Consider the following 72089-nt stretch of genomic DNA (forward strand, 5'->3'; position numbering starts at 1 on the left):
AAATACTCCAGTGTCTATGTCAAGGCCCCAGTGCGGTCAAGGCCCCACTTTATAGTCCAAGCACCAGGAAACCAGCTCATCAGGTGAAGACTTTACCTCAGTACTTCTCCTTCCCCCACCCCAACAAAAAATATTACCTACTTTTTCGATTGTAATCTGACCACCTTCTAGGGGGTCAGAGAAGGAGGGATGAGGATGTGAAAACTCAAACTAAGTTTATCCCCACCCATATTCCTGAGTTCTTCACAGGAGCAGGGTTTCCCTATGTTTCCCTGGCTTTACTCAAGAGGGGACTTAAGCCTCCTCGGTAACTCCCTGGCCACCATATCCTGGGGGCTGAAAAGAGTTAAAATGAAAATTTGGCAGGAACTTTCATCCTTAAGGATGACAAATATTTTTAAATAGAGGAGTTCCAATACCAGAATAGGCAAACAAACAAACAACAACAATAAATACCCAGAAAACCCACCATGGCAAGAGTAATCTAGGTTAAAAAAAAGAGAAAATATTATAAATTATCATCAAATATTATAAATTAAAAAGTTATGTATCTTCATAACAATAATAAAGCAGAGAATAAAATATAAAAATAAAAGTCTGTCAGTAACTGTACACTGCCAACGCTGAAAGCTTAGACAAAATGGGAAGCATACATTAAAAAGTATAATCTAGTAAAATAAGAAGAGACAAAAAGCATGAATTCTCTTATAACTAGTTAAGAAACTAAAGTACTATTAAGAGTCATAGAAAACAATGGCCAAAATTGTTTTCTAGGCAAACAGTACAAAACTATAAAGGAGGAGATCGTTTCAAATTTATTTAAGGATATTGGGCATAAAAATTCAATCATTTTGAAAAACAGATTAGCACTCTATTATAAATTTAAATTCTTAGCTACTAACTACACCAAGATTCAGCAATTCTTCTCCTAGAAGACATGTACAAGAATAAACATCTGAACACCACAAAACTGCCAAATCCAGAGATGTCCTTTGGTCTTGCACAGACACTCTTACCAGGATGAGTCTCAGAATTAGCCCAGGCTGCAGAGGTGTCCAAAATGATGAGGAAGAAGAACCAGGGATACCCTTCATAGGAGGAGTCCCCAGGCCGGGCTCAGAGATGAGCCTTGTCTGTGGAAGGAGCAGGAGAAAATCTCTCACAACCAAGGAACATGTAGGGCCATTCCTGACATTCTCCTTCCAAAAGAGCTGTAGGAGCACTCTGGCCTCTCACTGGGGTCCAAGACCTGTGGGCCTTCAACAAATCACACCCTTTCTCATATATAAGCCTCAGATGGCCTGATATCCCAAGAACCTGGTCACTGGGCTGAGGCTTTAAGGCCCGGGTCACTGCGTGCCAGTCCCTTCTCATGAAATAGGTGGTCACATCTTTCTTGCCAGGCTTTGTGAGGTGGAGCTTAGACGAGACAAACAGGAAAGAGAGGATAGAAAACTTTAAGAGAGTTTTTTCAGAAGAATCTATAAGACTAGATGTCCCTTTGTGTATATATGATGGAGAAACGGGATAGATCAAAGATTGTACCAACATATCAAATGTCTTGACCAAAGAAATGATCATATGGTGGAAAGAGAACAAATGTTGGGAGGGGTGTAGATCTGAGGTCTTAGCCAGACCTTCTGATGAATGAAGAGGTTCTGGAGACATTTAGAGATACCACCTTGGAGATTATCGATTCCTGGTCTAAAGGGACTTTGAGATAAACTTCTGAAATCATCACCCTGGCATTAATCATTATTTATTCATACATCTAACATGATTATTTATTTATTTGAGCAACCAAAATGTGTAGGGTATTTTACGGGGACCCAAGAGGATGAGAACAGGGTTTCTTTACTCAGCAGCTCTCACATTCTGATAGGATCAGAATTGTAGAGATAAACACACATATCTTATAATGTTTTACAATACTAGTAAGAAATCTTATGGAGTAGGGACAACTTTGTGAAATAGTATGCTGTTTCATACGCATTTCAGGTCATGGAACAGTGAGAAGGCACACTAAAAAAAAAATTGGACACCTGTGGGTGTAATGAAGTGCTTCTCTGTCCCCCAGTCACCAAAAACCAGGGGAACTGGCTTTTTTGTGCTTTTGTACCCTACCGCCAATTAAGTATATGTGTGTGTGTGTGTGTGTGTGTACATGCATGGATGCACACACACACACCACATGTAAATGCCCATACACTTCAATCCTGCCTCTCACTCCATCATGGTTGCTACAAACATCTCTTCACAGAGAATGAGGAAACTCAGGCTGATAACACCAAAGAAAAAGTTGGACTAATCGAAGTATCCCACATATCTCATTGCAAAGTAATGATTCAGGAGATGAGATTCAGAGCCACCTGCTTTGGACCTCATGGGCTTTTCTCAGGCAAAGAACTGCTTCAGAGATTCTAGTGGACTGTGAGCTTCTCAAGGTCAGAGGTTGTGTCTGATTCACCTCCGAATCCCAAATTCCAGACTGATGTCCACAGACCTCATCTGGTGTGCTAAATGAATGTCCATTTAACCAAATACTTTGTTCATTTTTTGATCTATTTTACATTTGTCCTGAAAGCTTGTGGAGGGTATGGACCTTGTCTGAAAATAGGTAATAAATAAATTGAGAATGGAGAACCTCTAAAAGAGACTTAGAGGTCATACGTTTCTCCTTATTTGGGAACTTCACTGAGGGAGTGGCCACTGCCATTTAGTTCACAGCTGTATTCTGCTCCCTAAACAATGAATGGTAGAATGATAGGCTTCAATCAATGAAAAAAATCTGACAAACTCTTCCTTGATTATTCAATGTCAAGCTGTACTCAATCCCTCAGTCAATGTCACCTCCCATTCCTCATTCCCCGGGATAACTGGACTCCAGGTTTAGAAGCTCCCCAGCATGGCAACCCCTTCTCAGGCCACTTGTTAGAGTTTAGGAATAAGCTCCTTAAAAGTAGCAACCATAAGTGACCATCTCTAGAGCCCCCATAAGGCCTAGACGCTGTTCATTTGTTTTAGCTTGCATTATTGAGCATCTTCTACATACCAAACATATGCTACATATTTTCATTTCTTAATGTTCAAATCAATGAGTATTAGGATACTCATTGATCATTTTAAAAAGAACACAGATGCCTAGGAAACATGAGTGATATTTCAAAGGTCATGAGTTAGAGCTAGAATTGACACCAGGTTCCCTGAGTGTAGTTACAGAGACCTGACCTCTATAACCTGCCTTCCTTTTGCCAAATTAAGAAAGAGTTAATTGTTTTGATTAAATCGGCTCAATCATCACTATCCTCACAACTGAAATAAATCAGAACAGCACAGCTGCTCTTCAGAGGACAGCTGAGGGAGAAGCAGAGACCCAGAGTCCACCCTGAAGGACGGGTCCCAGGAAGGATGGCTGGGTGAGGAGGGTTCTTCCTAATTCAAACCTCCAGAACAACCAGCCTAGGAATGGCTGGTACCTAAAGCAGGACCTCAAAAGCAAACCCCAAGTGTAGGGAAAATCAGAATGGAATGTCTCCACAACGAAAAATAAAAATAAAAAATAAAACAGCCTGTGACTTTGACCTGAGTTTTCCCAAAGAACAAATAGCATATTTATCCAGACATTGGCTCCTTGTGCATCCCAACCTAACTCTTCAGAGTTCCAGCCTAGAAGAGGGTGCAACTGGATAAAGCCTATCTAGACCCTAGCCCCAGACAGGGGCCTTGGGAGCTCCCAAGGCCTCCTTGAATTGCAGGGACAAGGAGAGAAGAGAACGTCACAAATCACCCAGAACGTGCCTCGTTGGGCAAGAGCCACTTCCTGCTCTTACTAGAGCCAAGCCTGGGTCTATAAAAGACACATACCCAGCTCCAGCACCTCATCTGCTCTGACTCCCTAGGGACATGTCTGTGCTCCTGTGTGTGACCAGGATGAATGAGAACCTGGGAGACCAGAGGGGTTGGAGAAGAACAGAGAGATTGGAGGAAGTAAAGAGTCTCAGGAAAAACAGTTATGTATTTGATACTGAACAGGAATAAAATTCAGAGGGAGAGAAAACTATTGCGCTGTGGTTTAAGATGTCAGTGGCACTTTGCCACTCTGGAAACTGACCTGGGCCGAAAGGCAGTTGTGCCAACCTCATCTATTTTAGGAGCTTGTTTTTATAATAATATGGTGGCACTTTAGAGAGTTTTGAATACTGCATGCAGGACTATGAAGACTGAGAAATCCTTGTGTCCTTTTATAGAGGAGAATAAGACATTGTTTACTACATCTGCATTTTAAATCTATGTACTTTTAATTAGAGGAAAGATTTATATGTTTCCTCTGGATGCTTATTCATGTTTTCTAAATATCATTTACTATCGCCCTTCATAGTGATTCTAGATGAGGTAAAAAAAACATGTCCCTTGATTTAACTAATCCATACTATGTCATTATGCTCTTCCAGGTTGATTAAACACCTGCCCAGATGTGCTGCCAGCAGAACCAGCAGCAGTGTCAGCCCCCTACCAAGGGCCCTTCCAAGTGTTCTCTGAAATGCCCCCCAAAGTGTCCATCCCAGTGCACAGCACTATGCACAGTTTCTTCCTGCTGCAGTTCCAGCTCTGGGGGCTGCTGCAGCTCGGGAGGCGGTAGCTGCTGCCTGAGCCACTACAGGTGTTACAGGTCCCACTGCCACAGACCCCAGAGCTCCAATTGCTGTGAATGTGAGCTTTCACAGGGCTCCAGCTGCTGCCACAGCTCTGGGAGCTGCTGGTGATTTGGGTCCTGAGGACCTCTGAAGTACACATGGGCCAAAGCATCAATTTGCTTCTCATTTTTCCATTCCCTCATTTTGACATCCTGGGGATGGTCGATCTCAAAGCTAACTCAGGCATTTCCACATGTAGAACATTCTGCTTATCTTCCATTTTCTCTGCAAAAATAAAGTTCCTGTTTCTTACTTAAAGTGTGTCCTGGTCACTCTCTCAGCCCTGCATAGTCCAGAATCATCAGTGAGCCCTTCTTCAGAGAGCCTGAGGCCAAGGCAGAGCTTGACTAAGGGGTAGGTAATTGGGCAGCTTCCCAAGGGTGTGTGTGTGTGTGTGTGTGTGTGTGTGTGTTTAATATAAAATATAAGAAAATATCACCAGAAGTGTAGTGAAACTGAAGAATATGTACTTGGCAGAACTTGTTTGGAGGAGTGAGCTTACGTAACAGAAGAAATGGAAAGCAGAGAAAAAGTAAAAATATGATATTTGATGGCAGTGTAGCTTCATAATCAGTCTTCTGAGTATAGACATACCTGTCACTGCAAATAGCTTTAGTGTTTGTCACAGATACTGCTTTTTTTACAATTGAGATCTGCAGAAACCCTGCATCCAGCAAGTCTGTCGGTGCCATTTCTCTAGGAACATGTGTTCTTTGTGCTGTTTTGTCACATTTTGGAAGTTCTCAAAATATTTCAACTTTTTCATTATTGTTATATGTGTCATGGCGATCTATGATCAGTGACCTTTGAAGCAATGACTGTAATTGTTTTGGGAGCACTATGAACTGCATTCATGTAACACAGCAATCCTAATCAGTAAGTGTTGTGTGGGTTCTGACTGCCCAACCTATTGACCATTCTCCTGTCTCTCTGTCTCCTGGGGTATTCCTATTCCTTGAGACATAACAGTATTGAAATCAGGCTAGTTTATAACCCTACAATGGTCTTAGGCATTCAAGTGAAATGAAGAGTCACAAATTTCTCATATTAAGTAAAAACTACAAATAATTAAGCTTAATGAGAAAGGCATGTAGAAAGCCAAGCTATGCATTTTGGTCCAAACAGTTAGCCAAGTTGTGATTGCAAAGGAAAAGTTCTTGTAGGAAATTAAAAGTGCTACTCCAGTGAACACAGAAGTGTAAGAAAGCAAAACTGCCTTATTGCTGATATGGTAATAAATAAATAAATAAATAAATAAATAATTCGTGGTCTGGATAATAGATCAAACCAGCCACAAGATTTCCTTAAGCCAAAACCTACTCCAGAGCAAAGCCCTAACTCTCTTCAATTCCATGAAGGCTGAGAAATGTGAGGAAGCTGCTGAAGAAAAGTTGGAAGCTAACAGAGGTTGGTTCATGACGTTTAAAGAAAGAAGCCATCTTCAAAACCTAAAGTGCAAGGTGAAGCAGCAAGGGCTGATGCAGAAGCTGCAGCAAGTGATCCAGAAGATGTAACTAAGACAATTGATAAAAGCGAATACACTAAGCAACAGATTTTTAATGTAGATGAAACAGCCTTATATTGGAAGAAGATGCCATCTAGGACGTTGATAGATGGCAGAAATAGAGGAGAAATCAATGCTAAGTCTCAAAGAAAGGCTGACTCTTGTGGTAGGAACTAATGCAGCTGTTGACATTAGTCTAAGTCAATGCTCATTTTTAATTCTGAAAATCCTGGGGCCCTTAAGAATTATGCTAAATCTAATATATCTGTGCTCTATAAAATGGAACAACAAAGCCTGGATGGCAGCACATGTGTTTACAGCATGGTTTGCTGAATATTTTAAGCCCACTTTTGAGGCCTACTGCTCAGAACAAAGAATACCTTTCAAAATATTACTGCTCATTCACAATGCACTTATTCACCAAAGAGCTCTCTCTGATAGAGATGTACAAGATTAATCTTGTTTTAATGCCTGCTAAGACAACAACTGTTATGAAGTCCATGAATCAAGAAGTAATTTCAGTTTTTAAGCATCATTTTACATAAGAAACACATTTTGTAAGGCTATAGCTACCATAGACAGCGATTTCTCTGATGGGTCTGAGCTAAATCAATTGAAAACCTTCTAGAAAGGATGCTTCATTCTAGATACCATTAAGAAAATTCATGATTCATAGGACAATGTCAAAATAACAACATGAACAAGAGTTTGGAAGAAGTTGATTCCAACCCTCATGGATAACTTTGAGGGATTCAAGACTTCAGTGGAGAAAGTAACTGTATACATGATGGAAATAGGAAGAGAAAAACAAGTGAGGTCAGAAGATGGGACTGAATTGCTGCAATCTTATGACAAAACTTGGATGGATGTGGAGTTGCTTCTTATGGATGAACAAATAAAGTGGTTTCTTGACATGGAATCTACTCCTGGTGAAGATACTGTGAACATTACTGAATGACAACAAAGGTTTTAAAATATTACATGAACTTTGTGATAAAGCAGCAGCAAGGTTTGAGAGGTTTGACTCAAATTTTGAAAGAAGTTCCACTGTAAGTAAAATGTTATCAAACAGCATCACATGCTACAGAGAAATCTTTTGTGAAAGAAAAGTCAATCAATGCAGCAAATGTCACTGTTGTCTTTAGAGAAAATTGTCACAACCACCCCACCTTTGGCAGCCACCACCCTGATCAGTCAGAAGCCATCAACATCAAGACAAGACCCTCCATCAGCAAAAATATTATAACTCACTGAAGGCTCACGTTATAGTGTTGTTTTAGAAATGAAGTATTTTTAATTAAAATACCCACATTATTTCTTAAATGTAATGCTATTGCACACTTAATAGACTGTAGTATAGTGTGAACATAACTTTCACATGCACTGAGAAGCCAAAAAATTCATTTGACTTGGTTTATTGCAATATTTGCTTTATTGCAGTGGTCTGGAACTGAACCCACAGTGTCTTCGAAATATGCCTATAGAGTAAATCCAGTTAACTGTAGAATTTTATTTTGCCAACTGGTGATACATCTTTTTGCTTAAACCTTCTCCTATTAGAGAGCTCAATTTCTCTTCTCAATCTCTGTTCAATATATATTTACACAATACCAGATTGAAATTACCCATAAAATGAGTTCATCCAGATGCCTATGTGTCTCTGTCTAGTCTGGCCTATTACCTGGTGGTTAAGAGTATAGACTTTGAACCAAACTTCTTGGGTTTGAATTCCAGTCCTGCCACTTAGTAGTAGTGTGAATCTCTCTGAGCCTGAGATTACTCATCTGTAAAATGGAAAAGATAATAATAATGTCTTCCTTGAAGAGTTGTTGTGAGTTAAATGGGTTAATATATGTAACATGCTAACAACAGAGACTGTCCTAAAATGAAGACTGTATAATTATTTGTTGTTGTTGCTGCTGGTGTTTTGCTGTGAAAAGCGAATCTGGGTTGCCAGAAAGTCTAGACTAGGAAGCTGAACCAATGTCTTATTTCCATTTGGACTTACTCAACAATCATACCCACCACAGGAGGCCATAGCTGAAGGCCATTACCCTTGTTGCTTTTCTTGCTTGCCAGGGTCCAAGAACAAGTGAGAGCTGAGAATACATTTTTAGAACACCCACAGCCTTCAAGATCCAACCAGAATATCTGCTTCCTTTCCAAGCTTAATCCTCTGGCCATCAGAGGGCCTATGACTCAGGAAAATGGCTCAAGTACCAACAGGGAACTAAAGACAACTTTCCCTGGAGTCAAACTGAGAAGAGTCTATGTAGAGAAAATTCCAGACCCAGATTGGACTGAGATTCTGATAACAGAGTGACTCTGCATGCGATACAGCTATCTGCTCTTCCGTATGCCACTGCACATGCCACAGACTGGTCTTTGCCTATCTCCTGAACTAGAAAAATAACTGGTTGGGTGGCCATTCTGCAAATGAGCTTACTCCAACCAAAATAAAAAAAAAAAAAAAAAACCTTCCATACTGCAACAGTAACCATTTAGGATTCTTTTTCAATCAACTTTAAAATTGTAAAAATAATTTAGAAACTATGGTAATATAGAAAGAATAGATTAATAATCACCCCCACATATCATGCAACCCAGATACTATTATTGACACCCCTGCTTATTGGTACCAGAGCACACCTTTTATCCTACTGCCTTCAGGTACAAACTCATGCTATCCTTGGGCCTTGAAAACCTTCCTCCCTTTTAATTTTAATTAAATAAAAACTTACTGTCTCCAATTAGCCAAAGCTCACTGAGGGCAGAAATCAAGACCCACTAAACAGTTTCTGTCACCCAGCTCTAGCACAGACCTGAGTACAGAGCCAAGGAGAAGATATGCTGATTCATCAATTGGTTGCCATAAGTCCCTTCAGAAGCTTCTCTCCAGTAATGTACAGTGGACCATACATGGGAGACACTCATACTAATTGTTAGTGTTTTGCTAGTGGGGCAAAAAAAAAGGAAGATATAAAGGAAAATGGATATTTCTATGGTTAAGATTGCCAATTAAACACTCTAATCCCACAACCACATCATAAGATGGCACCTAGACACGGGGTTTTTGTCAATATCACCACCTTTGTCATCTTAAATATCATCAACGTAAGGGGGCAGCTGCTTTAAATAGTAAATATATTTCTAAAATTTTTTAGAGGGGGATGGGATTCACAACAAAATATCGTCCATTTATTCATTGATAGTTACGTATTGAGTGCCAAATTTACGCCAGAAATTATGAAGTGATTTCTTAGTCTATTTTCTGCTGCCATGACAGAGTACCAAGCACTAGTTAATTTTTTGTGTGTCTCACTTGTAAGTGGGAGCTAAACAATGAGAACACATGGACACAAAGAGGGCAACAACAGACACCAGAGCCTACTTGAGGATGGAGACTGGGAGAAGAGAGAGAATCAAAAAAAGTACCTCTCAGCTACTTTACTTATTACCTGGGTGACTAAATAATCTGTACACCAACCCCTCACAACATGCAATCTGCCTATATAACAATCCTGCACATGTACTCCTAAACCTAAAATAAAGTTAGGGAAAAAAAAGACTGGATAATTTAAACACAATAGTTTATTTGGCTTACAGTTCTGGAGGCTGGGAAGTCCAAGAGCATGGAGCTAGTATCTGGTAAGGGTTATTCAGTGGCAGAAGGCAGAAGGCCAAGTGAATATATGAGACAGAGAGAAAATGGGGACTGAATTTATTCCTTTATCAGGAACCCACTCCTGCAACAACTAGCCCACTCCCATGACAATGGCACCAATCCACTCATGACAGTGGAGCCCTCATGGCCCAATCACCTCTGAAAGGCCCAAATTTTCAACACTGTTACAATGGCAACCAAATTTCAACTTGAGTATTGGAGGGAACATTTAAACTATTGCAGATAAACAAAACAATTTTAGTCTCTATGCTCATGGAGGTAATAAACTCATGGCTAAAGCAGCCAATTATGCAAGAAACTACTACAAAATGTGGACTGTGGGAGTATATAGTAAGATAACCCAAGACAGTCTATGTAGGACTGAAGGGAGTTGGCTAATAAGAGTACCTTCTCAGTGAGAACAGCCTACACCACCACTCTCCTGCCCAAGACCCATCACGGACACAAGGCAGATTCTGGCTGCCATTGAGACGAACACTAAGAATGGGTAACATGATGACACAAATGATGCCAAGGATTTCCAAGAATACAGAGTAATAACTCTCATACAGACTCTTTAAAAAATTACTTGGTAGTATCTACTAAAACTGAGCATGTGCACAACTTGTGACCTATTCCACAATATAATCCTCCGAAATCCACACGTATGTGTACCAAAGGCATATATAAGAACGGTAATGGCAGAACTACTTGTAATATATAAAAAACTGAAACCTGACCAAATGTCCTTTAATGAGAGAATTAAGTGTGGAATGCTTACCCAATTAAACACTATATCACTATAATAATTGACAAACTGTAACTTCACACAATACTATGGATGAGTCTCATAAACATAATGCTGAGCAAAGAAACCAGGTGCAAAAGAGCACTTAGCACATGGTTTCATTTCTATAAAGTTTGAAAACAAGCAAAATTAAACCATACTGTTAAAAATCAGAATAACAGTTACCTTTGGTATGGATGGGAATCATGGTAATTTGAAAGGGGAGCAATGAGAGTTTCTAAGATGCTGGTAATCCTTTCTTTCTTGATCTGGGTGTTATTACATAAGTGTGTTACCTTTTTGAAAAAAGCATCAAGCTGTATACAATGATTGTGTGCTTTATGCATGTAATACTTCAATTAAGTTATCTTTTAAAACTCAGCAATTTCTCTCCCAGCAATAGTCAACTAGGTTGTTTTAGCTTCCCAATAAGAACAGCTAAAAAATGTGGACAACATGTTTCTAAACTCCTTTGAAGGCACAGAAGAGGCACCAAGGTAGATTGCTGGATTTAGCAAATAAACATACAAGACACCCAATTAAATGTAAATTTCAGATAAACAATAGCTTCTTAGCATAAATCTCCAATACTATATAGTATATGCTTACACTAAAAATGTATTTGTTGTTTATCTTTTGTTTAAATTTAACTGGGCATCTTATATTTTATCTCACAAACCTATTCCAAGGCAGTGAAAAGAGATCAATAGCAAGACCTGGAAACAGAGGGGATTCAAGCAGGGTGAGCCAGGTATTTGGGACATGCAGCCACTTGTGAATGCTGAAAGTGAAAGCGGTGGCTAAGACGCTGAGAGGCCAATCAAGATTTCAGCATCTCACCAGGAAGGAGTTCAGAGCTTGACAAGAAGGAGTACAAGAAACACCAGGCCTCAGGTGGATCCCCAAGCACTAATAGTAGAAGAAATTTGTGCATGGGATGCCTAATCATTCTTGAGCCTGTGGTTTGATATCTTTTGTCAGTTTGTCAAAATTCAGAGGGATTACCTCTTCATATACTGCTTATTTCTGTGGTCTCTCTTCTTCTGGAATTCCAAGTATTATTATCTAGATATTAGACCTTTCACTATAGTCCATATATATTTTGTATGCTTTTTTTGTATTTTCCAGTGTTTGTCTTCCCTTGCTTCAATATTTTCTTCTGTCTAATCTAACAGCTGCTAATTATCTCTTCTGTAGCGCTCAGTCTGTTATTTAACTTCTCTACCCAGTTCTTAATTTTGGTTATTAATTTTTCAGGTCTAGACTTCCATGTTGTTACCTTTAGAATTTCTAGATCTCTGTGCAAGTTTTCCACCTTGCCTTTTAATTTATTCAGCATACAAATCACAGATATTTTCAAATCTGTATCTCATAACTATACTAGCTAGATATCCTGTGGTCTGTTTGCATTGTTTGTTTTCTCTTATTTTTCGTAGTCAAATTTTTAAAAACATATTTGGTTATTTTTTTCATTAATTATAGAGCTCTATGTGAAAATTTATAGAAGTCATTTAGTCTCTAAATGTTGATTTTATTTTCTTTCTAGCAAGTATCTAGGCTAGGAGCACTAACACTCCCAGGTAATATTAATCTGATCAGGGACTAAGATCATTCAAAGGCTGGCTTCAGTCTCTTTGCAGAATTGCAGGATTTTTTTTAAAATTTATTTATTTATTTATTTATTTTGAGACAGAGTCTTGCTCTGTCACCCAGGCTGGAGTGCAGTGGTGTGATCTCGGCTCACTGTAACCTCCACCTCCCAGGCTCAAATGATTCTCCTGCCTCAACCTCCCAAGTAGCTGGGACCACAGGGACGCATCACCACACCCGGCTAATTTTTGCAGCTAATTCTTGTGTTTTTAGTAGAAACGGGGTTTCACCATGTTGCTAGACTCCAACTCCTGCGCTCAAGTGACCCTCTCACCTTTGCCTCCAAAGTGCTGGGATTACAGGCATAAGCTACTGCACCCTGCCAGGATGCTCTATTTCTGATTCTCCTCATTCATAGTTTATAGCCCTTCTGGTTCCAACCAAATCCTGGAGTGTTTACCAGAACCCCTCCGTCTTGACAGCCCTGAGTTCTAATTTTTGTCCTCCCTCCTCCCTGATCCCGATGAATTTTCTGAAAGATGTACTCACATTCTCAACTTCCAGCTACAGCTTTTCAGAAATGGCAAATGTATCAAGAGAAAAGTTGTGTTACATTCTAGGCTGTCTTTTGGCTTCTCTGCTTTTTAGAATTTGGTTCCAAAAATCTTCACTGAATTGATAGGTTGATGACATATTTAGACAGATATTTTATTTTGTCTTTTCTAGCTTTTACAGTTATTCTCTGTGGAAATTTTGTATAAAGTAACCTACTCTTCCATTTCCAAAAGCAAGTCTTCTCTTCTTTTACATCTAACGGTATATAAAATGTCCATGAATTCAATTGCTTGAATTTTTACATTCCACAAATGAGTGAAAACATGAGAAGTCTGTCTTTCTGTGCCTGGCTTATTTCACTTAACATGACGTCTTCCAGTTCCATCCATGTTGTTGTAAATGACAGGATCTCATTCTTTTTATGGCTGAATAATACTCCATTGTATATATGTACCACATTTTCTTTATCCATTCATCTGTTGATGGACACTTAGGTTGCTTCCAAATTTTGGCTATTGTGATTAGTACTGCAATAAATATAAAAGCACCGATATATCTTCAGCATGCTGATTTCATTTCCATTGGAGAAATACCTAGCACTGGGATTGCCGGATCGTATGGTAGTCATATCTTTAGTTTTTTGAGGAACCTCCATATTGTTCTCCATAGTGGCTGTACTAATTTACATTCCCAACAGTAGTGTTCCCTTTTCTCCACATCATCTCCAGCATTCATTATTGCCTGTCTTTTGGATAAAAGTCATTTTTACTGGGGTGAGATTATATCTCATTGCAGTTTTAATTTGCATTTCTCTAACAAGCACTGATGAGTAGTACCGTTTCATTTGCCTGTTTGACATTTGTGTATCCTCTTTTGAGAAATGCCTATTCAGGTCTTTTGCCCATTTTTAAAAACAGATTATTAGGCCAGGCATGGTGGCTCACTCCTGTAATCCTAGCACTTTGGGAGGCAAAGGCAGGTGGATCACCTGAGGTCAGGCGTTTGAGACCAGCCTGGCCAATATGGCGAAATCCCATTTCTACTAAAAATACAAAAATTAGCTGAATGTGTTGGCATGGGCCTGTAATCCCAGCTACTGGGGAGGTTAAGGCAGGAGAATCACTTGAAGCCGGGAGGCAGAGGTTGCAATGAGCCAAGATCGTGACACTGCACTCCAGTCTGGGTGACAGAGCAAGACTCTATCTCAAAACTAAAAAATAAATAAATGAAATAAAATCAGATTATTAGACTTTTTCCCTATAGAGTTGTTTGAGTTCCTTATATATTGTCACTAATCTCTTGTCAGATGCATAGTTTGCAAATATATTCTCCCATTCTGTGGGTTGTCTCTTCACTTCATTGATTGTTCCTTTGCTGTGCAGAAGCTTTTTAATTTGATGTGATCCAATTTGTCCATTTTGCTTTTGTTGCCTGTGCTTTGGGATATTACTGAAGAAATATTTGCCCAGATCAATGTCCTAGAGAGTTTCCCCAATGTTTCCTTATAGTGGTTTCATATTTGCAGGTTTAAGTCCATCAAATCTTAGTCCATTTTGATTTGATTTTTTATATGACCATAGATAGTGGTTGAGTTTCATTCTTCTGTATATGGATATCCAGTTTTTCCAGCACCACTGATTGAAGAGACTGTCCTTTCCTCAGTGTGTATTCTTGGCACCTTAGTCAAAAAATGAGTTTACTGTAGATATATGAATTTATTTCTGGATTTTCTGTTTGATTCCATTGATCTATGTGTCTGTTTTTATGCCAATACCATACAGTTTTGGTTTCTATAGCTCTGTGACTAAAGTCAAATAATGTGATTCCTCCAGTTTTTTACTTTTTATCTTTTATTTTGGGTTTGGGGCAATATGTGCAGGTTTGTTATATAGGTAAACTCATGCCATAGGGGTTTATTGTACAGATTATTTCATCACCATGGTACTAAGCCTAGTACCCAATAGTTACTTTTTCTGATCCCCTCCCTCCTCCTACCCTCCAACCTCAAGTAAGCCCCAGTGTCTGTTGTTCCCCTCCTTGTGTTCTCATCACTTAGCTCACACTTGTAAGTGAGAATGTGTGAAATTTGGTTCTCTGTTCCTGCATTAGTTTGCTAAGGATAATGGTTTCAAGCTTCATTTATGTTCCTGCAAGACATAATCTCATTATTTCTTATAGCTGCATTGTATTCCATGGTGTATATGTACCACACTTTCTTTATCCAATCTGTCATTGACGGGCATTTAGGTTGAATCCATGTCTTTGCTATTGTGAATAGTGCTGCAGTGAATATACATGTGCGTGTGTCTTTATGGTAGAACAATTTATATTCCTTTGGGTATATACCCAGTAATGGGATTGCTACGTTGAATGGTAGTTCTGTTTTTAGCTCTTTTAGGAATTACCACCCTGTTATCCACAGTGGTTAAACTAACTCACACTGCCATCAACAGAATATAAGCATTTTTTTTCTCTGCAACCTTGCCAGCACCTGTTATTTTTTGGCTTTTTAATAGTAGCCATTCCGACTGGTATGAGATGACATCTCACTGTGGTTTTGATTTGTATTTCTGTAATGGTCAATGATACTGAACTTTTTTTCATATGATTGCTGGCTGCATGTATATAATTTTTTGAAAAGTGTCTGCTCATGTACTTTACCCACTTTTTAATGGTTTTTTTTTCTTGTAAATTTGTTTAAGTTTCCTATAGATGCTGGATATTAGATCTTTGTCAGATGCATAATTTGCAAAAATTTTCTCCCATTTTGTAGGTTGTCTGTTTACTCTGTTATAGTTTCTTTTACTGTTCAGAAACTCTTAAATTTAATTAGATCCCACTTGTCAATTTTTGTCTTTGCCCATTCCTACTTCCAGAATGGTATTGCCTAGGTTGTCTTCCAAGGTTTTTATAGTTTTAGATTTTACACTTAAGTCTTTTATCCATCTTGAGTTGAATTTTGTATATGGTGCAAGGAAAGGGTCCAGTTTCTGTCTTCTGTGTGTGATTAGACAATTATTTCAGCACAATTTATTGAATAGATAGTTCTTTTCCCATTGCTTATTTCCGTCAATTTTGTTGAAGATCAGATGGCTACAGGTGTGCAACCTTATTCCTGGGCTCTCTACTCTGTTCCATTTGTCTATGTGTCTGTTTTTGTACCGGTAATATGCTGTTTTGATTACTGTAGCTCTGTAGTATAGTTTGAAATTGGGTAACGTGATACCTCTAGCTTTGTTCTTTTTGCTTAGGATTACTTTGGCTATTTGGGCTCCTTTTTGGTTCCATTTAAATTTTAAAAGAGTTTTTCTAGTTCGTGAAGAGTGTCATTGGTAGTTTGTGCTCCTGGCACAACTGTCCTAGCTTTTCAACAGCTTTCCACCCGGAATTCCCACTCTCCCATTCATAATTCTACAGAACTCTTTATTTATTTGTTTATTTATTTATTTATTTATTTATTTATTTATTTATTTATTTAATTTTTGAGACAGAGTCTCTCTCTGTCACCCAAGCTGGAGTGCAGTTGCACGATCTCAGCTCATGGCAACCTCTGTCTTCCCGGTTCAAGTGATTCTCCTGCCTCAGCCTCCCAAGTAGCTGGGATTACAGACGCCTGCCACCACACCCAGCTAATTTTTGTATTTTTAGTAGAGACGGGGTTTTGCCATGTTGGACCGGCTGGTCTTGAACTCCTGACCTCATAGAACTCTTAAAAGAATGCATGGTATTGGCCGGGCGCAGTGGCTCACGCCTGTAATCTCAGCACTTTGGGAGGCCGAGGCGAGTGGGTCAAGGTCTGGAGATCGAGACCATCCCGCCTAACACAGTGAAACCCCATCTCTACTAAAAAAAATACAAAAAATTAGCTGGGCATGGTGGTGGGCGCCTCTAGTCCCAGGTACTCGGGAGGCTGAGGTAGGAGAATGGTGTGAACCTGGGAGGCAGAGCTTGCAGTGAGCCGAGATTGCACCACTGCACTACAGCCTGGGCAACAGAGTGAGACTCTGTCTCAAAAAAAAAAAAAAAAAAAAAAGAATGCATGGTATTGCAATTGTTCAAAGCGGAGTGACAGGCAAAGGGGAAGAAGGAACTAATATCCTCTAGCAGTGTATTTTGTGCCAAAAACAAGCATCTTCAAGCTTTCATATTCTCTGATCAAAATAACATTTTGCTTAAAATTACAATATAATTTAAATTCATTATTATTAGAAACTCAATATGGTCTGAATTGTGATGATTTTCCTTGGAAGAATATAAAGTATAATAAAGATTTTTTAAAATTCATGATAGTGGTTTTTATTTAGAGGCTATAGCATATTGTATTGTATTATTAGAGATGAATTAATTGATAAATTTATCACAGATATAAGTAAAACCAAATGGGAAACAATATTCCATTTATATGAATTCATCATATACAAACTTCAAGCATTATCACGGATTTTCATCAAGTGAAATGCATACAACCCCATCAACCTCATCATTATCAACAAATTCAATGAAATTTTAATGAATTACTAACATAAGGTATAGGATTAAACACAGATAGCCGAAAACGGATACCTCTTTTTTGCCATTAAGTGAGATTTCTATTGAGCCCACAGATGGAGGTCACATTTTTATACCATCAGCTCCTCCCTCCACTCTACTCCTCTCCCGCCACAGTGCCCTATGCCACCTATAAGATGCCATTATATTCCCTGAAGGCACTACCTCTCAAGCCATGGTCCCAGCTCCATTCTTCCATTCCTTACTCAACCCAGGTCCAGTGAGCTCACTGCAGCCAACACCTCAGGACAGCGGCTGATTCCATCACCCATGCAAAGGAATCCACAAAGCAATGGGGACTGACACCCAAAGGCAGTGACCCCAGGCCTGCCGTGTTTGCGCACACTTGTGCTGCGTCGCTTAGCACACAGGATCTGATTCAATTGCTCAGTTGTCCATCTGGCCTTCTGAGAAGCTGTGAGCTAGTCAAGGGGAGAAATGTGTTCTGTCTGTCCCTGTATTACCAGGGCCCACAAAGGACGTACCCTGGCTTCGAAGCCTGTGAGTTGAATGAAGAAAAAAAAGTGGAACAGCAGCCAGGGGGCCTGAACGGTGGATAATTGGACCGTCATCGGGATTTCCTGCTTCCCTTTTGTCATTCCTCAAAATATGCGCCTTAAGTATATGCTGAAAGCCTGGTCCTCGGGAGCCTGTGGTGCTTCCCCTCCCTTTGGGGAGCGAAGGAGGACACATGCTTGGGCTGTGCATCATAATACCCAGGATAAAAGGGCTGAGGCCCTAGGTTCCTCAGTCCACAATCACCTCAGGAAGAACCTTCGCCTGCCTACACCAAACCAGGTGAGCCTCCAGCTGGCGAGAGAAAATGGGCTGGAAGGGCTGCACAAACACGCCTGTGCTTCAACAAGGAGAGGGGAGGAGGCAGACGGGGTGGAGGCGGCAGAGAGGCTGTGGTGGGCGGCCAGCTGGGACTGGGATGGGAGATGGGCGGGGTTGTGAGGAAGACAGACGAGCCTGCGAGCCACTTCAGGGGTTCCGCGATGCTGCAACCTCTGGACCCTCCCTTCCTCATACGCCCAGAGGTACATTGCCTCCTCACACCCTCCGCTCACAGGCGTCCAGAGAGACGCCACCCTGGAGGGTCATGGGCGTTGTGTTCCCGGGACGCCTGCAGGAGGCGCTGTTCGCGTCGGATGCGGAGGTGTGACAGGCCCCGCGGGGCGTGCGCAGGAGCCCCAGAGGCCCATCCAGGAGTGTCAGCTGCCTCCCGGGCAGGGGAGAGGGCCGGAGGAAGGGGCAGTATCAGGACGGTTTAACTTCAGATCCCTTTGCATTCCTCTTCCCCAAGTCTTTGCTGGAGGGCAGACTGAGTTTAGGCGAAGAGATCCACAATTAAAGCAAAGCATGAAGAGGCCCTGGCCTGAAACCTGCATTGACACGTATTTTGCTTTGCTTTTATTTTGCCCAGGCTCCCTGACCTCCTGCCCAGATGTTCTGCCAGTAGAACCAGCAGCAGTACCAGCCTTCACCCAAGTGCCCTGCAAAGAGCCCAGCACAGTGTCTGCCTCCAGCTTCCTCTGGCTGTGCCCCAAGCTCTGGGGGCTATGGCCCCAGCTCCGAGGGTGGCTGCTGCCTGAGTCACCACAGATGCCGCAGGTCCCACCGTTGCTGGCGCCAGAGCTCCAACTCCCGTGACAGGGGAAGTGGTCAGCAAGGTGGGGGCTCCAGCTGTGGTCACAGTTCTGGGGGGCTGCTGCTGACCTGAGCCACGAGGTTAAGTGAAAATATTTGAGAAAAGAAAGTGCCAAAACGACTGGAACCAGCCCTAGCCTGGTGCTTCTTTGCTCTGTCTCCTCTTTCCTACTGAGATGTTCCTTCATAAGTTTCAAGTACTCCTCCAGGGGGTTTATCCTGCTGGTCTCAGTGTTTCCCCTCCTTCTTTAATATCCCTGTGTTGTGAAGAATAAAGCTATGTTTCCTCGTTGCACCCTCTGTCCAGTGCGTTCCTGTCTTTGCCCTACGGAAGGCTGCCCCACATTGGGTACATAGGCCTATCTTAGGAACAGACACAAGTGGGTCATACACCCCTCAACTCACAAAACCCTTTTAGTGGGGTTGTATATTAGTATGGGAATGAGGTGAGCAGTCTGTCACAAGGTCAAGGACAGAAGTGTGAGTAGGGAATAAACCCAGAGCTCTTGAAAGCAAAGGGAATTAGCTTACTGGGCCCATTCAGATCCTTCAGAAAACACTTTGGTAGCTCAGCCCTAGGCATGGCAGAGAGGAGGAGAGGCTCCAGACGAGAGCAGGTCCTTGGTCCTCTGGTTCCTCCAACTCTGATACTGTGTAGTCTTCATGACCCAGGACCACAGCAGCCCCCAGAGCTGTGGCAGCAACTGGAGCCTCCAGAATGCTCTGGTGGGCATGTCAGTGGGATCTGTGGGCCCATGGTGACTCTGGTAGCAGCTTCCTGCAGAGCTGGAACCACAAAAGAAATAGACTGGCAGCAAACAACCAAAAGGATACTTGAGGGTTAGGCACTTGGGAGGGGGCTGACAGAGCTATTAGTTTTTCCTTTCAGGACATCTCAGCTCAATGATCCCTGGAAGAAATGAAAAAGTAAATCATTGTTTTCTTTCTTTCTATCTGTCTATCTATCTATCTATCTATCTCCCTTTGTCCCTCACCATCTTTCTCAGACCCTGACCCAATGACCCTAAGCTCACAGTTTTGCTAACCTAAGGGCAGCAGGGAAACAGCGCCTTGGGCAGGAATGAATTGGCTCAGGGTGTTTGCTGATGAAGCTATTCTCTCTTCGTACTTTGATTTAGAATCAGAAAAAAGGAGATGGGATATGGAGAGTGATGATGGTGATGGGTTCTACTCCAAGTAACAGCTCTTCAAAATCTAACTCTTCAGTAGGAAATTCAACAATTATTCAGTAGGTGCCAAGATGTTTTCTGACAGAAGGGAAACGGGAAGTCCCTATAACACCCAAATATCTGGCCTTGATTATCAGGACTGTTGAAAACTAATTGTCCATACTATTTTATTCATTAATTAATTCATTCAAACAACAGAAGATGAGGATACAGTTCAGATATATGTTGACACAAAGGACTCAGAAATGTGTAAAATATGATTCTCATCCTTGAGATGCTGACAAGTCAGCAATCCACGTATGAGCTGGAATGATATGAACTATTATGTAAGTGTGTGGGAAGTCCATGGGACTTATCCTTTGGATGGTAACTCCCGGTTTCCATGACAAGAGTGAAGTGTTCAGACATTGTCACTAGTATCGTTTGTGGGTGTTGGGTGAGGTTTCTGGCCTGCAAAATGACCTGTGATGATCCTGTGGTGGCCTAGCTAAAGTGACTAAGAAGAACTAATGGGACCCAAGAGCCAGGAGTCCCTGGTCAGAAGGTTTCCTGGCAGAGGGAAGAAATGAAGCTGCCCTTTGAGAGAAGTTGGATCTGAAAGGGAAGCAAGCTAAGATAATGGGAGGCAGAATAGTGTGCAGACCAAGAATATGAGCACTGGAGTCAGACTCCATTGCCTCCCCCTTTTAAATACCAGGAGAAACCTAGAGGTGTCTAGGGAAAAACAAACCAAAAAATAAAGGCAAAATGAACCAGAAATGCTGGAATTAAAAGCAGAGACATCAATTAGCAGTCTAGATCTTTGATATAACAGACCTGCAAATCTAGCAGTCTAGATCTGTGACGTAACAGACATTGCTTCAGCATTTACTTGACTGCACTATTGATCAAAGAGATAGGAATGGTTCAGACACAGGGAAGCTCATATCACATCGGGCAGAATGCTCTAGGAAAAAGGAGGGATTGAATGATAATTGATGGGAGGAATAATAAAGTAATTGATAAAGTGATAATTAAGTTTATTTCACCAGTGTTTCTGCTGAATATAAATAACAGCAGTTTAATATTTTCCCATTGCATTTAATTTTTTTTTTAAGTGGAGTCTTACTCTGTCTCCAGGGCTGGAGCGCAGTGGTGCGATCTCTGCTCACTGCAACCTCCCAGGTTCAACTGATTCTCCTGCCTCAGTCTCCTGAGTAGCTGGAACTACAGGCACGAGCCACCATGCCTGGTTAATTTTTGTATTTTTAGTAGAGATGGGGTTTCACCATGTTGGCCAGGAATTAGATAATTATTTGGCATATGTAAATAACTTTGATATCTTTTGGTAAGACATCATTATTGCAGCAATAGTTCTGAACATTCTAGTTCCATAAAGAGGAGTGGCCACCCTCTTCAAAGCTTGAATACGTTACCAACATGACCAAAATATGAGTCTTTTCAAAACACTGTGGGAACATTAATTTTATACTAGGGCTTCAACAATATATAGAGTGAACTGACAAGAGGGTGAGGATTTGGCTAATACCTATTTGTGGTGGTTTTAAGGCATGGTTCAAAGTTTTTTGACATTCCTTTCATTGAGAAGTTAGGCCTATGTCCACTTACCTTGAATCTAAGCAAGTTTGTGACTCCTTTAACCAAATGAATATGGTTGAAATATGCTATGTGAGTTCAAAGGCTGGGTCACAAAAGGTCATGCAGATTCCATCTGGTCCTCTTAGGAGGCTGTCTCTGGGGAAGCTAGTTACCTTGTAAAAAGTCTGGCTATTCTAAGACCATCATGCAAGAGAGGCCAGATGTAGGTCCTCCAGGTGACAACCCCAGAAGAGGTCCTAGCTGGCATCCAGCATCAAGAGCCAACAATCCGAGCGAGCCTTCTCAGATGTCCAGCCCAGTCAGCCTTCAGGTGACCACAGCTCCAATCAACATCTGATGACAAATGCATGAAATGAGAATTGCCCTGCTGAGTCCTTTCTCAATTTCTGACCCATAAAATTGTGAGAAAACCAAGATGGCTGTCATTCCACATCACTTAGTGTGTAGTTTCACATCACTAAGTTTTGGGGTGGTTTGTTATGTAACAATAGGACATCCACTGATTTTCGGCCATCAGCAACTTACCTTCTTCCTTCTAAAGTTGTTGGCTCTGCTGAGGTGCCAATAGCCACTAGATAGCTTTCTTAGTCCATGCAAAATTCACCACTTTCATGCCTTAATGTTTTTCCAAGGCTAGGTTTACCTCACCTACATTGACACTCATGACACACAGGGTATGAGAATCCAACTGAATGCAGAGCAAGGAAAATGTCAGCCTGCAACATGCTCAATCGATGTCTGCTCCAAGTAAAAAGAAACTTCATCTGTTCCCATTGTACCTACAATGCCTAGAGTGGCACGACATTGGAGATACACTCATTATTGGGAGAAAAGCTGAGTGATGGGAGAGAAACTGAGGCAGGGCTTGGACTATGTCTGGGGTCCAGGGTCTAAAACCCATCATGGCCTCTGGACTGTGTCTAGACTTGCTGGCTCCTTGCTTCTAGCACTCCCATTATCTCAAGTAGCCATATGTTTCAAAGAAAATGATAACCATCACAGCTGTAGCTCATTCCCTTGATACATAGCTTCCTTTCAACCCCCACATCCTCACCACCTGTTTCTTTGATCACTAATAAATAGCGTGGGCTCCCAGAGCTCAGGGCCTTTGCAGCCTCCATACTAGCATTGGCCCCCTGGTCCCACTTTCTCTCTTAACTTGTCTTTTCTCATTCCTTTGACTCCACCGGACTTCGTAGCCACCGCCCCCCTCAGGCTAGTGTTGGGTCTGATCGCCCCAACACTCATCAAATGTTTGTGCAATCACAGTCTCTATGCACCCTGAAATGCACACAATTCCTATGAATTTTAGGCCAACTAGTTTCATCAATGCTTGAGGCTTTGCATGTACAACATACCTTAGTGTGGGACTCAGGTATTCCCATAAGGAGCTTGCCCATCCTTTTTCTTTTTTATCCATTATGTGTTTTAATTCTGACTTTTAAAGAGTACTTCCCAAGCATGTCTTAAGTGTACCAGGGCAAGAAGCCTATTACATTGATTCAAGTCTATCCAATTGTAAGTTTCATATATCTGTTCACTTTCTCAGAGAACCCTTCTCAGCCAGTTAAGTGATTTGACTAGCAGAGCAGATTTGACTTCAACTTTCAGTCATGGTTCCTTTTGACACTTTTCATTCCAGTTTCTTAAGAAATAATGTGTCCAAGTATATTGGAGCAAAACTGATTTCCAGTTTGCCACTTTTTAAAAATGAAATTTTAAAGAAAGTATTATAATCAGTTGAATTTCCAAAGTATCATATAGGTCTTATTCTCTGTCTAAAATGTCCATGCTCAACCTCTGATTTCCCTCAAAACTTTCTACTTTGACTTAGCCACAGCTATATGATTTATTTTCATCTTTCTGAAGTTATCTTGAGAACCATCATGGCTTGGGTTAAACAGCCCCCTGTTTTGCAATATTATTTCCAAAATCCAGCTATCAAAATGAAACAGCACTGATGATTCACAATAATCACTTTGGTTTGAGTAGAGATAAAACACTGCCATATTCCAAAGTTGGGACAGGAGCTCCCCAATTAGAGTCCAACTATAATATGGCTGTGTCTCATTATTGTTGAGTTCAAAAAGTAACACATGACAGAAAATAATAATAATAATGAATTCAATTCTATCTCAAATCTCTTAAAAGAAATTTACAGATATGTAATCTGTACCCCCAGAAACATTAATCCTGTCTCTTTTTTCTGTTTTCTCAGAGCACAGAGTCTTTCATTAGCATTCCCATCAGAGAAAACTTCAATTCCAATTGCTTCAGATTTACTAACTTCAGCTCACCTCCCTCCCTAAAGTCCATTATGTGCAGCTTGATTTGATCTTCATCCTTCAGAGCTTTCTTTCTGCCTCCATACCCTCCATCCTCTTTGGTCTCATTCTTGTCGATTTTCTGATTCTCTACGCCACCCTCAACAGAAACTGTGGGCTCCAAGATCAAATCACTCCTCCCACAGTATCACACAAGAAAAGTCAGGCCTTTTCTACGAGATTTTCATCAACCTCTCTCAATACCTCCCCATTCTCCTACACTTCTATCCTCAAATCTCCCACAGGGACCCCCTGCATGAAGAAGAATCTGGCCCATTAATTTTCCAGCCACAAGCTCGTATTATTCTGGATGCATGGTGTGCTAGACCTTCAGGAGCTGAGGGAGGGGAGACCCACTGAGCAGCCTTCTGTGTAGCAGAGTGAAAGACAAGTGAGATGCAGGTGCTGTTCAGAAGCTTTATTTCTCTCTATAATCAGACACAAGTGATAACATTGTCAGGAGTAAAGGAGGCTTCCACAGTCTTGGAAAACACATGGGTGGAGCCTTTTGGAAAAAGCATCCTTCCCCATAAATGAATGATTAATTAGGATGTCTAAGAAAGGATCTGTCAAGTTAGGGCTTTTCCTTGGTCCTTGAGATACTTGTTTCCTCTAAAGTCACTTGTCTCCACATCAGGAATTAGGTCAGCAGCAGCCTCCAGAGCCATAGCCACAGCTGGAGGCACCATCTTGCTGACCACTGCCCCTGTCACAGGAGTTGGAGCTCTGGCGCCGGCATCGGTGGGACCTGCCGTGCCTGTGGTGGCTCAGGCAGCAGCCGCCCTCAGAGCTGGGGCCACCGCAGCCCCCAGGGCTTGGAGCACAGCAGGAGGAGGCTGGAGGCAGACACTGTGCTGAACTCTTTGGGGGGCATTTGGGTGAGGGGCACTTGGGTGGAGGCGGGCACTGCTGCTGGTTCTGCTGGCAGGACATCTTGGCAGGAGGTGAGAGCCTGGAGAGATAAAAGGAAAAGCTCAACACAAAAGCTCCAGGCTAGTGCCTCCTCTACAAATGGTTTTATGAAGTCCTAAGACCAGTTGCTTCCTGAGATATACACTTCACGAATAAAAACAGAAACTCATCTCAAGTAAAACTGGCCTGGTAAGACGTTTCCTTCCACTTTTCCCTCTTCCAGAAAAGAATACTGGTGTCTTCTAACTGGGCCCCAAGTCCTCCTGTCTTCATAGAAACACTGATGCAAAAACACCTAATTGAGTAATGATTCTCAGAGAATATCACTGGGCATGTATGCATCTCTTAGGAAGAGTAGAGAGAATACTGAGAGCCAGGGCTCTGGTGTGTCACAGACTTCCATGCACCCCAAAGAGGTTCCTTACTCACTGCCCCTTCCCCTACCCTCAGTTGCCCTCTGAAGTCCTCTTCCTGCTGCGTGTACATCTGACACCTCTGCTTCCCCCTTCCCTAGTAAAATCTGGGCTTATCTTCTCCAGACATCCCCAGCTGCGAGTCCCCTCTAGATACTTGCCCGATACAGAAGATACTAAGGAGGAGAAGGCTGTTCTTTAGGAGGCTGTGGATGAGGAGCCCAAAATAAGAGCCTTTTTATCTTGTGCAGGGTTAGTGATGCACAACCCAGGCATGCTGCTTTCACCACAAGGGGAGGTGGCAGAGCCAAACACTCCCATCCCAGGCCTCCAGCATCTTCCTTCATGCTTGCCAAGATGCCTGTCAAGAGGAAACCAGGAAGTCTTGATGACAGATCTCCACGTGTGTTGGGGACCTGTCATTTCTTCTCCTTTCACTCATTTAGCTCAGATGCTTTAGTCTGAGCTCTGTCCCTTGCATTTTGCAGTGAGAATGTATAGATGCATATGACACATTTCCTGATCTAGAGACTTTCAAAGTTAACTGGACTTACATCAGAGATGTAAACATATGTGTCTGATATGATATCATGTGATGCATCCTGGGATACAAACATCTTTTTTTTGGACATCAGTTCCCTATTCCTCTGCATATTCCCCAGGGGTATGGTTTGTTGAGATGTAATTGGCTCCTGACTCTTGGGGATGTTGGATGATCTGAGACCACTGGACCCTGGGAATGAGATGTATTAGGTAGTGAATGGAGGATGGGACCCATGCCCTGTCTGGGGCAGTTGGAGCCCATAAGAGGATTAAGGTAGGATTATATGAATAAGCAGACGAAATCATTAAGGAACATGCAACAGTTGAGATCACAAGACTCATACTTAATATGAAAAACATAAGTTGGCCCATATTTAGCTTCCCATGGGATGTATGATACTGATGGTAAGCAAATAAAATGGTCCATGAGCAAAAAATATATAAGATAATTGGTGAGAGTCATGAAGATGATTTGTTCAATGAATTGCGGATGATGAGGTTAGTGATGGTAGTGACATCATGTGCATCACATTTAATGGAACAAACCTTATGCATTCTAACGTGTCTGTAGGATGAAATATAGTCTGATTCTTATTTTTCCCATTCGATTTTATGATAGTTTTAGACATGAATTTTTCACTGAATTCACCTCTATTATTACAATACCTGTACTTTGCTATTTGTTTCTAAAAAATTAAAGTCAGAAGTATAACAGAACATTATATTTAGGTTAAATGGTAATTTTAAATAATACATGTTTATGGTAAATGCCTGTTATCCCTGTACTTGATAGTTTATGTAAATCCCTCTACTTGATAGTTTATGGCTTTTAGACAACAAACTCCCTATCAGAGCATGCACTTTACAACTTACCCTCTTTAAAACATGGTGGGAGGTTGAAGGCAGAATTCCATGATTTATTTTGAGATATTTAAGAGAGAGTGAATTGTCTCTAGGAATGTGGCTTGGGAATGGAGGAGGAGGAATAGGATTGACTCTCCTCTCTGATATTCTTCTGTCTGCAGAGGCCTCTTGCTGAAGGGATATTTTTGGGCTTAGCTCCAGGGCTACACTAGGCGCCCATTTCTTTTACATTCTTTAGAACCCACCAATTGCTAGTGCATTGGAAGGAATTACTCATGATGATTGAAATGGATACTTTCTCATTCCACACTGGTGAAGCTGAAAAGGGGCACAATCTTTTGAAAAATTCAGTTAAAAAGTTACTGGGGTTTAGACTTTGCTGCAAATCTGAACATTCATTTCTCTGTATCTTGTGTTTATCATAAGCAAGGCTTGTCCTCCCAACAGAGAAAGCATGATAGCCATTTTCCTGCATGGGTTGCAACCCTGAGTCATTGGCAGCTGGGAGAGGTAGGAGGTGGAAGCATTAATTGAGAAGAAACATAAATCACACATTTTGGGCAAGTTTCAAAGGAACAAAGCATCCTTGCCAATGACATTCAATATATCGTGTTACCTCTGTTTTATAAAACATAGTGGATGACTGTTAGGCTTTCCTCCAGCCCCGTTCTTGACTGCCTGTCTTGAAAGCCACCCCACAAGACCTGGAGAGCGCATTAATCTCCCTTCTACCGTAGTGATTCCTCCTGTCACTCACTGTCCTCCTTCTGAGATCAGGTGTTCACAGTCCTCACACGCACAGGATTTGTCCTGTGCTGACAAACAGTAGCTATAAGATCATGATCTGGTCACTTCCCCTACAGCACAAGGCCACCTCCCTGAGAATGATAAGTCCCAGGAGTCCCATCCTGAGGAGCCTTGGCTTCCTGTGGTCCAAAGACAGCAAGGAAATACAGAGACTGCTCTGGCTGGATGAATCCAGGAAGAATTTCATGACTTAGTCATTCCAACTGGTACTATGGGAACAGGCACTGCAGGACCTCAGGTTTAGCTCCCTGGAGTGCATTTTGGACATTCCACATCAGCAATGAAGAATGAGTCAACAAACAGAATTCTTCTCCCTTTGCTTACAACTCACAGTTCCGTCTCCATTCTGTTCCTGCTATGACTGTGACTATTACATTCCATGGCAAGCAGCTAAGTCATTCTTAAGGAAAATGGGAATCAGTAGCCAGAAAGTGCCACATATCTCCAACATACCTAAGTTTCTTATATGAATTTGAATTTTCCCCTCAGATTAAGTGGTATTTTGAGATATTTACACTTCTCTCTATTTTCCTGAGAAAGCTCTGGTAGGACCCAGTGTGTAAGAAGATGTTGGACCCAAATTTTCTTCTTGTGTTAAGATGTTGGCTGAAGTCAAAAGATGAAAATAATAGATGCCTCTTATCCCCATATACTAGTGTAACCTCAGGATAAGCTGCTGAAAATCTCTGCAGGACTTGCTAAGAAAAAAAAATGGAACTCTATTTCTCTGGTTCAGTTATATATTTGGAAGGCTGAACTTTGGTGAGAATTTTTTAGATAGGGAAGTTATTGTCCTGAAAGACAATATTGTAGTCTCCCCCTAATCTTCTACGGGGGAGGGAAACTGGTTGTCTTCCTACAACAGAGGTCAATTGAAAGGGCAGGATTCACAATGACAGCTTGTAGATGTTAGAGATTCCTTCAAGAAATCTTTATTCCTTTATCCCTCAGCAGAATGTCTGCTATGGTAGTAGACTTGATGTTCTAACCTCTGAGCCTATTGTTGAATAAAGAAAAGGAATTGAAGAGATAGAACAGGACGTTGAGACATAACAGCAGATGACATCTAAGAAGGAAGACCAGCTTCCACAGTCTTGCTAGTATTGTGCTTAGGAAGGTTTTCTGTTGGGCAGAGAGACCTCATTATCCAGAAGCTATGGCTGGTGACAATGAAGGTAGGAGCTTAGGCAGTACCTGAAGGGTTAAATCTGACTGCTCATCCCATGTCTGGAAATCATGCTGCGAGGAAAATCCTTGAAGATGCTCCAGAAGCACTCACAATAGCACCCTATAAGACAGCCCTCCTGCAGAACCTGCCAATAGAGGAAGCTAGTGGTACAGTCACATGTATACTGATTTCCCCTCCCCTTTTCCATCTCCCAATACAAAGGAGGAGGAAGGGGTACTCAGGAAAAAGATGGAGAGGTGGTAGTGAATGAGAGAAAGAGCCCATCATATTCCCCTTCCAACTCCAGTCTCCTGGGAGATACCTGGGCAATGCTTGTGTGCAAGGGAGAATTTGAGTTTCAAGTTTTGTTCAGAATTAAATTTAGCTGGTCTGGACTTTAATATCCATAGAAGTGACTGACGAAATGTGAAATTTCCCTGAGGTATTTTCAAGAGAGATTCAACACAGCATGGGAAAAAACAACGACCAGAAAAGACAATGCTTCCTGTTTTTGTTGTACTGACTTTAGACTGTTCAATATACAAGTTTGTAGGCTCTTGGGTTTTTATAAGAAGGGGGCAGTTTTGGATGCTCCTACCCTTTCTGGCGTCAATCAAATCAATAAATGCCAAGATTCCAGGTCCCTGAGGGCAAACGAGAAGCAAGTTCAGGAATGTTGGGTGGAAGCTTCATAATGACCATACACAGGTACTGTAAAGGCAATTGGAAGCAGAAACTGGGTAGTTGCTGGAGACGTGATGGGGTTTGGAAGGTCAGGGAGGAAGTCTTTCAGGAATAGGAATATCATGGAAGATCAAGAGGGAGGACAGGGAGCTGGGTGTTGGATGGTGAGAATATTCATGTACTACTTACCTGTAGTCCATGGGGAAAAGGGAAAACTCTCTGGGAGGCAATAGAAGACCCTGACCAATATGACCTTGCCAAATTCCTTTTCCTCAACAACTTCCATCTCTTTTGCCAATTCTTTGCTACAATTATCTTTTACCATGTTTTCTCTCAACATTCTGCCTATCCTGAATGTAGGGAGAGGATTGGACATACTAGAGGCATGAAGGATCTGTGCTAGGTCCCAGGCGGCTGCATCACTTTAGTGACAGATACTGTGTGCTCAATGAATACACTTTGACTCTGAGGGAGGTCTCATCTCCAGGGGGTTTGGAATGGACACAGGTTTGTTCATTGTGGAATGCAAAACCTCAGCAGAGTGGTTAGGGGAAAAGTGAATGAAAGCATTGAAAGAGCGCAATGATATTTGACAGAGAAAATCTGGAGTGGGCAAAACAAGAGTGTTCTGGCTGCAACTACACCTGGGCATTCTGTTGAGTGAGGATCTTTCTAGAAATAAGACCTAAGAAGGGATTACTAAGACAAGGATACACTTGAGTTAGAAATCAAACATTTGTTGATGCAAATGGCTTTGAAACACAAAAGATTAGAATATATGGTGCATGCCCAATTTTCAGACTATTAAGAGTAAATTCTACAACGGCATTCCCATCCTTATCATCTTTACTAATGTTCCATGGGACTTCTCCACCAACGAGGTGCAGAGGTGAGGGAGGAGGAAAAGCACCACACTGGGAAGAGGCTTCTCTCTTTGCTTCACTGGATCATCCAGCCCTGCTCCACTGTGGTTTTCAGTGCCCTGGTCACTGCATGAGTGACAGCATCCAGAGGGCTGATGCTGTGCCTAGTGGGATGTGTAAAGCCTGTGATGGAGCGTACTCCAGAGTTGAGGCTATGACAGCTCCCAGAGCTGAGGCTCAGTGGGAAGAGACTGCAGTGGACACTGAGGAGCATGTCTGAGTACCCACTTTGAGGGACATTGGGAGAGGCTTGAAGCTCCTCCTAGTTTTACTTCCAGGATGTCTTGGGAAAAGTATAGTGACTATAGATGAAGTAAAAAGAGAGATAATAATAGGTAATTGTATTAATTTTTTAAATTGGATCTTTCTATATTTATTTCAAAGCATATGTGGCTTTGAATCCACAACTTAGGAAAAATTCCCAAGCAGAGGAGAGCAGGAAATAGAAAGTAGCTTGGGTTGAGGTATCCTGATTCCAGTGAGGACTGAGCAAACCTTGGAGCTCTTTCTCTATTTTGTTTTGCAGGCAGCAAATGGGTGGTGGGATTGGGAGGGGTGAGAGTGTGGGTCTTGTTTAGGAGTCAGCTTCTTTGCCTCTGTAGCCCCAAGGCCTCTGCATCTCCATGGCAAGTGTCAAGAGTTTTGAGGAGAGTGGGGATTGAAAAAAGCCCATGACTATTCACATATCTGTGCCTCAGTCTTTCTGTAGGTCTGCAATTCTTTATTTTTCATTCATTAACATCATTCCTTCTTTAAACAAGTTATATTGAGATGGTGACACTGTGCTGGGCAAAGCATATTCAAGACTGAAGAAGATACCATACCCACCTCTTAGGCTGATGGAATAGTGAGACTGACAGATAAGTAGGAAACTAAGCCTGAGCCAGGCAAGGGTGCTGGAATACAGTGTGTGGGTGTCCCCAGGCCTGAAGTCAGGGTTTTGGGGCATTAGTCCCTTTTGGTTCTGTAGTGACTCTGAATAAATGATGAATCCAGATGGTGTCACCTGCTGTCACTTGGGATTGTTGATGGGATAAGATGTGGAGCCTGTATCCATCCAAGGGCAGTAAGCCCAGGCATGGCAACTAAGAGAAATTTGTGGACCCACGAAACATCAAGGAGGTGCCCAGGAGAAAGAGACAATGCTGAGGTCGAGGTAGAACAGGGCTGAGGGGAGCACTGGGGACATGTACAATCTCAAAGGTAGAATAATTTTCTCATTAAGAGCATCTGTTTTGGAGACAGGAACTTCCAGGTTTTAATCTTTCCCTGCCTCTCCTAAGAGCTGTATTAAGGTAGAGATGTCTGAGGCAAAACCAATCTGTTTATATGAAGGCAAAATGACCCAGGGATATCACAGGTAAATTCAGAGACAGGTATAAGAAATCTACAATGGCTTTGGTAATATACATCACGGATTAACATACATTTAAGTAACCTTGTGTCAGGATCTTAGTGACTGCAGTATTGATTCTAAGAGACCCAGGGAAGAGAGTAATTCAAATTGGATGGGATGACTAAGAGAGATTTGTCCACACAGAAATGGTAATTGATGGGTGTGATTATAATGAGGTTAATATGATCACCGTGAGCACCAGACACGAAGTGGACCAAGGTTGTAGAGAGAGCACTAAACTCTATAGTATTTTCCCAATGCATTTATTATAACAATAGATATGTATTTTATCCTGAATCATGATATATTAAAAGTATATAAAAATGGAATACACAAGTAAGTTTCAAACATATCCTAAAATTATAAGGTTTTGATAAAACATTATTATTACATTAAATGTGTCTGAGTATCCTGATACAGGGAAGGATATAGGTGTGGCCATTTTTTTAATTTGCTCCATACATTATAGCCAAGTACCAAACAGAAGCACTTTCAAGATACCTGGGTGAATGGGGTTGTTCACTGAGAACTGGGAAGTGAGAAAGGCACTGGGAAGGGACAAGGACTTTTCAACTGTAAACAAACATTTCACCATTGGATTCACCCACCTACCCCTTGCCTCACTAAGCTCCTACCTTCGGTGTGGAAGCAACCAGACATTGAATGCCCTTTTTGTATTCACCCAAACAATGATACCCACTTCTCAAAAGTTTGCCCATGATGGGCACCTTCACTGGGTTTAGCCACCCTTTACCAGCATCTGTCAAGTGCTCCAGAGTGGGAATCCAGCTGAATATAGAACCACCTTTGTCTAAATGTGCTGTCAGGCAAGGAAATCGGAAAACATCTCTAATGGACCCACTGGAACATAAGATCCCTGAGAGGGGACTCCGTCTTGTTTCAAACTGATCTAAGCACCTAGACCAGTGCCAGATAACTATGAGCAGATAAATTATGAATGAATGGGTGTTGGACTTGGTCTAGAAGTCATAACACAACATTCTTTATGTCTCCTAGGCTGATTTTATTCAAGAATTTCACAATTTTTGAGTAGCAAGTGGTTGTAGTAGTGAATCAAAAGTGTATATAATAGGCTTTTATAAGTCCTACACCTGTGGTAACTTCTTAAAGAAATCTTTCTTAGCCAGTTGAATGATTAAATGATGAATTCAGCCTGAGTAAATGATGAACTCAGATGTTGTCACCTGCTGTCACTTGGGACAGTTAATGGGATGAGTAAGATGTGGAGCCTGTATCCATCCAAGAGCAATAAACCCAGGCGTGGCAACTAAGAGGAATCGAGCTGGGCAGTTGATCTAAACTCATCAGAGCAGTTCTGACATCAACTTCCTCATAGGATCCCTTTGGGTACCTTTTTCATCACAATGAGTTAAGAAAATGAATGTCTATGAACACAGAAGAGGGGAGTAATTTTCATTTCCCTATTTCCCAAGAGTTGGGAAAAAAAACTTCTAAAATTTAATATATTCGCCTATTACTGGATACATTAATTTCTCTGTTGTATCTAGCCCTAAACTACTCTTAAGATCTGCTCTTTCACTTTGGCTCAGTTTATGAGACCTCCTTGGATTGCTAGTATTTTCCTGATGAGCACCAAGGCTTGAATTTTTACTGAGTCTTTCTCCAGTTCATTAACATTCTCAAAATTGGTAGTGAAAGTGAATTGTTCTTTTAACGCACATCAAGAATAATGATTTTAATCCTGTGGTGCAGCTGAATACTACACTCTGGGTCCAAACTCTAGGAGGTGAACTCCTTAGAAGTGTGATTCATATGGTTTGGTGGTTTAGTGATGTATAATTCAAACAACAAAATACTGTGGACTAAAATAATTACCAAACAAATCCACTGTTTACTCACATCTCTTAAAACATTTTAGAAGAACTCCGAACACCACAGCCATCAGGAGCATAGGCTTCTCAGCAAAACTGCCAAGGTTTTCATGGCAGCTGTTGGGAGACCCTGGACACTCACTCCATAATGATTCTCATCTGTAAAATGGGACAAGGGTTGTACCTAACTTGAAGGACTGCAGTGAGGATTAAATTATTTACTGTATGTCAAGCCACTGGCACACCATGAGTAGTATACAAGTCATTGACCCTATGAATATATCCAGTTTACAACTCCTGCAATGATCAGGTTTTTATTTTTCTCACTTCCCCTAAGTTCCTCTCAGTGTGTACCTCTGCAACCATCTCCATCTCTCTCCTTACACCCATCAACGATTCACCTTTCAAGGATCCCTTCCTACCTCCTCAACACCCAGATCTTCCATATAGAAAAAAGGTGAATGTTCCTCCCTGCAGCCCTGTGGCCCTCTGCAGCCTCTTTCTAGCAGCAACACATAAGTCCTCATGGTCTCCCTATGAGTGAAGAGAAGTATTGTCTCTCATTCTTCTCATCTTGTGAAACATTCAATCTGGGAGATAAGGAGTGAGACAGCAATGGAGCAGCCTTGGGAGAGGCAATATAGAAATGTAGGTGGGAAAGGGAAGCTTTATTTTTTACAGAGTGAGACATAAGTGCTGCTAAGCACTGACCAGAACATGGGTGTGGAGACAACCATGAGGGACACCCAGGGAGACTGCTGGAGATCACTGACAGCCCTCATCAGGATGAACTCAGGAGCTCAGACTGTGGGCAGGAGGTTAGGAGTGGGTACATCAGACTGAGGTTAATCCTGGGCACTTAGGGTCTCTGATTCCTCTAAACCTGCTTATCTCAATGCACTGCCAAGGTCAGCAGCAGCAGCCAAAGCCCTGGCAACAGCTGCAGCTGCCAGTGGGTAAACTCACAGCAGTCTTGTCTCTAATGCCTGTGCTGGTGGAAGAGACAGCACCTGTGGTGGCTCAGGCAGCAGCTACCCTCTAAGAGTAAAAGCAACCCCTGGAGCTGTAGCCATAGCAGGAGAAGACTAGAGGTGGACATGGGGCTCGGACTGGGTGGGGAAATCTGGGAGCCTTTGGAGGCTATCCCTGCTGCTGGTTTTGCTGACACGAAATCTCACAAAGCATCAATGACTCTAGAGAGAATGCAATAATGCAAATGAATCTTTGTAATGTCTCTTCTCTGATGGGTGTACTTCTGCACTAAGAAATATAGGGAGGAAATGAAAATCAATTTGGAGTTAGTTTATCCTGGAAAGATGCTCTTTTCTCTTTGGTCACCTGCTACAAAATGATACTGGGTCTTTTCTAATTGAGTACCTAAGGTGTCCTATCTCTATGTAATCACAGAGGAGAATAAACTTGTTTGGGTAAAGCTTCCTTGATGATGTCTGGTGAGATCAGTGTATCTCTCAGAACACATACAGGAAGAAGATGAGAGTGTGCTGAAGACCCATGACCTTCACAGTCACAGGACACCTGAAACATCCCGGGAGGGTACCCATTAATCCCACACTCTTCCTGCTACCTCCATCCCAGACCTTCTGCTTCCTTCTCCCCTGATGGAAGCCTGGGTTTGTCTTCCTAGGTCTTCCAGTTCCAGGTCCTGTCTACAACTAGACATCCATCTGATGTCATGGCAGCAAGAGAAAGCTTATTCGAAAGAAGTCCACGGTCTGGGAAGCCCAAGACAGAGCTGCTAGATTGTGAGGGGTAGCATGAATGGGTTGCTTGGGGAGCTGACAGCACCAAACGCCACAGCCCAGGTCCAAGCCTTCACCGTCTTCCCAGGAACAGGATGGCATGTTTGACACAGGAAGCCCTGGTCCTCACTTGTACACCTCCCACCCAGGCCTACATGTGTGCTTAAAATATGTCACGCACCATGCATTGTGGTGGAAGGTAGAGTTAAATATGACACATCACCTGACCTATAAAAATTAGCTGTCTAACTGCATGGGCAGTCAAGTAAAAGGGAGCCTGCTTCCATGAGATAAGTACTACAATGTAAATGACTACCCACAAAGTCCATGGTTCTTTGCCCATCTACTTTTTTCTGTAATGTTCCCTTAGGAAAATCAAGCACCAGATGTGATCAGCACTTGCTGTGGGGTGGTGATTGAGCTAAGGATGCTGGACATTCAGAATGGGCTGTGTGTAAAACAGATGGAAGCATAAAGTCAGCGGAGATGAGGACTCTTGAAAGAGACTCACTGGTACCCAGGAAGTAACTAACATAGGGCCCTGGGCAGGAAAGGAGGAGAACCAAATGAATACCTGATTGAGGGGCAAATATGGAGAAGGAAAGTACAACAATTGGAATGCCAAGAGTCACAATAAGCACATTACAAAAGGGATGCTCTTCCATCAAAATCCAGAGAATGTGTGCTCTTTATTTGAAGACCATGAAAACACCGAGGGAGGAGTCGTTCATCTGCTTGGACTTGAAATGAAGTTCTGCAAGCATGCATGATAATGAATGGGCTTGATGAAGATGATTTTGGTATGTGTTGCTGCTTTTGAGGTTGATGATAGTGGTGGGTACATCTCATGTAATGGAACTGACCTGATCATGTCTATATTTTGGGTACGGAGAATTGATGCAAACTGAATGCTATTTTCCCCTGTGAATTTCATTTTAATTTTAGATACATTTCTCATTCAATTAATATCTAATATTAAAATAAATACCTTTTGCTAGATATCTTTCAAGATAAATCAGTCAGGCTGTAACCAAACTTTATCCGTATTTAAATTAAATTATAATTGTCAATGAAAATTAAATTGTGTTCACTATCGGGGTTATAATTTTTGTCTTCTCATTCTGCCTGACAGTACACTCTGGTGAACTGAAACAGTGATGCCTGTGGGAGCATAAAGGCACTGGGCCATAGGAAAGAGGGTGGCTCTGAATGTGGACTAGGGAGAGGGTAGCTTTAGGTATTGATATTCTCACCAGCCTTTTCCTGCCTCCAGCACATGACCCCTGTCTCTGTCTTGGAAGTATATTCAAGAATTATCCCTTGGACTACTTTTGAGTGGCCACTTTACTTGTAATGCTAAGGGTTCCTTCGGTGGCCTCTGTCCTGCAAAGAGACATTTACAAGAGATGGACGAAGCACTTTCTCATGGTAGCCAGATTGTGGGGCTGAATATAGCTGAGTGGCCACTTTTGCTTCTTAGGAGTAAAATCTGTAGTCATTGGGATACAACAACAGAGGAGTAAGTTCTGAAGTTTGAGTACACCCCAGAACTGTAGTGGGGGCCCTTTTCTGTTCCTATGGAATGCAGCAGATGTCCACACATGGCTTTCTCCACAGCCCCAACCCCGGCTTGGGAGGCTCTATACTTATCCTGGTGATGGTGCCCATCAACCTTTCCTCCCTTCCATGAGGGGCTCCCAATTCCTGGCTCCGCTGTCATCAGAGCAAAAACTACACAGGTCTGAGGCTGTGCAGCCATCCTGTGATGGCAGAGGGTTGACTGAGAGACCACAGTCCAGCTACTTGCCCAGAGCATGAGGTCAGCTCTCTGGGGTCACTTCTACCAGGGGTAACACACTTAAATCTCTGGATTTCTAAGGTCCTTGGAGGTCAGGTGACAGGAGAACCTGGCCTGGATGGATAAATCCTGGAAAATTTCCTAACAAGTGAGACACCAGTGGTAATGAAAACAAGCAGCTTTATTTTTTGGCAGGGTTAGGCACAGGGAACTGCCAATCCTTGGCAGGGGCAGGGATGAGGGAACTGTGAGCTCCTGGACATCAGACAGGAAGCACCTTCTGGGGACAGCTTGGATACTCAACAGGAACACCCCCAGTTCAGCTTGTGAAAGCCAGAACAAGGTATCTGGAAAAGCATGCATCAGGGTGGGGCTTTTCCTGGGCCCTTCGGATTCTTGTTTCCTCCAAAGATCACTCATCTCATCATCAGGATGCAGGTCAGCAGCAGCCCCCAGAGCCATGGCCACAGCAGGAGCCCCCACCTTGCTGAACACTGCCTCTGTCACAGGAGTTGGATCTCTGGCGCCGGCATCGGTGGGACCTGTGGTGTCTGTGGTGGCTCAGGCAGCAGCCACCTTCAGAGCTGGGGCCACAGCCCCTGGAGTTTAAAGCACAGCCAGAAGAGGCTGGAGGCAGACACTGTGCTGGGCTCTTTGGGGCGCACTTGGGTGAGGGGCACTTGGGCAGGGACTGGCACTGCTGCTGGTTCTGCTGGCAGGACATCTTTGCAGGAATTTTACCTTGAACAAAATAATAGAAACATTTGAGCACAGAACCTTCAGACCATCTCCTTATTTTGGGGTTTGTCACACACTGACACCCTTGATGAAGCCACTTTCCAAGCCAAGGTCTGTGAGAGAGAAATGGAAATGTAGTAGAGGGAACCCTACACATGCATTTGGATAAAGCATCCTCAAGAATGTAAAATAGATCTATGTGCATTCCTGACAACATGCTCCAAACAAGAATGTGAAGGAATCCTAAGGTCCTATGGCTTTTGCAGCTCATGAGTTCCTGATATGTACCTTAGAGGCTCCTTATTCACCATCCCCTCCCCCACTGCTGCCCACTGTGGGCCTCTTTCTGATGGTTCCATTTCAGTTCTAGGCCTCTCTTTCCCAAACACTCCCAGCTGAGGGTCTGTCCCCTTGCTGGCCACTCACCAGATGCAGAGGAGGTAGGAGAAGGCTGCTCCTAAGGATGCTGTGGATGAGAAGCCTAGGGTAGGAGCCCTTTTATCCCGTGCAGTGTACATGATGCACAACCTGAGTATGCTGCTGCTTTCACAACCAGGGAGGTGACAGCACCAGATACTTCCCAGTTGCCTGCTTCCTCAGCATGTGCCTAAAGGTGTAATAAGATGACCCCATGTGTCTTCCTGGGCACATGCCTAAAGATTTAATAAGATGGAAGCAGGATGTCCTTGTGAGTACTTCCCACTCTGGTCCACCCTGAACCTCCTGCCCACCTCTGCTTGTTCATTCACAGGCTCTGTTTGTTTCACTTATTTCAACAGTAGTAGTATGGAGACGTATTGGACATATTTCTTCCACTGAGTACCTTGCAGCCTAAATGGACTATCACTCAGAAAAGTAAACATATTTGATCTGATGAAATAAGCACTGTCACGGAAGTGTTTAAAAAGACTTCAAGCCTAAGACCACAGCGTTTGTAAGTCAGTCCTCCATTGCACTGATGGTCCCAAAGGGTGACGGTGTTCAGGTGTTTTCCGGGAATGACAGCTGGACACACTTACCATTTTTTGTAATAAAAACAAAGTCTACTCTTTTAGAAATTTTCAAGAATACAATACATTGTTATAGTCATCATGCTGTACAATAAATCTCCTGAATTTATTACTCCTGCCTCATTGAAATTTTGTATCCTTTGACCAACATCTCTCCAGTTCTTCCCCACTCCCCAACCCAACCCCCGATAGTGATCATTTCTACTTCTATGCACTTCACTTTTTAAGATTCCACATATAAGCGAGATCGTGGAATATTTGTCTTTATATCTGGCTTATTTCACTTAGCATAATATCTTTCAGGTTTATCCATGTTGTCACAAATTAGAAACTTCCCTTTTTATATAAGGCTGAATTATATTTCATTACGCTTATATATCATGTTTTTTAATCCATTTACCCACTAAAGGACACTTAGGTTGATTCCTTATCTTGGCTGTAGTAAACAATGCTGCAATAAATATGGGCGTGCAGATATCTCTTCAAAATACTGATTTCATTTCCTTTAGGTATATACCCAGTAGTGGGATTGTTGAATCACATGGTAGTTTCATTTTTAATTTTTTAAGGAAACTTCATAATGTTTTCCACAATGGCCATACTACTTTATATTCCCACTAATACTGTAAAAAGGTTCCCTTTTCTCCAAGTCTTTGCCAATACTTGTTATTTCTTGTCTTTTGATAATATCCATTCGAGCAGGTGTGAGGTGATACTGTGTTTTTAACTTGCATTTCCCTGATTAGTAGTGATATTGAGCACTTTTTTATATATACTGTAGGCCATTTGTATGGCTTCTTTTGGGAAACCCCCTGTGCCCATTTTTTAATTGGTTTATGTGTTTTCTTGCTATTGAGTTGTTTGAGTTTCTAAAATATTTTGGATATTAACTCCTTATCATATGCATAGTTCACATATATTTTATCACATACTGTAGGTTGTCTCTTCACTCCATTCATTGTTTCCTTTATTTTGCAGAAGCTTTTTACTTTGATGCAACCATATTTGTCTATTTTTTTATTTTGTTGCCTGTGCTTTTGGGGTCAAAATTCAAAAATAATATTTACCCAGGTCTAATGTCAAGAAGTTTTCCCCCTGTGTTTTACTCCAGTAGTTTTAAAATTTCAAGTCTTATGTTTAAGACTTTAATACAAAATTAACATACAGAAATCAGTAGCACTTATATATACCATAAAAAGCTATCCAAAAAGGAAGTTAAAAATCCCATTTGTAATATCATCCAAAAAATACTTAGGAATAAATTTAATCAAAGAGTTGAAAGATCTGTATATTAAAAACTATAAAACATTGAGGAAATAAAATGAAGACACAAATAGAAAGATATTCCATGTTCACAGACTGGAAAAGTGAATGTTGCTAAAATGTTCATACTAGGGGAGATGTTAGAAATATAATAGAATAGGAATTCTCTGACTCCAATAGTCCCACCACAGAAATCCAACTAGCAACCAACAGCAGACAAGAATACCCTTGTGAATATCTCAGAACTTGAAATGAGGCACAGAAATCCCCTTGGACCACAGTACTAAGAAAAACCACACACATAGGGTAAGAGGAGGTTTTACTTTGACCACACTGTCCCTCCCCCAAGCCAGCACAGCATCACACATAAGAGGATTCCCAGGGATGGGCGCGGTGGCTCACGCCTGTAATCCCAGCACTTTGGGAGGCCAAGATGGGCAGATCACATGGTCAGGAGATCAAGACCATCCTGGCTAACACGGTGAAACCCCGTCTCTACTAAAAGTACAAAAAATTAGCTGGGCGTGGTGGTGGGCACTTGTAGTCCCAGCTACTCAGGAGGCTGAGGCAGGAGAATGGCATGAATCCAGGAGGTGGAGCTTGCAGTGAGCCGAGATTGCATCACTGTACTCCAACCTGGGCGACAGAGTGAGACTCAGTCTCAAAAAAAAAAAAAAAAGAAGATTCCCAAAACCCATGACTTTTACAGAGGGAAGAGAGAGTTGAGAACGAACTTTCAGCTTTCCCACCATTCTGGGATCCTTCGCAGAAGAAACTCTCTTGTCTTATCTCACAGGAAACATTGGCAATGTTTATTTAGAAACTAAGAACAGGGTGAGACTCACAGTGACCAGTTCAGGGGTCTTGACAGTTGCTCTGCATTCTGGCCAGCAGAGGCACACTACCAGAGAGGCTTGCAATGCTCAACAAGAAGCACAGTTGATTAGTCTCCCAGGCTTGAATCTCTGCTCAGCTTCCACATTCAGCCCCAGTGCTCCCCTTGAAACTTCCCCAGGCCAGGAGATAAGGGTAGGATGGCAATTACCCACAAAGAGAATATCTGGCCCCATTCATTCCCAGCTGCCAAGCTTTCACCCAGTCAAGCCCCGCCCATTGTGCTCTCTTGGGAGCAAGTTCCCCAAAATCTGGCCATAAACTGGCCCCAAAACTGGCCATGAACAAAATCTCTGCAGCACCATAACATGTTCATAATGGCCCTAACGCCCACACTGGAAGGTTGTGGGTTTACTGGAATGAGGGCAAGGAACACCTGGCCTGCCCATGGCGGAAAACCACTTAAAGGCATTCTTAAGCCACAAACAATAGCATGAGTGACCTGTGCCTTAAGGACATGCTCCTGCTGCAGTTAACTAGCCCAACCTATTCCTTTAATTTTGCCCATCCCTTCGTTTCCCATAAGGGATATCTGTAGTTAATTTAATATCTATAGAACCAGTGCTAATGAATAGTTTGCTGTTAATAAATACGTGGGTAAATCTCTGTTCCAGGCTTTCAGCTCTGAAGGCCATGAGATCCCTGATTTCCCACTTCACACCTCTATATTTCTGTGTGTGTGTCTTTAATTCCTCTAGTGCTGCTGGGTTAGGGTCTCCCCTACCGAGCTGATCTCAGCAGTGCTCCTTAATGCTTCCCAAGGCCAGAAAACAGGGGCATGGTGGCAATTAACTGTAGAAGGAGCATCGGTCCCATCCAGGCCCAGCTTCCAAGTGGCTAATATATCAAGCCATGGTGCTCTGCTTTAGGTCATCCTAGGATTAGAGGTGAATCCATGCCCACGTAAATCTGTGGAGCATAGCCTCTGGTCCTGTCACCCTGCGTGGATATGTAGCAATCTCAGAATACTTGTTCAGCCTTGACACCTAGAACATGGCCTTGCCCAACTACAGATTCAAAACTGTAGTACTGGCCATCCAAGGAAGACAAAAAACAATACGGCTGAATCAGAGGCAATTTCAGCCAGCAGCTCTGTCTCATTATAGAGTCCAGTTAGTGCTCTCACCAGACCATGGAACACAGTCAGAAATTCTACTCAACCAACACAGTTAGTAGTTCAGCCCAGTTAGAGAGCATGACAGCAAGGTCTTCCCATTCAAGGTCTTAACCAACTAGCTTAATCAGAATTCCAGGTTTGATCAAATAGTGAAGGTATACCATGGCCAAATAACACAAAGATAGAAGAGATGGCCATTTCCTCAAATGATTGGGCACTAATGCAAGGACACAAGGATTATGAAAAATCTGAAAAAAATACATCACCATCATAAAGAAATTAATAAAGCTCCAATAAGAGACCCTGAAGAAGTGAAAAATTTATAAAATGACTGATGAAGAATTCAGAATAATTATCTTACACACAGTGAAACCCCATCTCTACTAAAATACAAAATATTAGCCACGTGTGGTGGCATGCACCTGTAGTCCCAGCTATTCGGGAGGTTGAGACAGGAGAATTACTTGAGCCCAGGAGGCAGAGGTTGCAGTGAGCTGAGATTGTGCCGCTGCACTCCAGCCTGGGTGACAAAGCAAGACTCCATCTCCAAAAAAAAAAAAAAAAAAAAACAGTAGTTCACCTAGTTTTGTAAAATGTATTCCTTAATAATTTAGTGTACCTACAGTTATTTTTAATAGTTGTGTCTTTTTAATCATCACAGGAGGGATAAAGTTTTTTTATACTTCACCCTTACAGTTTTAGAATATTCTGAATATGATACATAGTTGTATTACTTATAGGGGACTACAAGTAAATACAGATAAAAAACTAAATTAAATGTGGAAAATAATTTATAAAACAAAATGAGAATATTGCCAAATAAATAGAAACAATAAAAATAGAAATCCTGGAGATAAAGTATGCAATAACAGAGCTATAAAATTCAATAGAAAGCCTCAACAGCAGACTTGATCACGTGGAAGAAAGAATAACTTGAAGATAGGATATTTGAAATTATCCAGTTAGAGGAGTAAAAAGAAAAAAGAATAGAAAAGACCTACAGAAATTATGGGACACTACTAAGAGAATTAACCTCCACATAATAGGAGTTTCTGAAGAACAAGAGAGAGACTAAGGCCCAGAAAGCACATTTAAGGTAATAATGACTAAAAATTTTCCAAGTCTGAAGAAAGATGACAGCATTCAGGTACAGGAAGCTCAAAAGTCTCCAGGTAAATCCAACCCAAAGATGAATTCTAGAATAAAATTATCAAAACATTCTAGAATAAAACTATCAAAAATGAAAGACAAGAAAAAAAAAAAGCACCAAGAGATAAGAAATATCACATTTAAAGCAGTCCCAGTACAGCTATTAACAGCTTTCCTGGCAGAAATTCTTCAGGCCATGAGAGAGTAGAATGATATATTCAAAATTCTGAAGAAAAAAGTGCTAACCAAGGATACATTACCTATAAAGTCTGTTCTTCAGAAATTAGGCAGAAATAAACTTTCTCAGACAAACAAAAGCTAAGGGAGTTCATTATCACTAGGCCTGCTCCTTAGGAATTGCTAAAGGGAGTTCTTTAAGCTAAAATGAAAGGCTGCTAATTAATAACACAAAACACAAAAGTAAATCACTCAATGGTATAAGTCATATGACTATGTAATCATATTCAGAATATTCTAAAACTGTAACGGTGAAGCATAAAACAATTTTATCTGTCCTATGAGGATTAAAAAGACAGAACTATTAAAAATAACTGTAGCTACAATAAATAATTAAGGGATACAAATTTTAAAACAAGGTAAGTATCAAAAGTATACAAGGGGAAGGAGGGAATTAATGTGCAGTTTCGTTTGTGATTAAAGTCACTATTAGGTTAAAACAGCTTGTTTCAAATTTAGGATGTTTTATATAAGCCCCACAGTAGCCACAAAGCAAAATCCTGTAGAACAAAATATAAAAAGAAAATTCAAAAGAAGACCACCATAGAAAACTATCAACCACAAAGGAAGAGAGCAAAAAATTAAGAAAGAAATAAAGAATTGCAAAACAACCAGAAAACAATTAAGAAAATAAGAGTAGTAAGTTTATAACTATCAAACATTATCTTGAATGTAAAAGGATTAAGTTATCTAATCAAAAGACAGAGCGGTTCAATAGATTTTTTTTTTAAAGATCAAACCATATGCTGCCTACAAGAGACTCACTTTCCTACTAAGGGCATACATAGCCTGAACATGAAAGGATAGGAAAAGATACTTCATAAAAATGGAAACGAAAAGAGCATGGTAGCTATACTTACAGCAAATAAAATATTCTTTAAGTCAAAAACTATAAAAACGACAGAGAAGGTCATTTTACAACAATAGAAAGTGTCAAGCCATCAAAAGAATATAATCGTAAATATATATGCACCCAATATAAGAGCACATATAACCAAAGCGATTATTAAATTGTCTGAAGGGAGTGATAGACTGCAATACCATAACAACAGAAAATCTCAATACTCTACTTTCAACAGTAGACAGCTCATCTAAGCAGAAAGTCAATAAGGGAACACTAGACTTGAATTACACCTCAGACCAAAGAGACCTAACAGACACATATAAAACATACAACCCAACAGCAACAGAATATACTTTCTTCTCCAGAGCACATAGAATATTCTCTAAAATAAACTCCGTGTTAGACCACAAAACAATTATTAACAAATCTCAGAAGATTAACACTATACCAATCAATCAATGAATGACGTCAAACTAGAAATCTGTAACAGGAGAAATCTTATAAAATTCAAAAATATGTGAAAATCAAGCAAGATGCTCTTAAACAACCAATGGGTCACAGAAGAAATAAAAAAGAAAACCAAAAATCACCTTGAGATAAATAAAAATGAAAACACAACAAAACAAATTTTGTGGGATGCAGCAAAAGAAGTGCTAAGAGGGAAAATAATAACAATAAATGTCTATATCAAAAAGACAAAAGATCTCAAATAAACAGTGTAATGTTACACCTCAAGGAACTAGAAAAAGAACAAACTAAGCCCAAAGTTAAGAGAAGGAAAAGAATAACAAAGATCAGAGCAGAAATAAATAAAATAGAGCCTAGGAAAACAGTAGAAAAAAATTAATGAAAAGAAGAGTTGGTTTTTTAAAAAGATAAACAAAATCAACAAACCTTAGCTAAACTAACCAGGAAAAAAAAAAAAAGAAGGCTCAAAGAAATAAAAATCAGAAATGAAAGTGGGCACATTGTAACTGATGCCACAGAAATACAAAGGATTATAGGAAGCTACTATGAACAATTGTATGCCAAATAATTGGATATCTAGAAGAAATTTATAAATTCCTAAACACATACAACCTAACAAAGCTGAATCATGAAGAAATAGAAAACCTTAACAGACCAATAGTGATAAAAGGGATTAAACCAGCAATAAATAAGGGATTAAATCAGTAACAGTCTCCTTGCAGTGGGATGATTAAGGAATCAGAGATACTGAGGGGTTGAGGAGGAATTATTTAATTATTTAGGTGCATCGACCCAGTCGGATTAACACCCAAAGGACTGAGCCCTGAACAAAGAGTTCAGTTACCTTTAAAGCATTTTGTGGGGTGGGGGGAGATCTGTGCAGGGGGAAGCATATTACAGAAGCGAGAAACAAAGACAGTTATTCAATTAAGACACACATTACATCATTTCTTAATTTTCAAGGAGCAACATGTTTTATGACTTGAGATTATCTGTCTAGTGACCTTGCAGCTGCACAGATAGAGAAACAGGGTCTTTACAATGCCTAGGAAAGGGAGAGATAAGGCTCACTAGTCACAGAAAAACAGGCAGTTAATTTTAAAGGACTCTAGCTTCTTCTCTTCTGCAGGGGGAACTGGGTTTTCTTACATACAACTGAGTTTTTGCTTACACATTATTTAATTTCTTTTAATTCCTGTTCTATCCTATCAAAGAAAAGCCCAGGACTGGGTGGCTTTAAAAATAAATTCTACCAAACTTTTAAAGAAGATTGTATACCAATCCTTCTGAAACTCTTCCAAAATATTGAAGAAGAGGAGTATTTTCAAACTCATTACTCTGATCAAACAACATTACTCTGATAACAAATCCAGACAAGGACACTCCAAGAAAAGAAAATTGCAGGCCAATGTCTTTGAAAAGCCTAAATGCAAAAGTCCTTACCAAACTATTAGCAAACCAAATGTAGCTACATGTTAAACAAATCATCTGCCCTGATCAAGTGGGATTTAACCCTGGGCTGCAAGGATGGTTCAAAATATACAAATGAATATATGTGACTCATTCCACTAATGAAGAATAAAAGCCATGTAATCAACTCATTAGATACAGAAAAAGAATATAACAAAACTCAATATCCTTTCATGATAAAAACTCTCAATAGAATAGGTATAAAGGAAATACACCTCAAAACAATAAAAGCCATATCTGACAAACCTGTAGCAAACATTGTACTTAATCATGAAAAGTTGATAGCTTTTTCTCTAAGATTAGGAACAAAAGAAGAAGGCCCACTCTCACAACTTCTTTACAACGTAATTCTGGAAGTCCTAACCAGAGCAATTAGGAAAGAGAAAGAAATAAAAGGAATCCTAAGACAAAAGGAATTAATGAAAGTGTCCCTATTTGCTGACAATATAACCACGTATAAAGAAAATTCTAAAGAGTCCACCAAAAACTTGTTAGAACTGATAAACAAATTCAGTAAAGTTGCAGGATACAAAATCAGCATATGAAAATAAGTAGTGTTCTACACACTAATAATGAGTTACTCAAACAGAAAACTAAGGAAACAATGCCACTTACATCAGCAACAAAAGAAAATAAAATACTCAGGTGTAAATTTAAGGAGGTGAAAAACTTGTATACTAAAAACTATTAAACACTGATCAAATAAATTGAAGAAAACATGTAAAAATATCCCATGTTCATTGTTTGAAAAAATTAGCATTGTTAAAATGTTCATGTTGCTCGAAATGATCTGTAGATGCAATAAAATTTCCATCAAAATTCCATTGTCATTTTCACAGAAATAGAAAAAAATTATCTTTAAATTCACATGAAAGCACAAAAGACCCCAAATAGTCAAAGCAATGTTGAGCAAAAATAACAAAGCTGGGGGTATCACAGGACCTATTTTTGAAATCTACTACAAAGCTACAGTAGTAAAAACAGCACAGTGCTTGCATAAAAACAGACACATAGACAAATGGAACAACTGAGTAGAAAGCCAGGAAATAAACCTAAGCGTTTACAGTTGATTGACTTTTGACAAAGGTATCAAGAACACACAATGGGGAAAGGACAGTTTCTTCAATAACTAGTGCTGGGAAAACTGGTTATCATGCATAAAAGTGAAATTAGATCCTTATTTAGCAGCATGCACAAAAATAAACTCAAAATGGATTAAAGACATAAACATAATACCTGAAACTTTAAAACTATTAGAAGAAAACATAAGGTGAAAGCTCCATGACACTGCTTGGGGCAATAATTTTTTTAATATGACCCTGGAAGCTCAGGCAAGAAAAGCAAAAACAGACAAATTGGACTGCTTTTGTTAGTTAAACTAAAAACCTGCATAGCCAAAGAACCAATTAACAAAGTGAACAGACAATCCACAGAGTGGAAAAAAAATTTGCAAACCATATATCTGATAAATGGTTAATATCCAAAATATATAATGAACTCAACTCAGTAGCAAGAAAAAAAAATTAAACATAGGGAAAGAACTTTAACAGACACTTCTCAAACGAAGATCTAGAGATGACCAATGGGTTTAGGAAAAAATAGAGACTCAGCATCACTACTCATCAGGAAAATGCAAACTAAAACCACAGTGAGATAAGAGCTCGCACCTGTTAGAATGGCTAATATATTTAAAAAAAAAAAAAAAAAAAAAAAGCAAAGAAAAGTGTTGGTGAGAATGCAGAGAAAAGGGGACACTTGTACACTGTTGGTGGGAATGTAACTTGTAAACATTATGCAAAATGACATGGATGTTCCTGAAAAATCTAAAAATAGAACTAAAATATGATTCAGCAATCTCACTTCTGAAAATATATCCAAGGCATTGAAATCATTGTATCAAAGGGATATATACATTTCCATATTTATTATAGCATTAATTACAGTATTTAAGATATGGAATAAACCTGTGCCTATCAATGGAAAAAGAAAATGTAGCATACATACACAACAGAGTACTACTCAGCCTTTTAAAAGAAAGAAATCCCGTCATTTGTGACAACATGGATGAACCTAAAGGACATTACACTAAGTGAAATAAGCCAGATATGGAAAGACAATGCATGATCTCACTTATATATGGAATCTAAAAATAGTTGAATTCATAGAAGCAGAGAGTATAATGGTGGTTAACAGAGGCTAGAGGGAGAGGGCAGCAAGGGACTTGGGGAGTTGTTAATCAAAAAGTTAAAATTTTTAACAAGACAGCAGGGATATGTTTTGAGATCTTTCCCACAGGAGAATGACTATAGTCAATAATTATGTATGGTATAGTTCAAAATAAAGAGAGCAAATTTCAAATACATCACTACACAAAATGTCAAAACAACACATTGTACTCAATAAATGTAATACAATTCTGGTTTGTCAATTAAAAACAATATACATTAAAATACATAAATGAATAAATTGTCCGTATTCCCCAAAGCAATCTACACATTTACTGCAATGTCTATCAAACTTCCAAAGACATTTTGACAGAATTTTTTGATGTTGTTTTTACAGTTTCAACTTTTATTTTAGATTCAGGTGTATACAAGAAGATTTTTTACATTAGTATGTTACACAATGTTGAGGTTTGGGTACAAATGATCCCCTCACTCAGGTACTGAGCATAGTACCCAATAGTAGTTTTCCACTCCTTGCGTCCTTTCCTCGCTTCCCTTCTAGTTGTCTAGTGTCTATTGTTGCCACCATTATGTCTATGTGTATCCAGTATTTAGCTCCCACTTATAAGTGAGAACATGAAATATTTGGTTTTCTGTTCCTGCATTAATTTTCTTAGGATGACGGCATCCAGTTGGATCTACACTGCTGCAAAAGATGTGATTTCATTCTTTTCTATGGCTGTGTAATATTTCATGGTGTATATGTATCACATTATAATTTTCCAATCCACTGTTGATGGACATCTAGGTTGATTCCATGTCTTTGCTATTGTGAATTGTGCTGTGATTAACTTAAGAATGTATGGGTTATTATTATTATTGTTATTATTGGTGGAACAGTTTATTTTCCTTTGGATATATACCCAGTAATGAGATTGCCAGGGCAAATAGCACTTCTGTTTTAAGTTCTTTGAGAAATCTCTAAACTGCTGTCCACAGTGGCTGAACTAATTTACATTCCCACCAGCAGTGTACAAGCATTTCTTTTTCTGCACAACCTTGCCAGTATCTGTTATTTTTGACTTTTTAATAAAGCCATTCTAACTGGTGTGAGATGGTATCTCATGTGGTTTTGATTTGCATTTCTCTGAAGATTAGTGATATCAAATGTTTTTCAAATGTTTGTTGACCGCTTATATGTCTTCTTTTGAAAAGTGTCTGTATTGTCCTTTGCCCACTTTTTAATGGGGTTATTTGTGGGGGGTTTTTGCCTGTTGAATTGTTTAAATTCCTTACAGATTCTAGATATTAGAACTGTGTTGTATGCACAGTTTGTGAATATTTTCTCCTATTCTGTAGGTTGTATGTTTATTCTGTGATGGTTTCTTTTGCTGTGCAGAAGCTCTTTAGTTTAATTAGGTCCCACTTGACTTTTATTGTTGTTGCAATTGCCTTTGAGGACTTAATCATAAATTATTTGCCAAGGCTGATGTTCAGAATTGTATTTCTTTGGTTTTCTTCCAGAATTTTTATAGTTTAAGGTCTTACATTTATATTTTTAATTCACCTTGAGTTAATTTTTATATATGATGAATGGTAGGGGTCCAGATTCATTCTTCTGCATATGAATAGCCAGTTATCCCAACATAATTTATTGAATAAGGAATACTTTTCCTATTGCTTATTTTTGTTAACTTTGTCAAAAATCAGCTGGCTATAGAGGTATCGCTTTATTTCCGGGTAATGTGTCTGTTTCTTTGGTCTATATGTCTGTTTTTGTACCAGTACCATGCTGTTTTGGTTAGTGGCCTTGCAGTATAGTGTAAGCTGGGTAATATGATGCTTCCAACTTTATTCTTTTTGCTTAAAATTGCCTTGACTATTTTGGCTCATTTTTGGTTCCACATTGAGTTTAGAGTAGTTTTTATTAAAATTCTGTGAAAAATTATATTGGTAGTTTGACAGGAATAGTGTTGAATCTGTAGATTGTTTTGGGTGATATGGTCATTGTAAAGACATTGATTCTTCCAATCCAAGAGCCTGGAATGTTTTCCCATTTCTTTATGTCATCTATGATTTCTTTCAGTAGTGATTTTTGGTCTTCTTTATAGAGATCTTTCACCATCTTGGTTAGATGTATACCTAGGTATTTTTCTGTGTCTATTGTAAATGGATTGCATTCTTTATTTGACTCTTAGTTTGAACATAATTGGTGAGTAGAAGTGCTACTTATTTTTGTGTGTTGATTTTGTATCCTGAAACTTTACTAAAGTCGCTTATCAGTTCTAGGAGACTTAGGGCAGAGTCTTTAGGGTTTTCTAGGTACAAAAGCAGAGAAAAGAGATAATTTGACTTATTATTTTCCTATTTGGATGTCTTTTATTTCTTTCTCTTGCCTGATTGACTAGAATTTCCAGTACTAGATTTAACAGGAGTAGTGAGAAGGAGCCTACTTGTTTTGTTTCTGTTCTTAAGGGGAATGCTTCCAGATTTTACACATTCTGTATAATGTTGATTTTGAGTTTGTCATAGATGGCTCTTATTATTTTGAGGTATGTTCCTTCATTGCCTAGTTTGTGGAGGGTTTTTTATTATGACAGGATGTGGGATTTTATCAAAAGATTTTTCTGCACTATTGAGACAATCATAAGGTTTTTGTTTTTAATTCTGTTTATGAGGTGAATCACTCACATTGATTTGCATATGTTGAACCAAACCTAAATGCCAGGAATAAGACCTACTTAACTGTGGTTAATTCACTTTCTGATGTGCTGCTGGATTCAGCTTGCTAGTATTTTGTTGAGGATTTTTGTGTCTGTTCATCTGAGATATTGACCTATATTTTCCTTTTTCATTGTATCTTTCCCAGATTTTTAGTATCAGAATGATGCTGGACTCATAGAATGAGTTAGGGAGGATTCCTTTCTCCTCTATTTTTTAGAATAGTTTTAGTAGAATGGGTACCAGCTATTCTTTGTACCTCCGGTAGAATTCAGCTATGAATCCACCTGGTCTAGGGCTTTTTTTGGTTGGTAGATTTTTTGTATTATTGATTCCATTTTGGAACTCAATGTTGGTCTGGTCAGAGTTTCAGTTTCTTCCTGATTTAGTCTTGGGAAGTTGTATGGTTTTGGATCTCAATTTTATTCAGTTTTGCTCTGATTTTAGTTATTTCTTTTCTTCTAACTTTGGTATTAATTTGTTCTTGTTTCTCTAGTTCCTCTAGGTGTGATGTTAGGTTGTTAACTTTTTGGATGTTTCATCTCTGTTTTCATTTATTTCAAAGAATTTTTTATTTCTGCATTGATTTTGTTATTTTCCCCAAATTCATTCAGGAATCAAGTTGTTTAATTTCCATGTAATTGTTTGGTTTTGAGATATCTCCTTAGTATTGACTTTTGTTTTTATTACACTGTGGTTCAAAAGTATAAATTGTATGATTTCAATTTTTTAAAATTTATTGAGACTCACCTTATGTTTGAGCATGTGGTTAATCTTAGAGTATGTTCCGTGTGCAGGTGAGAAGAATTTATTCTGTGATTAATGGGTGAAGTACTCTGTAGACGTTTGTTAGCCCAATTCATCAAGTGTCCAATTTAAGTCCAGAATTTGTTAGTTTTCTGCCTCGATGATCTGTCTAACAGTGCCAATGGAGTGTTGAAGTCCTCACTATTATTGTGTGGCTAAGTTCTTTCCATATACATAGAAGTACTTGTTTTATGAACTGGAGTGCCCCAATGTTGAATGCATATATATTTAGGATAGTCAAATCTTATTGTTTAATCGAATGTGTTATTTTTATGTAATTGCCTTCTTTGGTGTTTTTGTTTTTTAGTTTTTGTTGATTTAAAGTCTATTTTATCTAAACATATTGACTCCCACTTTGTTTTGTTTTCCATTTGCATGATAGATCCTTTTCCAACCCTTTACTTTGAGCCTATAATTGTAATTACATTTGAGATGGGTCTCTTGAAGACATCAGATGGATGAGTCTTGCTTTTTCATCCTACCTGCCATTCTGTGCCATTTATATTGGGCATGTAGACCATTTACACTCAAGCCCACATATTGATATGTGAAGTTTTGATTGTGAAGTTGTTAGCTGGCTGCTTTGTAGTTTCTATTGTGTAGCTGCTTCATGCGGTCTGCAAGCTATGTACTTAAGTGTGTTTTTGTGGACCAGGCATTGTTCTTTTGTTTCCTTGTTTAGAACTCCCTTAAAGTTTTCCTGTAAGGTTAGTCTAGTGGTAACAAATTCCCTGAGTGATCATTAGTCTGCAAAATATTTTGTTTCTTCTTTGTTTATGAAGCTTAGTTTGATAGGGGATTAAATTCTTGGTTGGAATTTCTTTTCTTTAAGGATGCTGAAAATGAGCCCCCAATGTCTTCTGATTTGTATGTATGTTTTCTGCTGAGAAGTCTGCAGCTAGCCTGATGGGCTTCCCTTTGTATGTGGTCTGACCTTTTTCTCTAGCTGCCTTTAAGATATTTTTCTTCAGCATTAATTTTGGACAGTCCTGTGACTATCTGCCTTGGTGATGTTTGTTTTGTATAGTATCTTGCACACATTCTCTGTATTTCTTGTGTCTTAATGTCTACCTCTTTAGCAAGATGAAGGGAATTTCCTTGAGTTAGTCCCTCAAATATATTTTCCAGGTTGTTTACTCTTTCTCCTTCTCTCTTGGAAATGCCAGTAATTTGTAGGTTTGGTTGCTTTACAGAATATCCTATTTCTCAAAGACTTTGTTCATTTTTTAAATTCTTTTTTCTTTATTCTTGTCTGACTGGATTAGTTCAAAAGATTGGTATTCATACCAGTGAAATTCTTTCTTCTGCTTGGTCTAGTGGTAAATCTTTCAATCACATTTTGAATTTCTTTAAGTGAGCTTTTAAATTCAGAATCTCTGCTTGATTTCTTTAAGATTTTTTATCTCTTTTTTTATTTTCTGCATTGCTTTAGAAGTTTCTTTACGTTGATTTTCAACCTTGTCTTAGATCTCTTTGTGCTTTCCTGCAATCCATGTTTTGAATTTGTTATATGCAATTTCTGAGATTTCATTTTGGTTAGGGACCATTGCTGAAGATCTTTTGGAGGTGTCACAACATTCGGATTTTTCACGGTACCAGAGTCCTTGTGCTAGTTCTTTCTCATGTGGTGATGCTAGCTAGCACTTCTAATTTATGTAAGTATTTTCATGTGGATAAGTTTTCTTTATTTATTTTCCTATAATTTTATTGATTTGTTATTTTTCTTTTCCTTCCCCCTTCCTCCCTAGAAGGTGTGACTGTAGAAAATGTTGGGTAGGGTCTTTTGACTTTATAGCCCTATGCCCCATGCACTTCTATTGGCAGGTTTTATTTTGGGCTGGTCAGTTTGACCTACAGGCCAGTAGATGGTGCTTATGAGTAAAAGCCAGCAGTGGCCAATGCAAATAGTCATATATTTGATACTTGTTTACAGACAGAAGCTCTGAATTGCCTCAGGCAATGGGCTGATCTGTGGGGTGCTCAGTGGTTTGAGCTCCCTGTTCAGTCCCTGGGGACATACCAAGATGGGCAGAGCCAGATTGGGCAGCCCACCTAACTGATCCTCTAATGGCAGGCACAAGCACCAGCACCAAGGGAGAAAGGCTCCCAGAGGGGTACCTAGGCTTGGAGCTGGGAAACCTCCTTGGCCCCAAGTTCTCTGCAAGGAAGTGTTGGGGGCAGCCTAAACTCCTAATCCAGGAGAGTGGGTGCTCCAGATGCCTGAATATCCGCCTGGACCTAGAGCATAGAGGGCCCTGCTTTACCACAATCTGCACTGGAAGAATGGGGCAGCTCAGGCTGCTGATCCAGGCAACTGGAGTCTTGAATGTTTGAAGATCTGTAGGAGCATGGAGCAGAAATTGCCCTGCTGCAGCACAGTCTCAGGGAGCAGGCTGGCGCACCCATGAATGACACGTACAGACAGGTTCCAGGTCTCCACGCCAGGTGGCCCTGGCTGCAAGTCTTATCACCCAGAAGAAACAGCAGCTGCGGTAGTTCTCCTACTGCTGTCATAGGGGAGAACACAGTTCCAGCACCTACCTGTGGGGCACTTTCCACACTTGCCATTAGATTCTGGCTATAGAGACCCCTACCCTACTCCAGGGTAAGTGCTCCAGTCTCTGGCCCAAGACTAAAATGCCTGCACAGCCATACTGCCAAGTCATCAGAGAATGGCTGACTTTGTATGCGCCTGGGTTAAAAATGGCATCCTGCTTTCAGTACTGGGTTTGGGAAAATCTCTGCAGCTTTTCCCAGTGTCTTTACCTCTCAGTGTCACCAAACCTCTTCTCAAGTTAGCTCCAGGGCTTGGGAGAAACACGGTGCTCTCCTTTGGTCTGCGTTGCATGGATCCCCATTAGAAAACTAAGTCACAGAGAGCAACTCTGTGCCCCTCTCACATACTGGGGCTTCACTCACTTTTCAGATGGACTCTATAACAAGGGTTGTTTGCCCGCTTTCTCCTCCTTAGGATCTGTGGTGTCTTTTGCTATTCCAGTGAATTCCCATTTTCATTCTTGAATTAAAGCTCATAATTTCAACCTTTATGCATTATTTTGCTATTTCCAAGTGGATGAGGCATGCTAAAGCCTCTAATATACCATCTTGAAAAATAAAATAGAATTTTTTTTTTAAATCCTAAAATTCATGTGGAACTATGAAATACCCTGAATAGCCAAAGCAATCTTAAGGACAAAAGAACAAAGCTGGACGTATCACACCACTTGATTTCAAAATGTACTACAAATATCCAGTAATCAAAATAGAAAAAAAAAAAAAAAAGACCCATAGATCAATGGAACAGAATAGAGAGCCCATAAATTAACCCACACACACACTTCCTGTTAACTGATCTTTGACAAAGGTGCCAAGAACACACAATGGAGAAAGGATAGTTTCTTAAATAAATGGTTTGTGGAAAACTGGATATTCACATGCAGAAGAATGAAACTGGACCCTCATCTCACCCCATATACAAAAATCCTCTCGGTCTTCAAAATCAGATCCCCATTCCCTTCTGCGTTTCTGTTTCTATTTGCATTTTCAGCTTAACTGCTGCACTGAGAGCAGCCCATTAGCTCATCTACTGACTGTCCCATAACAGGAGCAATGTGCTTTTTTATGTCAAACTAGATGGTGAGGCTGAAAAGGAACCAAGAGAGTGGAAAAAAATACTGGAAAAAATGCCAGTGGTGTCAGACCTAAAGCCTAGAGAACAGGGATGGGGCAGCCTGAGTGACAGGAGTGAGAGGGTGCACCCAGAGAATCCCAAACACCCTGTTGGGTCTACCTTGACCCCTGATCTGCAACCCTCACTGGAGACATCACTCCACAACTTTTCTCCTCAAGCCCAAAGTTTGACCTGAGCCTCTCTCCTTCCAACACGCCATCACCAATCTTATATGCTGAAATAGACTCGCACCATCCTTTATTTGAGAAACACAAGCTGAATATCTGCTAAGGCCAGTAAGTGGCTTGCTCAGCTTGGGTTTCAGCAGTGAATAAGGGGTACATATACTTTCTTCAGGGATCTTACAACCTAGCAGAGAAGATAGACACTACACAAATATGGTATTTGTATCTGTGATGACTGAGCCCAAAGGCAAAATGTAGGCATTATAGTGTGGGTGAGAGAACTGTCTTTGTCTTGGAGTTCAAACCTAGCTTCAGAAGTGAATAATTACTTTCCCATGTACAGTCATTGTACAGAAATAAGTACAGAGTCCGTATTTAATCCCAATGATGTACAACTTTAAATTGCTGTAAGACTTCATTTTGAGTATAACACATGTCCCCCTGTCTGTGTGACTCAAAGCATTTCAGAACTTGTCAGCAGGAGGGTCCCCGTTTCCTCATGAATTGAAAACTGACTTGTAGCTGGCTTTTTCCTAGCCCCACCACTGAGTCCCTGTCTGAGTTTCTGTCTCCATATCCTGATTTGGAGACATTCTTTTTCTTCTTGGGATGGAACTCCTTACTCTCATACATATCTTATGAAATATCCAACCACTTGTTCTTCTCAGAATACTGTCCACAGCCCAGTTACTTCTCTCAGAGCATGGAGCAGCTCCAAATGTTCTGCACTGTGAGAACTTCTTAGTATCCCTGACATCCTGAGGACCTGGGATAATGAAGAAGAAATTTACTTGACTGGCTCAAAATGAGGAAGTTATGACCTAATAATAAGCATGTTAACTCTGGGCCAGGGGGTGCTTTATCTGAGGTCTAGTTCCAGGGTGAGTCTTCTGAGAAGGCATATTAGTAATAAATGAGTGGACAACCAACCAACCAAGGATCAACCCTTCTCCTTTGCAATATATGACTGATGCTATGAAAAGCAGCTGAGTCATTCTTGGGGAAGATGAGATGAACAAGCCAAAAAAGGCAACTTGGGAAGTTGTCCAAGTTGTCGTGGAGTTTACGTCATTTAATTTTCTTACTACTGGGTTTCAGAAACACAAAATTGGATTAACAAATATCCTCTGTTCATATTATATGCTCACAATTCATGCATGCTTGGCCTTCTTAATTAATGTACCTACCTGCTTGTTTATTATTTAAATAACAAACACACAGAAATTCACCATCCAAGGGAAAATGATAACTTTGATAGAAAGTTATATGCACCTGTGTAATTCAGCCTTCACCCATGTCCCTGCCTGTCCCATCTAATATGACCATGATTCTAAATCTTGTATTCATCATTCTTTGCTTCCCTTTTTTTATATTTCATTATTTTTATTCCTAAAAATTGTTATTTTGTTTTTTCTATTTTAAGTTTCATTTCTTGAGATACTGAATACCAAAAAATCATCCATTTAATTATCCAATTCTATGAGCTTTGACTAACAGAGTCAGGTAGACCCCACTACAACTAAGATATACAACAGTTCTATCACCCCAAAATATTCCCTCATGTGCTTATTAAATCTACCCCTCCCTCATACCAATCCTTGGCAACCACTGACCTCTTTTCAGTTCTTATAATTTTGCCTTTTCCAGAATGCCCTATAATTAAAATCATATAATATGTAGTATGTAAAGTCTGACTTCTTTTGCATTTGAGATTCATCCCTGTTGTTTTACATATCAGTAGTTGATTCCTTTTTTTTTTATTGCTAAGTATCCTTCCATTACACAGATATACCATTTTTAAAACTCTATTTATTAGTTGAAGAGCATGTGGGGTTCTTCAAGTTCAGGGCAGTTATGAATAAAGCCACTATAAATATTGGCCTACAGGTTTTTCTGTGAACATACAAGTTTATTTCTCTTGGCTAAATATCTAAGAATAGGATTTCTGGGGCAAATTGTAAGTTGTATGTTTAATTGTTTTGATAGACTGCCAACTAATGTAATTTTGCATTTCTACCAGCAATGACTTGGGCTTCTTGTTGTACTACATCCCTCATATTACTTGATATTGTCATTTATTTCATTTTAGCCATTCCGATGTGTATAGAGTGGTATCTCACTTTGCTTTTAAATTGCGTTTCTCTAATGACTGATTAGGTTGAGTATCTTTTCATGTGCTTACCTGCCACCCATGTATCTTCTTTGTTAAAATGTCTCTTCAAATATTTTGCCCATATTTTCTGTTTTATTACTTATTTTTGAGTTTTTAAAAAATATTGGCCTGGCGCAGTGGCTCACGCCTGTGATCACAGCACTTTGGGAGGCCGAGGGGGTGGATCACAGGTCAGGAGATCAAGACCATCCTGGCTAACACGGTGAAACCCGTCTCTACTAAAAATACAAAAAAATTAGCCGGGCATGGTGGCGGGCGCCTATAGGCCCGGCTACTTGGGAGGTTGAGGCAGGAGAATGGCGTGAACCCGGAAGGTGGAGCTTGCAGTGAGCCAAGATCACGCCACCGCACTCCAGCCTGGGCAACAGAGCGAGACTCCGTCTCAAAAAAAAAAAAAGTATTGACTCAAGTCTTTAGTAAGATATGTATTTTACAATATTGTCTCCAAGTCTGTGAATTTGTGAATTTTCTTTGCATTTGCCTAGCAGTGCCTTTTGAAAAGCAGAAGTTTTTTATTTTGATGAAGTCCTATATTTATTTTTGAATTGTACCTTTTTGGCATATCTAAAAAATTTTGCATAACCCAAAGTCACAAAGTTTTTTTTTGTTTTATTGTAGAAGTTTCATAGTTTAATTTTTAATTTTTTAATTACAATCTAATAATTTTTATATCTAGCATTAGGTATGATTTCTTTTACATAGGGATGCCCAATTGTTTCAACTCCATTTGTTGAAATGACTATTATTTCTCCAGTCATGACTCAAGAAAGAATTATGTCATACTAATTCCCAGGAAATTGTAAGGGACAGACTCTGCTCCACAGCACGTGAGTTGAAAGAAGGAAGAAGGGAGGAAGAAAGGAAGCAGTGGTAGGCTCCCAGGTGAGAGGTATGTGGACAGCGATCCTGCTTCCAGATTCAGTGTCATTGGTTGGATATTATGGAAGTACCCAAGCTACAAATCTAGTCTTGGGCGTGTGCCTGGTTGTCACCTCCCCTGGTTGTCAGCTCCCCTGGTTGTGAAAGCAGCAGCATGCCCAGGCTGTGCATCACACACCGTGCACAAGATAAAAGCACTCCTGCCCTGGGCTCCTCATCCACAGTCTCCTCAGGAACAGCCTTCGCCTGCCTCCTCTGCACCTGGTGAGTGTCCGGCAGGGGATGGGACTCAACTTGGGATGTTAGAACGGAAAACTAAGATCATAGCAGAAGAGAGGGAAATAGAGAGGTCTGAAACAAAAGCCCAGAGAGAGGATGGCAGAGAGGGTACCAATGCGGGAAGTGGGGCCAGGAGGGAGCCCCTGCAGGAGCTGACAACAATTCCATGACCTGCAAAGGCCACAGAAGCTTATGATTCCTTTTCATCCTGTTTCTACTCAGGCTGGCACATGTTTCCTATGATATCCATTCTCCAGAATGCCTTTTTTCAAAAGGGTGCATTCCTAGAGGCTCTTTGGAGAAACAGAAACATGGATGCCCACTTAGACTCACAGCAATCTGTCCCAGGTGGAGAACAAAGTGAGAGGCATCTGACATGTCCCACCAACTTCACATCAGCTTCCCTCACCCTCCTGCAGCTCATGCCTCAGGAGGCAGCTGGTCTTAGAGACATTGGACTGTAGATTTTGAACTTACAAATGGCTTTGTTTTGTCCAGGACAACTCAACTCCTGACAAGATGTCCTGCCAGCAGAACCAGCAGCAGTGCACACCCCCACCCAAGTGCCCCTCACCCAAGTGTCCCCCAAAGAGCCCAGCACAGTGTCTGCCTCCAGCTTCCTCTGGCTGTGCCCCAAGCTCCGGGGGCTGCGGTCCCAGCTCCGAGGGCGGCTGCTGCCTGAGCCACCACAGGCGCCACCACCGATGCAGGCGCCAGAGGTCCAACTCCTGTGACAGGGGCAGTGGTCAGCAAGGCGGGGGCTCCGGCTGCGGCCACAGTTCTGGAGGCTGCTGCTGACCTGGATCCTGATGCTGAGACAAGCGATTTTAGAGGAAACAAGAATCCCAAGGGCCCAGGAAAACCCCATCTTGATGCACGAGTTCCCAGATACCCTCTTCTGGCTTTCACAGGCTGAGCTGGGGGTTTTCCTGTGGAAGGTCTGGGCTCTCCCCAGGAGGCACTTCCTATCTGATGTCCAGGATGTCACATGTTCCCTTACCCCTGTACCTGTGAAGGATTGGCAGTGTTTGTGCCTGACCTCGTCAAAAAATAAAGCTTCTTGTCCTCATTACCACTGGTGTCTCCCTTGGCATTTCATTCTGTCTCTCCCTACGTGGGGCTGGAAGTGTGCCCTCCTGTCTGCCCCTGACATCCAGCACCACCACAGGGAAGGTGCAGAATTCTAGCTCTAGGCTGCAAAATTCTGGAGTCTGTCGAGTCTTTTTGTCCTGGGATTGTGAGGTAGTGGGGGACAGGATGTGATGAGAGGGATTGTAGTGAGGCCTCTAACTGTCAGAAAAGAACGACAGAAATGTGACTGTTCCTTTCATAATGGACTCCCCAGTCCTAGAAGGAGCTACTAGATGTTTCTGACATCCCAATTACAAAATAGTGAAGATGTAGCAGGCAATTATCAAAAAAAAAAAAAAGGCAGAATTAGCATTTCTTCTAAAGGGGTAAATTTGACTCTCCAAGGGACATTTTTTGCTGTCAAAACTTAAGAGAATTTCTGGCATCTAGCGGGTAGAGGCCAGGGATGCAGCTAAGCCTCCTACCAAGCATAGGACAGCCCCACAGTGCAGAATTATCTGACCCAAAAAGCCAATAATTGCAAGGCTGAGAATCTTTAGACTAAAATTAAAAGATGGGTAAAGAAAAAAAATGGCCTTAGCTGTCTGTAATCCCAGCACTTTGGGAGGCTGAGGCAGGTGGACTACCTGAGGTCAGGAGTTTGAGACTGCCTGACTAACATGGTGAAACCACATGTTATATGATTAGTCTCTACTAAAAATACAAAAAAAAAAAAAAAAATAGCTCGACGTAGTTGCAGATACCTGTAATCCCAGTTACTCAGGAGGCTGAGGCAGGAGAATTGCTTGAACCTGGGAGGCAGAGGTCACAGTGAGCCTGTTGTGCCACTGTACTCCAGCCTCGGCCACAAGAGTGAAACTCCATCTCAAAAAAAAAAAAGAAAAGAAAAGAAAAGAAAAGAAAGAAAGAGCTGGTCTCAGGAAAAACAGATAACTCCATATACACAATTAAATTCCCAGAGAGAGAAAGTGGAGGGAGTAGAATTAATTAAAGCTTAAGAAGTCCTGGGTTAGGGGAGAAATGGAGCTGAGAGCTTAGGGAATGTAGTAAGGTGGAGGCTGTAGACTGAGACCATTAAGAAAAAGGAAGAGAGAAAATGAGAAGTATTGCTAGGCTTATAAATTAGTTTAATTGTAAGATCAAAAATTTATTTGCTTATTAGGTGCTAGAAAACCCGAAGTGACTACTATGAACTCATTTAATTTTCTAACTCGATAAGCCATGTGCTCTTAATAACCATATTTGACAAACAGGGAAATCGTGGGTCCATCAGTTCTGCACAGGACCCAGGCCACACAGCCAGTAAGTCCATGATCCTGGCTGATGCCATTTGTACCTTCCTGGAGACTTTTCAAGAGATTTTTAGAAACAATTAGTATTTTATACTTTACATTTATTTTGTCCTGCTTAACTTCATGTTTTGTTCTTATTTTTGTTTGATTTTTTAAAATTTTCAGAGCTAAGAGCCCAACTATGTGAATCATAACTTCAATAAAACTTTAAAAAAATTTTTCTCTGTCATGTTTTGGATGTGTGATATTTAACTGCCCTCTAGGTTTAATCACGTCCTTAGAGAAAGAGATGAGTCTCATTCTGTCTGCCAAATTGTTGAAATACTATCATAGAGAAAACAGTTCATCAAATCCGTAAGAATAAGCCAAAGGAACATCATAGGACATGAATTAAATTACAAATTGAAAATGTGGATGTGAAAATTACAAATTGAAAATGTGAACTCTGTGTGGAGCTGGGTACAACAAGCAAAAATAAACAAATATAGATAGCACATTAGGAGTTTATTGAATCAAAAATATTCTTTTGAAAATATCAGACTGGCTATTTTTACTGCAAAGTCTAAGAACTCAGGATTTCTAAAATCTCTGGAATTTAGTAAAGAAACGGGCTCTCAAGGAGTTTGATGTGAGAAATACTCTAACCAGTTCTGATCACTCTCCAGCTCAGCACAGTTGCTGAAGATAAGAACCACAGCTGTCCTGTTTGATTCATCACCACAAGCTGCTTGTTACTCAAAACCGGAGACATTCTTGGGTAGTGCTCCACCATGGGGCAGAAAGAGTGTCAAGTCATGATTCAAATTTGTCTCAAAAATATTGAGAATGCGTAAGGTTGGCTGGGAGGTTGGAGTTGCTACCCTGTGTGTGAGGCCTTGCCACATGGACCCCACACCAGGGAACCCACAGATCTAGCCAGAACCACTCCACTAGTCCAGAAACTGAAGACCACTGTTTGGAGCAGGACTAGAATTGATGAGACAAATTCCTAACTGCGTATCACCTGCAAGAGAAAAGATCCAGCCTTTGAAGAAATAAAGCCTGCCATCTGTCAAAGTCTATGGAAAGAGGATTGGAGGCTCAAAGCACCTATCAAGGTCAAGCTCTTGATGTCAAATTGTCCACCAATTCCTACACACACTGTGAGTTCACTCAGGAGGAAGAAGAAATAGGAGTTGGACCAACTTATGAAGTTGGAACCTGCAATACCAAGACAGTCAAAGACAGATGTTAAGCAGTTCCTGATGCTGCCCCTAAAAGTGGACCCCAATAGGTCAACTAATAAAGACCACCTCGACCCAGCCGAGGATTCAATAGTTAATAATTAATAATTCATTTAAAAACTATTTATTAAACATTTACTACATACAGACACCACTACAGGTACTGGAGATACATTAGAGAAAATGAACAAATAAGATGTTCTCAGGGAACTTCCCAATCCAGTGGATCCATTCAAGACAGTCCTCTGATTTGCTTGTAAAACAGCAAAGTAAGGTATCAACACCCCTCTATCCAGTTGGTTTCCCATATCTTTGGATTGAGGAGGCAGCAGTGTAGCTTTGATAAACACAATGAAAGACACTAGCCTGAGAACAATATTGATGATTAAATATACTGGCTTTGCCATTGCAAAAAGCTCATGTAGTAACATCTTACTTTTATACCACAGGCAGCAATCAAGTAAGAATAAGGGATGAGTTGCTAGTGATGATGGGAAGAATATTAGTGCACCATAAGGCCAATGTTCTCAGACCCTTGCCAGTGGAAAAAGTAATGTTTGCACCAGTAGTATGAAGGTACTCTCATTTTCCTCTTGTTAGACCTTATCTCAAAGTGGGTAGCCACAACTATAGGCTTTCCTGTAGTAGGATAAACAGACACATTTACTGTACTAATAATGTTTTCTCAAAAGCCATGTGCTTTTATTTAAATTTTATTTGAAGTTCAGGGGTACATGTGCAGGTTTGTTACACAGGTAAACTTGTGTCATGGGCATTTGTTGTACAAATTATTTTGTCACCCAGATATTAAGTCTAGTACCCATTAGCCATTTTCCCTGGTCCTCTCACTCCTTCTATTCCCCACCCTCTGGTAGGTACCTGTGTCTGTTGTCCTCTCTCTGTGTCCATGTGTTCTCATTATTTACATCCCACTTACAAATGACAACATGCAGTATTTGGTTTTCTTTTCTTGTCTTACTTTGCTAAGGACAATGGCCTCCAGCTCCATCTATGTTCCTGCAAACGACATGATCTCACTCTTTTTTATGGCTGCATAGTATTCTATGGTGTATATGTACCACATTTTCTTTATCCAGTCTATCTTTGATGAGCATTTAGGTTGATTCCATGTTTTTGCTATTGTGAATAGTGCTGCAATAAACATATGTGTACATGTGTCTTTATGATAGAATGATTTATATTATTTTGGGTATATACCCAGTAATGGAATTGTTGTGTTGAATGGCATTTCTGTCCTTAGGTCTTTTAGGAATAGTCACACTGTCTTCCACAGCGGTTGAACTAATTTACACTCACATCAACAATGTATAAGCATTCCTTTTTCTCTGCAACCTCACCAACACCTGCTATTTTTTGACTTTTTAATGACAGTCATTCTGACTGGTTTGAGATAACGCCTCATTGCAGCTTTGATGTGAATTTCTCTAATGATCAGTGGGATGTTGGGCTTCTTAAAAATATGCTTGTTGACTGCATGCACCTCTTCTTTTGAAGTGTCTGTTCATGTTCTTTGCTTACTTTTTAATTGTGTTTTTTTTTCTGTAGATTTGCTTAAGTTCCTTATAGATGCTAGATATTAGACTTTTGTCAGGTGCATAGTTTGCAAATATTTTCTCCCATCCTGTAGGCCATCTGCTTACTGTGTTGATAGTTTATTTTGCTGTGCAGAGGCTCTTTAGTTTAATTAGATCTCATTTGTCAATTTTTGCAATTGATTTTGGTGTCTTTGTCAAAAAATCTTTGTCCATTCGTATGTCCGGAATGGTATTGCCTAGATTGTCTACCAAGGTTTTTATATTTTTTAGGTTTCATATTTAAGTCTTTGATCCATCTTAAGTTGATTTTTGTATATGGTGTAAGGAAGGAGTCTAGTTTCAATCTTCTGCATATGGCTAGCTGGTTATCCCAGCACCAATTATTGACCAGGAGTCTTTTCTCCATTCCTTGTTTTTGTCAGCTTTGTTGGTACCAGATGGTTGTAGGTGTGTGGTCTTATTTTTTGGCTTTCTATACTGAACCATTGGTGTATTTATCTGAAAAAAAAATACACATTTGTAATTACACGTGTGATATAAAAGATTTGTCTTATTCTTGAGTATGCTTATATTTCAAAAGAAAATGCATCTTTATTGTTATAATAAAATGCAATAGGAAAATTCTACAGAGCTGATTCAAATGCAGTTTTTACAGGCATTAGTCACACATCAATTGCATTACGTCAGGTATACATAATAACACTACCAAATGTATCTATAATTATTCACCTTCAATTAATTATAATTTACCTTTCAGATAAATTCTCCCTGGCTATCCCAGCCTGGGTGAATCATCTTCTTCTCTGACCCATGTCTGCAACTCAGAAACTTACAAAGTGAGTGGCTTACTGACACATCAGTCATCAGATGTAGGTTAGTTCCTTATCTCCATCTCTGGTTGCAGCTCTAACGTCTGTGGTCCACTGTGCTTTCATTCCTTTGTAGTTTTTTCTGTCTTCAAACACCTTTACCTTATGACAACTATCACCTGAAGAAATAAGAAAACAAAGCCAGAAATATCTGACTCCTCAACCTATGTTCTTAATGAACCTATTATTCTGGCTGCTTCTATCCACCACATTCTGTCCTCAGACAGAAATTTTGTCCATTCCCCTTCTCTCTTCAGGAACACCTCTACCTCCTAGGTTTCATGAGTTTCTCTGTGTCTCCCTGACCAGAAGCTCCAAGGAGAGGTCAGACTCCTTATCCCTTTGTTCCTGGTCCATGTCCATCTTCAGCTCCTATAGGTTGGCGACCTCACCTCGACCACTCTCAAATGATACTGAATGACAACCTCTGGGCACACTGAAAAGACAGGAGACAGATACCCAAAAGCTCTTGCCTAAACCTCAAGACTCAACACACATTTTATGTAGCTTTCATCATCTTGGGTCATAGTCATTTGATCACCTGTCCGTCTGCCCTGCTATACAGTGAGCTACTCAATGAGAACCACATCTCATTTATTTATGAGGTGTGTCCACCATCCAATGGATTGCATATCTATCACCATGCCCACTGTGTAATATCTGTTTTTTTTTTTTTTAGAGAATAGAAGAAAGTAAAGAAGGAATGTATAAAGAAAGAGAGGGGGAGAGCAAAAGAGGATGGGAGAAAGAGAAGAAAACACACTAACAACAAGCTTAAGAAATAGGTACCTGGACAGTTTTGGGGCATCCCAGATCCTTCTCTTAGAAAAACTTAGTCTTTCCTCGCCCCCAAACCCTCCACCTACTACTAGGACCCTGCAGCCTATAAGCAAGCAACATAGAACCTGGTAACAAGATCCTGTCCAGACAGTCTATGAACTAGAACTTCCTGAGGCATCCGCCTCTTTCCTCAAGGTGTTCAGACAGATAGTCTCTGAGCAGCAAGCATCAGTCACTAAGGTGCCCCTATCTCAGGCCCAGACAAAAGCCTCGGACCCCTTGGTGTGACAGAGACAGGTAAAGAAGTAGAAGAGGATAGTAGAAGTTGAGACTAGAGAAATCAGCCAGTTCCTGACCAGCCAGAGACTAGTACTGTAGCCAAAGAATTTTTTGTTTGTTCTGTGGACAACAGGTACTTATGTATGTAAGTCCACAGGTGATCTCATTCTCCAACCTCCAATTTTTTCTCTTCCATCTCATGTGATCTGATCCTCTCAAACCTGACTGTGCATCAGAATCACCTGGGAGATACTAAAACCCTGATGCCTAGGCCAAGCCAACCAGCGTCTTGAAGGATGAAACTTAGAGTTTTGTATTTTTTAAAAACCCTCCAAGATGATGCCAATGTGCAGCCAAAGCTGAGAACTTCTGAGGTAGAGAGATCTCTTTTCTCTCCAGAAATTTCACCTTCTCTGATCGCCTGGCATCCATCCTCTTCCTACCTCCCCCACCCCCATCTCCTGCTTTCTATATGTGACTTTGTGAAATAACAAAACTTTCTTCAACTTTATCTGCCTTCCCTACACCACTCTTAGCAACTCAAAGTCCCCTGGACGATTGGAGGTCTGACCCACTCTTCAGCACTTCAGGCCCACCACGACCTGTACTGAAAATTGGAGCCCAGCTCAAAAGTAAAGAAAGATCATGTTACAGACCACCCAAGATGGCTCACAGAAACTGAAGGGTTTGAGGGTGACATACGGTTTGGAAACAAAAGTTTTCATTGTTGACATCTGAAGTCTTTCACATTTTTTGCCACAAAGCCCTGATTTTACAGTGATGATTAGCTCCGAGAAAGAATGTTTTCCTACATGCAATTTAAAAAATATTATGCAATTCATGAAATTGAGTATTGATTTATTTGTTGACTGATATTGGAAAGAGAGGAAGAACCAAGAGAGATCCTTGGCAGGAAAATCTTCCAAAGGCCTCTGAACAAGTTTATTAAGTAGTCCGAACTCAGTGTCAGATACAAACAGGAATTTATTTTTCCTCCAGTCTCTGTCTTCTACTATGTTATACTGACTCTACTTTGATGATATCTCAAGTGTGTTTCAGGGCTTTCCAATCATTTTTCAGGTACTCAGGGAGCACCCCATCGTGTCCAGTTGGATATAACTCAGAATAAGAATATTAATTCTTCCCTCTCCAACCCGGCACAGCCCAACTGTCTCCTAAAGGACTGTGTGGAAAATAGGTATCTAGTGTGTAGAAAAGAGACACGGTCAGCTCCATCACATATTGTCCACCTCCTCCTGTCCCCTGTGGGTTCCCTTTATTCTGCACTGTTTTGAGACTGGAATGAGAAAAGCGGGGATGAAGCAAATATCTCATATTTGGCTGGTACTGCTAGTGTCTCTCAGTGGCTGCATCCTCTCTGTGCTGACCCATGAGGGCTCTCTTACCAGATAAATGACTGATTTCTTTAAGGAATCTTTAGCACAGTAGCCTGATGTGAAAAACTTGGCCTCTTTTGACACTCTCCTACACTCTTAGCCCCATTGTACAGGCCTCTTGCCTTGCTAGTCACATTCCTAACAGGACTGTGGTAGTACAGCTATGCCTAGCTGCCCTCCAAACTGTCCACTGGCTCAGGGAAACTCATGAACTCTGGCCACAGCAATCAGTAAGGGACTGTTTGCTTCTCTTTTCCCCATTCTCTTTTCCATTTTTCTCTTTCCAAATATTTTTCACTCTCCAGAATAGCCAGAGAACTGTTCAGCAAGTCCACTGATGATGCTGAGGCCTGAAATTTCAGTCTTCCTGGGCCGCGTGTGTGTTTGTGTGTGTGTTTTATCATTTTGTTTTGTTTTGTTTTGAGATGGAATCTCGTTCTGCCACCGAGGCTGGAGTGCAGTGGTGAAATCTCAGCTCGCTGCAACCTCCGTCTCCCTGGTTCAAGTGATTCTCCTGCCTCAGCCTCCTGGATAGCTGGGATTACAGGCACCAGCCAACACACCCAGCTGATTTTTGTATTTTTAGTAGAGATGGGGTTTCACCACATTGGCAAGGCTGGTCTTGAACTTCTGACCTCAAGTGATCCACCCACTTTCGCCTCCCAAAGTGCGGAGATTACAGGCATGAGCTACCACTCCCAGCCAAGTCTTTCTGTTTTTTAGGCTTGATAAGTTCTACAATTTGTCCCCTTGAAATTCCTATGACTTTTCCTCTATTGGAGGGTGAGAATAATAACCTGTTGCTTCCCCATGTGAAATGTAAAGGGGAAATCCACAGCATTCTATCCAGTTTTGGAAACTTCTCATCATTGTAACAAGGGAAGAGTGATAGCATCAGGGCTCCTTCCAACCTCTTTATAAGGTGGAGAGTAATTTGTGCCTATTGTTTACAACTTGGTAGTTATTTTTGTCAAATCTCAATAAAACAGGAAAAGTTTAACCTTACTTTCTCATATATGACCTGGATATTATGTGGAAGTATCTCTGTGGTGATGAGAAGAGCTTTATATCTCAAAATAATAATGCTTATTGGATGTGAAGTTTGTGACCCAGATGACAAACTAGGGACGCATGTTTTCACTTAAGAAGAGAAGATTGGGAACGGTTGAGCAAGGATCTCCAAAAATCTACTCTTCCATTAAAAACAACTTGAAAATGAAAAATTGTGAAAATCAACTTTTGCAAAACTCTGGAGATTTACCAAAGACTTGCAAAAATATTAGAGTGTTCACTTAAGAAAAGCAGTTGAATATGGGTAAGAGCAGTGAGCTTTGTGACATTTTAACTTGCCCTATTGTCATCTCCCTGTTCCCAGTGCCGTCATAGTCTTGAAATCTAAAATCCTAGTAGCACATGGAGGTAACAGAACATATCTGACACTATCCGAAAACCCCATCCCTAGAGAAAAGTCATTATCTGACTATAAAGTACATAATGAAGATCCCATTCCCATTTCCCCTAGAAATCCCACTGGCAGAATTTGTTTTCATTCCAGTTGACTCAGAGCTCTCTCACTGCAAACAGCTTTTACCCCAGGGTGTTTGCCAAAAACAATCAGTAAAAAATGTTTAGCATCACAGGTACCTGTGATGGTGATAATAGTTGGGCAAACCAGAAGTTGACCAAAAACTTAGATGGAAAATCTGAGGAATGAGATTCTCATAGAGAGTTTTAAAAATCTATGACATATTTCTGGAAATCTAGGAGACTATGTGGACTTACAGGGCTGTGTGCATGCACAGAAAAGACCTGGTAAGACCCAAATATCTCAACTTTGACTGATCTTGAAGTTCCATACAAGCAGGAAATGAAACCTAAGACAGATTTGTAAACTGTCTTCTTAAGCCTTGAAAACATGCCCCAACATACACAGAGAGGATCTCCGCAAAGGTTGAAAGATATTAACTCAAGGCATTTAAGGAAATCTCTACTAAGCTAACTGAGTAGAGAGTTCAATGACCACACACAATAAAGAATACAGATTTTACAAAATTGGTTCAGGAAAGTCACGAAGCAAATGAACAGTGAAAACAAACAGCAACGAACCTCAGAGACGGTTGAGAAATTTGATTTCCAGGATTTTATATTATTTTAAATGTCCAATTATTAACCAAAAACACAAAAAGAGAGGGAGCTACAAATAAACAAGAAAGTGTGGCCTACACAAGGGGCAAGTTCCAGGGAGGTAGTCAAGAGAGACAGCCCCTAATGAAGTTTAAACATTGGGCTTACTAGACAAAGATAAAAATCAACTATTTTAAATGTGCTTACAGTACTAAAATAAACTATGTCTTAAGAATTAAAAGAAAATATAAGAATATTGTCTTGCCAAATAGATAATAACAATAAAGAATTAAAAAGAATTTCTTAAAACAACCAAATAGAAATTTGAGACTTGAAAAATACAATAACTGGGCCGGGCATGGTGGCTCAAGCCTGTAATCCCAGCACTTTGGGAGTCCGAGACGGGCGGATCACGAGGTCAGGAGATCGAGACCATCCTGGCTAACACGGTGAAACCCCGTCTCTACGAAAAATACAAAAAACTAGCCGGGTGAGGTGGCGGGCGCCTGTAGTCCCAGCTACTTCGGAGGCTGAGGCAGGAGAATGGCATAAACCCAGGAGGCGGAGCTTGCAGTGAGCTGAGATCCGGCCACTGCACTCCAGCCCGGGCGACGAGTGAGACTCCGTCTCAAAAAAAAAAAAAGAAAAATACAATAACTGAAATTTAAAATTGACTAGAAGGACTCAACAGCCGGTTTGAACTAGAAGAACAAATCAGTGAACTAGAAAATAGGTCAATTGTGATTACCCAACCTAAGGAACAGAAAGAAATAAGATTGAATAAAAATTAACAGAGCCTCAGAGGCCTGCGGATAACCATCAAGCACACCAACATATTTATAATAAGAATCCCAGAAGGAGATGAGAGAAATAAAAAGACAAAGAATATTCAAAGGAATAACAGTTAATTACTTATCAAATTTAATGAAAAATATTAATCTACACATCTAAGAAGATCAACAAACTCCTAGCAGGGTATAGTCAAAGAGCTCCATACCTAAACGCATCATAGTACAAATGTCAAAAGACAAAGAGAGAATTTTTAAAACAGCAAAAGAGAAAAGACCCATCAAATACAAAAAAAAAAAAAAGTTAATAACATTAACAGCTGGTTTCTCATCAGAAACCATGGAGGACAGAAGTCAGTCAGATAACATATTCAAAGTGCTAAAGAAAAAAAAAAAGTAAACCAAGAGTCTATATCCAGCAAAACTATTCTCTAAAAATTAAGACATTCCCAGATAAACAAAAATTGAGAAAATTTTTTTCTAGAAATCCTGCTCTACAAAAAATACTAAAAGGATTAATTCAGTCTGAAATGAAATAACACTAGACAGTATTTGAAATTTTTATGAAGAAATGAAGAGCACTGGTAAAGTTAACTACCTGGTAAATATAAAAGATAGTATAAATGTATTTTGTGCTTTTAAGTCTTTTTTCTCCAATTTGATTTGAAAGACAACTGCATAAAGATATACTTATAGAGCTGCATTGATGGCCTTCTAATGTAAAGATATGATTTATATGACAATTACAGAATACAGAAGGGGGAGGGAACAAACCTACACAGTAACAAAGTTTTCCATGCTATCAAGATTAAGTTGGTATTGATCTGAGCTATAATCACTGTAAGTTAAGATGTTAATAAGAACTCCCAATGAAACCACTAAGAAAATAACTCAAAAAATATACTAAAATATATAACATTGAAATTAAAAGGGTACACTACAAAATGCCTGTTCAACAAAAAACAAAGCCATAGCGAAGAAAAAGAGGGGCAAAGAAAGTTATAAAATATATAGAAAATAAATAGTAAATGGTAGATAAAAAATCTACCTTAATAGTAATTACATTAATTGTGAATAGATTAAATACCCCAATCAAAAGGCCAAGACTGGCAAAGTAGATAAAATAGCATGAACTAACTATATGCTGTCTATAAGACAGATTTTAGGCTCAAAGACAAAATAGATTCAAATAAAAGGTAGAAAAACATACCCCATGCAATGGTAATCAAGAGATCCGGCCGGAGTGGCTATACTAATACTGGACAAAATAGACTTTAAGACAAAATTAACAGCAGAGGCAAAAAGGACATTTTATAATGATAAAAGGATCCATATCTATTAAAGAAATAATTATTATACATATATATGCACCTAACAATGGAGTCCCAAATTAC

At 40.3% G+C, this 72089-nt stretch overlaps 3 protein-coding genes and 1 pseudogene across 3 annotated transcripts; 2 read left to right on the forward strand and 2 right to left on the reverse strand.

The window, feature by feature from the left end:
* Positions 1–18789: 18789 nt before the first annotated feature.
* On the forward strand, positions 18790–19065 carry LOC103223999 (late cornified envelope protein 3A-like; annotated as a pseudogene).
* A 5429-nt stretch (positions 19066–24494) lies between these two features.
* LCE3B (late cornified envelope 3B) lies at positions 24495–25659 on the reverse strand. Its single transcript, XM_037997562.2, has 2 exons — positions 25592–25659; positions 24495–25057 (listed from the first exon to the last, which is right to left on the reverse strand). The coding sequence occupies exon 2, from the start codon at positions 25036–25038 to the stop codon at positions 24751–24753; it is 288 nt and encodes a 95-aa protein (XP_037853490.1). The 5' UTR covers positions 25039–25057; positions 25592–25659; the 3' UTR covers positions 24495–24750.
* Positions 25660–37595: 11936 nt separating this feature from the next.
* Positions 37596–38438, reverse strand: LOC103224001 (late cornified envelope protein 3C-like). Its single transcript, XM_037997564.2, has 2 exons — positions 38391–38438; positions 37596–37967 (listed from the first exon to the last, which is right to left on the reverse strand). The coding sequence occupies exon 2, from the start codon at positions 37948–37950 to the stop codon at positions 37666–37668; it is 285 nt and encodes a 94-aa protein (XP_037853492.2). The 5' UTR covers positions 37951–37967; positions 38391–38438; the 3' UTR covers positions 37596–37665.
* A 20549-nt stretch (positions 38439–58987) lies between these two features.
* On the forward strand, positions 58988–60393 carry LOC103224002 (late cornified envelope protein 3D). The gene is made up of 2 exons (XM_007977134.3): positions 58988–59280; positions 59794–60393. The coding sequence occupies exon 2, from the start codon at positions 59815–59817 to the stop codon at positions 60091–60093; it is 279 nt and encodes a 92-aa protein (XP_007975325.1). The 5' UTR covers positions 58988–59280; positions 59794–59814; the 3' UTR covers positions 60094–60393.
* The last annotated feature ends 11696 nt before the right edge of the window (positions 60394–72089 follow it).

Source organism: Chlorocebus sabaeus, chromosome 20 (assembly GCF_047675955.1).
Source record: "Chlorocebus sabaeus isolate Y175 chromosome 20, mChlSab1.0.hap1, whole genome shotgun sequence".
Taxonomy (NCBI): Eukaryota; Metazoa; Chordata; class Mammalia; order Primates; family Cercopithecidae; genus Chlorocebus; species Chlorocebus sabaeus.

Bases quoted from the DNA above. Each gene is read 5' to 3' on its own strand.
- LCE3B (XM_037997562.2), bottom strand. From the start codon at position 25,038: ATGTCCTGCCAGCAGAACCAGCAGCAGTGCCCGCCTCCACCCAAGTGC.
- LOC103224001 (XM_037997564.2), bottom strand. From the start codon at position 37,950: ATGTCCTGCCAGCAGAACCAGCAGCAGTGCCAGTCCCTGCCCAAGTGC.
- LOC103224002 (XM_007977134.3), top strand. From the start codon at position 59,815: ATGTCCTGCCAGCAGAACCAGCAGCAGTGCACACCCCCACCCAAGTGC.